General features: G+C 37.7%; 1 protein-coding gene and 1 long non-coding RNA gene across 3 annotated transcripts; one reads left to right on the forward strand and one right to left on the reverse strand.

The window, feature by feature from the left end:
* Nucleotides 1-1959: 1959 nt before the first annotated feature.
* On the reverse strand, nt 1960-37290 carry LOC131520030 (uncharacterized). 2 transcript variants are annotated; one of them, XR_009265909.1, is made up of 5 exons: nt 36818-37290; nt 33553-33639; nt 25670-26502; nt 3050-3304; nt 1960-2844 (listed from the first exon to the last, which is right to left on the reverse strand). It is a non-coding gene; the product is annotated as an uncharacterized LOC131520030 (long non-coding RNA). The 2 variants fall into 2 exon arrangements; XR_009265908.1 differs by lacking the exon at nt 36818-37290 and having other exon boundaries at nt 33553-36271.
* On the forward strand, nt 36288-44780 carry CD69 (CD69 molecule). Its single transcript, XM_058743734.1, has 5 exons — nt 36288-36452; nt 40577-40699; nt 41990-42189; nt 42531-42634; nt 43657-44780. The coding sequence occupies exons 1-5, from the start codon at nt 36389-36391 to the stop codon at nt 43763-43765; spliced, it is 600 nt and encodes a 199-aa protein (XP_058599717.1). The 5' UTR covers nt 36288-36388; the 3' UTR covers nt 43766-44780.
* The last annotated feature ends 24584 nt before the right edge of the window (nt 44781-69364 follow it).

The raw sequence follows: 69364 nt of genomic DNA on the forward strand, positions 1-69364 counted from the left end.
CAAAGGTGGCTCTGTAGGTCAGTGGAGGAAGGACTGACACTTTAACAAATAATGGTAGTACATCTGGATATCTATATGTGAAAAAAGGAGGGGAGGTAAGGGAGGTAACAGGTGGAATAAATAAAGAAGATTAAGAGTGCATTTATCATGGGGCGCCTGGGTGGCTCAGTTGGGTAAGTGTCCAACTTCACCTCGGGTCATGATCTCATAGTCTGTGAGTTCAAGCCCCGTGTTGGGCTCTGTGCTGACAGCTCAGAGCCCAGAGCCCGTTTCAGATTCTGTGTCTCCCTCTCTCCCCACTCATACTCTGTCTCTCTCTCTGTCTCTCAAAAATGAATAAATGTTTTAAAAAAATGTTTAAAAAAGAGTGCATTTATCTTGATGAACACTGAAAAATGTATCCGATGGTTGCATCATTATAGTGTACACATGAAATGAATACACCCTGTATGTTAACAATACTTGAATGAGAAAGTCTATGCAAATGCAAAATATTGAACTATTTTCAATTGAACTATTTCATTAAATATTCAAAAGAGTCTATAATAAAACAACATTTTGATTTATAAAATTCCTTGAATACTTTAATACTGTATTTCACAGCTAAAATATGCAGGAAGAAGCTACTTCCTGATTTCCTGTAGCTTTTATTTCTTTATTTCCAAAACCTTGATGTATACTTCCGTAAGGAAGTGACTCATGCAGAGAACCACATTATGCCATAAAGTTTCCTACTGACCTTTTCTTTTACAGGAATCAAATCAAAGATTTTGTTACCACCGAACTCAAAGACATCCATTAACTGTACTGTAAATGGCCATGTATCCACTGATGGATGCACCCATATTTATTCTACACGCCTATTTAATTTGTATTAATATAAGCAAGATGTCACCTTAAGCATCATTTCCTCCCCATCTTCCTTGCCAATACAAACCCGAGTAATTCCGTTATTGTTTTACTTTCTCAATAGTATTTATCTAAGGACATCAACGGCAAAAGTGTCTTAAGGGCTCAAGAGTTGGTTGAGTATCTGACTCTTGATTTCAGCTGAGGTCATGATCTCAGTTTGTGGGATCAAGTCCCTTGTCAGGCTCTGTGCTGACAGCATCGAGCCTGTTTGGGATTCTGTCTCTTCTTCTCTCTCTGCCCCTCCCCTACTTGTGCTCTCTCTTTCTCAAAACAAATAAACTTAAAAAGATTTTCTGATTTTTTACATTTGCTTATTTTTGAGGGAGACAGAGACAGTGGGGGGGGGGGTGGGGAGGGGTAGAACTAGAGGGAGAGAGAGAGAGAGAGAGAGAGAGAGAATCCCAAGCAGGCTCTGCACCGTCAGTGCAGAGCCCGACGTGGGGCTCGAACTCAGGAACCGTGAGATCATGACCTGAGCCCAAATGGAGAGTTGGACACTTACCCTGATGGCACCACACAGGCACCCCTAATGTGAAGTGATTTTTAAATGTGTTCCACATGCATGATATCATTCGAATTTACGATCATACTTTTGGGTCAGCTTAGATTGTTGCCTCATTTTGAAAATGAAGAAAAGGGATATAAGAGAGATTGTGTTATTTTCCCAAGATAGCCCACGGATGGTGATAATTTGAGGCTAGAACTCAGAGGCCTCAGATTTGGTCTTTCCCTCCACACTAGCTTTCCCTACAGTAACAGGTAATACAACTGATATTACACCCTCTTAAACCTTCATCAGAGACCTCCACAGCCACAAACACACTGCTCTACAAACCAGATACTTGCTTAAATCAGGCCTTTTTTTTTTAAAATGTAAACAGCGACTTCCAAAATGAAGAAAGACCCTGTAGTACTTGTATGTGTCCAGAAACAGTAGATATTATGCAATCAAATGCAATGGATGATATCATCTTTGAAACACTTTACATCATACAAAAGTGCAAATTATTTTTAAAAATATATTGAAACCATCTGATTGAGCACTCACATAAAGTCAAAAGAAGACATATTTTAGAAAATGAGATGCGCCTGGGTGGCTCAGTCGGTTGAGCGCCCGGCTTCAGTTGGGGTCACGATCTCGCTGTCTGTGAGTTCCAGCTCCGCGTCGGGCTCTGTGCTGATGGCTCAGAGCCTGGAGCCTCTTTCAGATTCTGTGTCCCCTTCTCTCTCTGCCCCTACACCCTCACTGTCTGTCCCTCTCTCTTTAAAAAATAAACATTAAAAATTTTAAAGAAAAGAAAAGAAATTGTGAAGTTCTCTTTTCCTTGTTTTTGCTTGCATATCCAAGTCTTTCCTCTTGGTCAATAAACTCTGAATAGACGGAGCAGGTAGCTGTATTCTGAATATTAAAAGCTGTTTTCTCTAAAACAGTTTCTACCACACATGCATTCATTCATTTGCTCGGCGTCAATTTAATATCTAATGTTCCAGGTCTCAAAGGTAAAATAATTAAGAGTAATAACCAATAATTGAGAAAGTAAATACCAAAGGTCAGTAACAGAATTTATGCTGAGCTAATCTCTCCTTTTTTTTTCAGACATAATAATTTATAAAACACGTGAAGCAGGAAAAAGTCCGTAATTTTTATGTTTGTATTTCCAGCAGCCATCACTCACGGGCCTACTCCCTTGTGCCTAATAACTCTTTGGCGAATGACTGGATGGGAAAGTGGGATTTGGTGATGGTGTTCGGGGAGGGGGGGGGGCGGTGGTGAGGGAAGGAGGCTTTTTGCAAGAAGACCAGAGCCAGAGGCCTGCACCTGCTCTCCACACAGATCTCATGCACCCAGAGTAGCCGATCTTGTTTAAGACCTCACACAACCACTAGGGGGCACCAGTTGGCAAGCAGAACGGAGGCGGCCAGTGAGAATCCCTGCGGGATACAGAAAAAGAAAGCCTGAGAGCAGCCTCTTACAGAGTTAGCCATTCCTCTGCGGTTCTCAACACCTAGGCAACCATTCAGAACACTGAGTGTGTGCTCACTCACTGCCTCGTGGCTTCTGAATTCATCCAATTAACTTTTAAGGCATACAAAAAACAATCAGTCAAGTGATGCTTGCTTAGTAGTTAATAATTACCTCTACTGATCTGTTGGTCTTTGCTCTCAGGACCGCCACATGGTCCACCAAGTCGGCACTGCTGGATCATCAATCATTCTTCTAAAATGTAGTTTTTAGGAGGCACCTGGGTAGCTCGGGGGGTCCAGCCTCCAACTCCTAATTTTGGCTCAGATCGTGATATCATGGTTTGTGGGTTTGAGCCCCCCACGGGCTCTGGGATTCTCTCTTTCCCTCTCTCTCTTTCCCTCTCCTTCATGCTCTCTCTTTGTCTCTCTGAAAATAAATAAATAATAAATAAATAAATAAATAAAATTTAGTTTTTTAGGAATAACTTCCCCAACCAAAAACGTAAATTATTAAAATAAAATAAAGTAATTTAAGTTTAGGAGTTTTCTGTATTAGTAAATACTGCATGAGATATCTGAATATGCATTTCAAGTTATGAAAATACTAACATCTAAAAATAGTAAACATCTATGCTATTGATTCATAATTCCATTAAAGTCAACTTCTCTGTAACCAGTAATGAAATTAGTGTTTCTTTTTTCAAATTTATTACATGAGAAATATATATGCCACAAATAAACAAATTTTATTGCTTTCTAAAGGTATTTCCTCTTGAGAATGCTGAGTAGAAATAACTTACAAAAGTTCAAGATGAAATACTCTCAATGCCAACCTGCTTTGGACACTCTATGTCAAATACCCTTCAACAGGCCCTGAGACTCTAACAATCCTGTAAAATCAATTAATATTCTTTCTTTCCATAAGGATTAAAAAATGGAACTACTGAATTATGTGTTCAAAGTAAGACACACTAAGATCTGTGTAAACTTTTGTTAAAAAGTAACATGTCAAAAATTGCAATAAATAAAAATATTTAATTTTAAAAATTTTTCTGAGAAGTCATTGTCCTAACTCATGTTGACTTCCTGTTTCATATTCTACCGAGAAAACAGTGGAACATGAACTTTTAACACAGCTCAAGTTAAATAATGAAGTTAGCATGAGAGCTCATCTCATTACAGTCGATGACTTTTGCTCATGATATAAGAATAGTCAAAAGACTGATTACTTGCCCCACCCACTCCCCACTCCCTGCTTTTTGAAACAGTGGCCTAATTGTAAACTGAAGCATTTAGTTCCACTAACCCAAAAAGTGTGGTGGAACATTTTTGCAAAAGAAGAAAGAAAATTTGTTAGCTGAGGTCTGAAACCAGCCAGTCCAGATACTATTTGAATGTTTTATATTGTTTTGAACTGAGATCGAAGGAGCAGTGAAAAAATAAAGTGAACCTATGTCTAGTTTTAATTTATTCAGTATCCTGGGATTAGTCTATTGTTTGCTTGTTTGTTTAAAAAGATATAAAAATTAGGACTAACCCAGTGAATTGAGATATAATTCTGGACTACTTATATATATGGAAATACTTATTGGAGGAAATTAACAAAAGAAATCTCACCAGTGAGTGAAATTTCGATGCAGGCTTAGGAAAAGAGCAATTTGCATAAATCCTCCACTGTCAAATCAGATCACATAGAAAACCACTTATTATAGTTACAAATATGACTAATTAAAAAAAAAACACCCAAGAAAGTCAATATGAAACCAAGAACTTTTACACAAATTTCACATGGGAAGATTAACAGCGGTAGAGTCAGGTTTTCATAAACTAAAAAACAATCACCATCTGGGTTTCAGCTGAATTTTAAATTTTTGAATGATCAGACGGGATGTGAAGACAACATTTTTGGTCAGGTAGATCTGCCTAAAAGCCATGTAAAGCCCAATGGATTCATCTTCACAGTACCTCGGTGGTCTATATACCACTGTTCCGTGACTCTCCATTATTCTCTTTTGGACAAGACATGGAAAGTCTTGAGAATGCAAATTTAAATCATGATAAATGTTTGGCGGTTAACCGATGCCAGAGGAATCAATATGATACAAACTCTAGGAAACATTTTGATTGTTCAGGCTAGACTCCCTCCCAAGACACTACCAACTTCATCTGTCTGGGCCGGGGGGGGGGGGGGGGGAAGGGAAGAGCAGGAGACTTTTCAGCAAGCTCAAGCTGGGTATATAAATGAACCATTGGAAATGAAGCTTTTGAGAGCTACCATGTCATGTACTTTTCAAAGCAGGGTACAACCCAAAGAATTCTTGGTGCCCCAAAGTTATAAGGCTCTGTGTATTATTTCTAGGCGTTGGTATCTGCACACTACCTCAGAAGTGCCTGATTCTTTCCTGGGCACTCTTGTAGTCCAAATGCAAAGCCTGGAAGAAATCTCCCGCACGATTCAAGGAAGTCCTTTATGAACGGTTTTTCTAGTAGGACCACTGCGATAGACTCGCTTCGTCGCTTCCTACCCTACACACACATTGATTTATTCATTAACTCAACAAATACTGTTTGAAAGCCAAGTGTCTGCCCGTCAACGTTCCAGTGGATATAACAAAACTGTTAATGTCATGCTGCTTACATTCAAATGGCGGGAGGTGGCAATAAAAATGAAATAAAGTAAAAAAAAAAAAATGCAAAGCAATTCGGATGGTGAGCAAGTGCCCTGAAGAAAAATAGAGCATAAAAAAAGGTATAAAAATAAGGAATTGCTTTGCAATTTCTGCAAGGGCAGAAACAGAAAGATCCCAATTAAAACCTTATTACAGTGACAGGCCAGAGTGACAGTGCAGTGACAGAACTGCGGATGGATTCTGTATGTATGGAAGAAGGACCCAAAAACTCATAGATAGGTTCAATGTAGAGTTTACAAAAAAGAAAAGAGGAGCAGAGAGCCTGGGTGGCTCAGTCAGTTAAGCATCCGGCTCCTGATTTAGGCTCAGGTCATGATCTCATGGTCTGTGAGGTCGAGCCCTGTATCAGGCTCTGTGCTGGCAGTGTGGAGCTTGCTTGGGATTCTCTCTCTCCCTCTTTCTCGCCCCCTCACTTGCTCCCTCTTGTTCTCTCTCTCTCTCTCTCTCTCTCTCTCTCTCTCTCTCTCTAAATAATTAGTTTTTAAAAAAAGAAAAGGAAAAGAGACAGAAATGACTCAGTATTTTTTAGGCTCAGTTACTAGGATGAAAATACCATTGAGATATGAAAAACTAGAGAATAATTTGGTACAAAAGGCAAAATTTCAAGATTAGTTTTGAACATTTTAAGTTCATGGTGTCTATCTGACATTGAAGCAGAGAGGGTGAATATACAGTTGATAGATAAGTATGGAATGTAGCAAAGAGATCATGGCTAAAAAAATATAGGTTATAAGACTATGGATAATATTAATGCCAAGGGGCTAGATGGGGTCACCTAAGAAGTTGACGTAGAGAGTGGATGTAAGAAAATGAAAGAAGGTAGAAAGAGTTCTGAAGAAGAAATAGAAGGGATTGTCAGTGACTTGGAAAGTTTTATGCAAGCCAAATAGAGGAAAATGAGGGAGAGGAAGAAAGAAAGAGATGGGGTTGGGGAGAGAAGGAGAGGCTAGAGAGAGAGGGGTAAGGGAGGAAGGAAGAGAAAAAATCTGCAAGGTCATCACCTGCCGATGCGTTAAGCAGATAAGAACAGAGAATCAGTCATTGGTTTGGCAACCAATGAGGGTCATTTGCTGACAGAAACAGTGTAAGTTGGAATGCGATAAAAACCTGTTCAGAATTGTATATATCTTCACAATGAAACATTTCAACATGCTTTTACGCTATGCCTCAACTAAATGGATCTACTCAGGTGCTATTTGGCTATAGTATAACAGAAAAGTGGATTTAATTGCAAAGGAGTAGCCACATGATATTAGTCAACTCACATAGCTATGACAGGAGACTGATTTCACTACTGACATGATGCACAGGCGATCCTGCTGTCACAAAAAGAATTTTGCAATCCCAGTCCACTTGAAATGTTTTGCTCCGCTGGATTTTAAGGTACATGGGGTTCTATATGTATACTCTTTGGTAATGTTCTCATTTTTTATCTTCTTTAAAATTAATTCAGTTATTTGCTAGTTTGACATACATTTTGTATCAGGGTTCTCTTATACTAATAAGAACAGGGCGCCTGGGTGGCTCAGTTGTTAAGCATCTGACTTTAGCTCAGGTCATGGTCTCACAGTTGGTGAGTTTGAGTCCCACATTGGGTGACCTTGGGTGAGCATGAGCCCTGCTTTGGGTGATCCCCGCTTCTCTCTTCTCTCTCTCTCTCTCTGCCCCTCATTCACTCGCACCCTCTCTCTCTCCCTCCAAAAAAAAAAATAAGTTATAAACTATGACCTTAATTAAATAATTATTTTCACACCCTCTCTCTCTCCCTCCAAAAAAAAAAAAAAGCTATAAACCATGACCTTAATTAAATAATTATTTTTCTTAAACCCAAAATAAAGGTATAAACTTCCAGTACCCCTAAAAAATACCCCTGAAATTTTGTAACTTCTTGTTTCTAAGTAAGTAAGTTAAATTGACTTCCCATAAATTACGTAGTTTTTGTGGTCAAATCAAAAGAAACGTGTAAAGGAAACAGATGTGGGGCGTTACATCCTTACTTAGCTGCAAATGAATTCTAAGACTTTAATGAAAAGAGAAAGGTAGGCTTTCCTAAAATCTGGCCGGTTGAAAAATTGTTTCAACATTGAAACTAAGATTGTTAAATTCATTATGTACAACTAGTTTATCCTGCGGTCCCCTAGCAAGGCTTATTATTAGATCTCTCCCTTTTACCATATTGTGTAATTATATCATTTTACAATTATGTTTTTACAGGTGAAATGATTTCTATATGAGGCTTATAATCTAAAATTAGACTGTAGACCTCCAGGGCTGGAATCATGGCACTCGTCTTTTCCGCTTATGGTTCTTACTTGTCTGTTTTTTATTGAGAAGTTTAGGACACTAGTGCTTCGGAGTTGAAAGCCTGGACAAATAAAGATGCTTCCTATTTTATTCATTAAATTAATATTGGATCTGCTCTGTTGTGCTTGTGGATACTGGGTGCTCATTGACGTTACCATTCAATCACATTCAATTCGGTACACCTACCATTTTAATCAATCACTCATGTGGTCAATGAAAATAGTCTCAGCTATGATAGTCATACTGATAAATTATGTCTTCATATCCTCTTCCTTTCTGTGTCTTTGTAAAAATATTTGGCTCACATAATATGGTCTTAGGAGGTTGTCAGCCAGAGTATACCGTTCCCCTGGTTAAAGTGACTACTTGAAAATGGGCAAATGCAACTGCTGATAAGATGAAACATGAACCTACATACTCTGATCTCAGTAAATAGAACCATTTTTGCTTTCCTTTCGTAGGAGTAATTTTTGTGGCTTCTGCAAATATGATAGGTTTCATGCAAAAGATTCATTTCCACGTGTTTACTGAAGAGCCAAAATATTCGTTATAATTATCCCTCCAAAATGTCACAGTCAAGGAGGGAGTTGGAAAAGCGGCTGTTGTCAAGATAGAGGCTGCAGAAAAATTCTACATTTGCTCATTCCTTTGTAGCACTAGCTCCTAAGGAGTAAAGATTGCATGCATCATTCAAAAAATTAATAGATCAAGGATGGAACTCTACTTTTTTGCGAGGATATGTTCCTGCTATTTCTTCTGATTGTGGTGTAGGTAATGTTCCTCAAGAGCCAGACTCTCAGATAGGGGTGTGCATGCAGGGTGTTAATTAGGGAGGTATTTCAAAATCAAAACCTCTGTCTGGGCAGAGGAAACCTTTGAACTGCGATTCAGTCCCAACAAAAGCTTTAGCGGACACCACAGGGAACTCTGGAGCCGAGAGGCCCCTTTCAATTTGTCCCGGCATAAGGCGGGAGGTCCAAGCGTCTGTAGTCTCACATGAACCGGTCATTCGCTTCAGTCGGTCCTGACAGAGGGTATGACTTTGAGAAGGTGGGACCCTTTGACTGAAAGTCATACCACAGAGGTTCAGCTAAAGCCTTCAGTTGCCAACTCTTGGGCAGCGGAGGGAATGAGTGCCTTAGCCCGGAATGAAAATACACCACTGCATTCACTGCGGATGAAAAGTCACTTTCTAAACCAGAAGTTAGAGAAGACAGGCCCTTGCCCTTTTTTCTTTTTTTTTTTTAATTAAAATCCAAGTTAGCATACATAGTGTAATAATGATTTCGTATATAGTGTCATAATAATTGTCAAGAGTACAATTCAGTGATTCATCACTTGCATATAATATTCAGTGCTCATCCCAACAAGGGTCCTCCTTCACGCCCATCAACCATTTAGCCCACCCACCCACCAACACCCCGCGAGCAACCCTCAGTTTGTTTTCTGTATTTAAGGGTCTGTTACCTTTTGTCTCCCTCTCTGTTTTTATATTATTTTTGCTTCCTTTCCCATACATTCTTGTTTTGTTTCTTAAATTCTATATATGAGTTAAATCATATTTGTCTTTCTCTGACTTATTTCACTTAGCGTCATACACTCTAGTTCCATCCATGTTGTTACAAATGGCAAGAATTCATTCTTTTTCATGGCTGAGTAATATTCCTGTGTGTGTGTGTGTGTGTGTGTGTGTGTGTGTGTGTGGGTCACTTCTTCTTCATCCATTTGCCTGTTGATGGACATTTGGGCTCTTTCCATACTTTGACTATTGTCAATAGGGCTGCTATAAACATTGGGGAGCCTGTGCCCCTTTCAGTTAGCATTTTTATATCCTTTGGATAAATACCTAGTAGCACAATTGCTGGGTCATAGGGTAGTTGTATTTTCAATTTTCTGAGGAACCTCCATACTGTTTTCCAAAGTGATTACACCAGCTCAATTAAGTTATTTATAGATTTTTGATACTAACCGTTTATCACTTATGTCATTTGTGAATATCTTCTCCCATTCTGTTGCCTTTTAGTTCTGCTGATCATTTCCTTTGCTGTGCAGAAGATTTTATCTTGATGAGGTCCCGGTAGTTCATTTTTGTTTTTGTTTCCATTGCCGCAGGAGACATGTCTAAGAAGTTTCTATGGCTGAGATCAAAGAGGTTGTTGCCTCTTTTCTCCTCTAGGATTTTGATGGCTTCCTGTATTATGTTTAGGTCTTTCATCCATTTTGAGTTTATTTTTGTGTATGGTGTAAGAAAGCAGCCCAGGTTCATTCTTCTGCATGTTGCTGTCCAGTTTCTCCCAACACCATTTGCTGAAGACAATGTCTTTTTTCAACTGGATATTTTTTCCTGCTTTGTCAAAGATTAGTTAGCCATATGTATGTGGGTCCATTTCTGGGTTTTCTCTTCTGTTCCCTTGATCTATTCTATGCGTCTGTTTCTGTGTCAGTACCATACTGTCTTGATGATTAACTTTGTAATATGTCCTGAAGTCCAGAATTGTGATGCCTCCAGCTTTCGTTTTCTTTTTCAACATTATTTGGCTATTTGGGGGTTTTGTGGTTCCATACAAATTTTTGGATTGTTTGTTCTAGCTCTGTGAAAAATTCTGGTGTTATTTTGATAGGGATTGCATTGAATATGTAGATTGCTTTGGGTAGTATCAACATTTTAACAATAGTTTTTTTTCCAATCCATGAGCATGGAATGTTTTTCCATTTCTTTGTGTCTTCTTCAATTTCTTTCACAAGCTTTCTGTAAATTTCAGTGTATAGATTTTTCACCTCCTTGGTTAGGTTTATTCCTAGTATTTTATAGTTTTTGGTGCAACTATAAATGGGACCGATTCCTTGATTTCTCTTTCTGCTGCTTCATTACTGATGTATAGAAATGCAACCAATTTCTGTACATTGATTTTGTACCCTGCAACTTTGAAGTCATGTAACAATTCTAGCAGTGTTTTGGTGGATTCTTTTGGGTTTTCCATGTAGAGTATCATGTCGTCCGCAAATAGTGAAAGTTTGACTTCCTCCTTGCCGATTTGGATGACTTTTATTTCTTTTTGTTGTCTGATTGCTGAGGCTAGGACTTCCAACACTATGTTGAATAACAGTGGACATCCCTGTCACATTCCTGACTTTAGGGGGAAAGCTCTCAGGTTTTCGCCATTGATGATATTAGCTGTGGGTCTTTTGTATATAGCCTTTATGATGTTAAGTTATGGTCCTTCTATCCCTACTTTCTTGAGGGTTTTTATCAGGAAAGAACGCTGTATTTTGTCAAATGCTTTTTCTGCATCTATTGAGAGGATCATGGTATTCTTATCCTTTCTCTTATCGATGTGGTGTATCACATTGTTTGATTTGCAGATATTGAACCAGTTCTGCATCCCATGAATAAATCCCATTTGATCATGGTGAATAATTCTTTTAATGTATTGTTGGATCCACTTGGCTGGTATCTTGTAGAGAAATTTTGTGTCCCTGTTCATCAGGGAAATCTGTCTGTAGTTCTCCTTTTTAGTGGTTTAATGGTTTCTCCTTTTTTGTCTGGTTTTGCAATCAAGGTAATGCTGGACTCTTAAAATGAGTTTGGAAGTTTTCCTTCCATTTCTATTTTTTGGAACAGCCTCAAAAGAATAGGTGTTAACTCTTCTATAAATGTTTGGTAGAATTCCCCTGGAAAGCCATCCGGCCCTGGACTCTTGTTTCTAGGGAGATTTGTGATTACTGATACAATTTCTTTACTGGTTACGGGTCTGTTCAAATTTTCTATTACTTCCTGTTTCTGTTTTGATAGTTTATATGTTTCTAGGAATTTGTACATTTCTTCCAGATTGCCCAATTTGTTGGCATATCATTGTTCATATTATTATTTTTGTATGTACTTCTGCAGTGTTGGTTGTGATCTCCTCTTTCATTTATGGTTTTATTTATCTGGGTCCTTTCCTTCTACTTTTTGATCAGTCTGGCTAGCGGTTTATCAATTTTATTAATTCTTTCAAAGAACCAGCTCCTAGTTTCATTGATCTGTTCTACTGGTTTTTTTAATTTCTCTATCACTGATTTCTTCTCCCATCTTCATTATTTGCCTCCTTTTGACAGTTTTGAGCTTTTTTTGCTGTTCTTTTTCCAGCTTTTTTAGGTGTAAAGTTAGGTTGTGTATTTGAGACCTTACTTCTTTCTTTAGAAAGGCGTGGATTGCTATATACTTCCCTCTTATGACCACCTTTGTGATATCCCAGAGGTTTTGGGCTGTCGTGTTTTCATTTTCATTGGCTTTCTATGTACTTTTAAATTTCCTAACTTCTTGCTTAACCCATTCATTCTTTAGTAGGATGTTCTTTAATATCCAAGTATTCTTGGTCTTTCGACATTTTTTCTTGTGGTTGATTTTGAGTTTCATAGTGTTGTGGTCTGAAAGTGTGCAAGATATTATCTCAATCTTTTTATACTTGTTGAGGGCTGATTTTTGACCCAGTATGTGATCTGTTATGGAGAACGTTCCATGTGCACTTGAGAAGAACGTGTATTCTGCTGCTTTAGATGAAATGTTCTGAATATATCTGTTAAGTCCATCTGGTCCAGTGTGTCCTTCAAAGCCCTTTTTTCCTTGTTGATTTTCTGCTTAGATGATCTGTCCTTTGCTGCAAGGGGGGTGTTGAAGTCCCCTACTATAATGATATCATTATCAGTGAGTTTCTTTATGTTTGCGATTAATTGATTTATATATTTGGGTATTCCACCTGGGGGGCATAAATATTTACAACTGTTAGATCTTCTTGGTGGATAGACCTCTTAATTATGATACAATGCCCTTCTCCATCTCTTGTTACAGTCTTTGTTTGAAAATCTACTTAGTCTGATATAAGTATGGTTACTCCAGCTTTCTTTGGATGATCACTAGCATGATAGGTGTCTCTCCATCCCCTTACTTTCAATATTCAGGTGTCTTTAGGTCTAAAATGACTCTCTTGTAAGTAGTGTACAGATGAGTCCTGGTTGCTTATCAATTCTGCTACCGTATTATCATTTTTGATTGGAGCATTTAGTCCATGTACATGTAGAGTGAGTACAGAAAGGTATGACTTTAGTAAGATGTCTATTTCCAAATATCTGTTAAAGTACTTGTTGAACCTTTATTCTCGACTCTATTTAAGGAATGCTGCCCCGTGAATCAAAACATGGGGATGACTCCTGACTCTGACTCTGTACCTTCTCTCCTTAAATTCTCTCATCCAATCGATCAGACTACTTTTATCAACAGGTCGTTAATTCCATGACATTCCTTCATCTCTACTGCCACTGCACGAGTCTTGAATATAATAATCTCTCTATGGTAACAGCTCACTACAACCACACTGTATTAGTTAGCCTGCCTGAATGATACTTCTAAAAATGAATATCTGATCTCAGTCACCAGTTTATAGCATGTTAGAGACTGCCCACTACGGTTAGAATGATTCTAGATTATTTAGCAGTATTTATTTGGTTCTTTGTTTCCTGCTTCACGCTTGGGTCCTGCTTTCATCTAGATTTCTGAATTTTTGTCAGTTCCTTGACTGGACCATCCTTCCTCTCATCTATGAGACTTGTACCAGCTGTCCCTATCTAAAAAGTTTTTGGGATGCCTGGGTGGCTTGGTCAGTTAAGTGTCCAACTTCAGCTCAGGTCATGATCTCACGGTTTGTGGGTTTGAGTCCCACATTGGGGTCTGCACTAACAGTGTGGAGCATACTTGCGATTCTCTCTCCCTCTCTCTCTCTCTCTCCCTGCTCCTCCCCACTTACACTTTGTCTCTCTCAAAAATAAATAAATAAATTTTTTTAAATAATGATAATACAAAGGCTTTCTCCTGCCTTATTCACCTGGAAGCTTTCTGCTCATTTTTTTACTTTTCATATTAATGTTAATTTTTTCATAGAGCTACATTGATACTAAAGCACATTCCCCAATATATGCTTCTATAGCTTTTTAAAATTTTTTCCTATCAAAATACTAAGAATATTTTATCATAATTATTTGTTTAATTTGTTTGGCCAGATATCAGCAGGGAGGGTGTCATTGAGACCCATAGAAAGCTATCCCCTCACAAAATCAACAAGACCAATAACAAAATTTGTTACCAATGCCAATTTTTTCAAGATGCTGGGAATTAGCCAAAGAGTGGCAAAAACCTAAAATAATTTACTCAAGGAAATAGATGAATCTCCTAAAGAACAGCGATATTTGGGGTGTTTTGATTTGTTCTTTTCCCATCTCTTTCTTCTCAGCCTCACAGTAATCTTGAAAACCAACAGTCTTTCAACTACAATAGCTGGGGAAAATAGTAGCCTAATAAGAACCAGAGGGGACAGGAAGAATTTGGAAGTCCTCAAAAGAAAACTTTCAGAGTAGTCATTCTTTGAACTATCAGGCATTTTTCTGGAAAGTCCTGCCTATAGGGCATGTCTTTATTTGACTTGCAATCATCAAACAAAGCTTGCTTAGTGCAAGCAGATATTCTCCAGGGGCATTTGTCAAAAACCATTGAACCCAGTTGCTGAACATTGTTGCTGCCTGAGGTGGCAGTAAGAGGGCAAAGGAAAGATTGACAAAAAATTATGAGTGAAATTTGGGGGATAGAGGGTCTTGGAAAGGTCAAACACATTGCTAAAAACACAGAATTCTGTATACATGTGTAGGGTTGTGAAGACACCCAAGAAAGACCCAAGAAGACCCTAAATTCTTCCATCTGACTAAACTTAAGGCTCTGTGAAAGCAGAGATTAAGGGCAAACATTTTAGATCAGATGTTTTAAATATTTTCAAAGGACAAAAGCAAACATATTTAAAGAAATAAAAGAATTTTGATTAGCTGGTTTCTCACTAGAAAACATGGAGGCCAGGGGTGCCTGGGTGCTTCAGTCCATTAAGTGTCCGACTTCGGCTCAGGTCATGATCTTGCAGTTCGTGGGTTCTAGCCCCATGTCGGGCTCTGTGCTGACAGCTCAGAACCTGGAGCCTGCTTCAGATTCTGTGTTTCCCTCTCTCTCTGCCTCTCCCCTGCTTGCCCTCTGTCTCTCTTTGTCTCTCAAAAATGAATAAACATTAAAAAAATTTAAAAAGAAATAAAAAAGGAAGAGAAAACATGTAGCCAGAAAAACAGTGCGTGACATATCAAAATCCAAAGTGCTAAAAGAAATTTCAACCAAGAATTCGATATCCATAAAAACTATCTTTCAAAAATAAAGGAGAGGAGGAAGACATTGCCAGATAAATAGAAAGTAAGAGAATTGGTTACTATCAGACTTGCCACACAAGGATGCTGAAGAGAGTCCTTCAGGCTAAAATGAAAAACACTAGATAGCAATTTGAATGCACATGAAAAAAATTAAGACCATTGGTAAAGGTAACTATATAGATAAATATAAAAGGCAGGGCATAAATATATTTTTATTATAATTCTATTTTCTCCTATCTGATTTAAAGGACAACTGCATGACACAAAAGATTTGCATATACGTATAATTTGTAAATTTGTGCAGATGTGTAATGCATAGCGATGTAACTTTATGACAGTAGTACAAAGGAAGGGACAGGGAACAGAGCTACGTAAGAGCAAAGTTTATGGATCCTATTGAAAGTAAGTTTTTATTTATTTATTTTTTATTTATTTATTTTTTTAACGTTTATTTATTTTTGAGACAGAGAGAGACAGAGCATGAACAGGGGAGGGTCAGAGAGAGAGAGACACAGAATCTGAAACAGGCTCCAGGCTCTGAGCTGTCAGCACAGAGCCCGACGCGGGGCTTGAACTCATAGACCGCGAGATCATGACCTGAGCCGAAGTCGGCCGCTTAACCGACTGGGCCACCCAGGTGCCCTGAAAGTAAGTTTTTATTAACTGGACCTGGATTGTCATTAGTCAGGATGTGAATAATAAGCCCCAGGGCAACCACTAAGAGAATTACTTGGAAAATGCACAGTAAAGTGAATCAAAATAATTAAATTGCACACTAAAAAATATCTGTTTAACGCAAAAGAAGACAATAATGGAAAGTAGAGGTACGATAAGATCTGAGACACATAGAAAACAAATAGCAAAATAGGAGACCTAAACCCTAACAAACCAGTTATTACGTTAAATGTAGCTGGATTAATTAATAGTACTATATTGTATATTTGAAAGTTGCTAAGAGAGTGAATCTTAAATGTTCTCATCATAAGAAAACTAATAATTGTGTGGTGGTGATAAATGTTAACTAGATGTATAGAGGTGATCATTTTGCAATATTTACAAATATCAAATCGTGATATATTCCTGAAACTAATATCATATTGTATGTCAATTATGTTTGAGTAAAATATTAATTCAGTGACAAAAATTGGAGATTTCAGTGTCTCAATTTCTGTAATAAATAAGACTAAACAGAATAACAACCAGACGGTGGAAGATTTAAACAACACTATAAGCCAGTGAGATTTAACAAACATCCATAGAACGTTTCACTTAATGACAAGAATTATTTTCAAGGGGACATATTCTCCATAATGACCATATGTTAGGTCAAAACACATTAAGACAAGTCTTAATTGATTTAAAATGACTAGAGTCATATAAAGTATGTTGTCTGACCATAATGGGATGAAATTAACAATTAATAACAGAAGGAAATTTGGAAAATTCATAAATACGTATAAACTAAATAACACATTCCTAAATAACAATGGGTCAAAGAAGAAACCATGTGATGAGTTAGAAAATCTGTCATATGTACAAAAATAAACATACAACATCAAAAGGAAAAAAAAAAAAACCCTTATAGGGTGCAGTGAAAGAGTTTCCTAGAGGAAAATGTATTGCCATATAGCCAATAATTTAAAATAGGAAGTCCAGGGGCGCCTGGGTGGCTCAGTCGGTTAAGTGTCCGACTTCGGCTCAGGTCATGATCTCGTGGTTCGTGAGTTCAAGCCCCGTGTCAGGCTCTGTGCTAATGGCTCAGAGCCTGGAGCCTGCTTCCGATTCTGTGTCTCCCTCTCTCTCTGCCCCTCCCCCGTTCATGCTCTGTCTCTCTCTGTCTCAAAAGTAAATAAACATTAAAAAAAATTTTTTTTTAAATAAAATAGGAAATCCAATCAACAACTTAGCTTTCTACCTTAACAAACTAGAAACAAAGGAGCAAACTAAACCTAAAATAAGAAGAGGCAAGGGAATAAAAATTTTGAGAGAAAAATAGAGAATAGACAATCAGTATAGAAAATCAGTAATACCACAGATTTGGTCGCTTTTTTGTGTTTTTTGTTTTTTTGTTTTTGTTTTTGTTTTGTGATCAACAAAATGTTAAACCTTTAGCTAGAATGACCAAGACAAGAAAAAAGGCTAAATTACTAATGGTCTGGTGTCCTTGCTAGACTGCACATTCCTTAAAAGCACAGATATCATGGTTGTTTTGTCCAGTTCTGTGGCTCTAGTACCTATGTCAGTGTTGGGCAGAGTGGTTGTCCGTTAAATATTTGTTAAATAAGTGAATGAATAAATGAATTAGTGGAATAGAACTATTTCCCAAAGTTTATACATCATGAGCAGTCAATCTTCACATCGCATCTATTTTTGATTTCCAACCCAGGATTTTACCACACGCATCACAAGATATGTTAAGCCTCTTCATTTCAAGTTTTTGCCACTGATGTGCACCGGATCTATTTTGTTTCCTTTTTATCTGATCTTGCTACTCCCCACGCACTTCTTTAAATTCTGTATCGTAGAAAACCTCTATGGTGTTGGACAATAGCACTTAATTCTTTTTTTTCAAATTACCTGATGTGGTTTTCAATTTCCTGTTAGGAGACTAAGATCAATGTAAGCTAGGGACATAAAGTTCCAGAGCTTGAATCTGAAGATCACTAACAAAGATTTCTTTTTAGCAAATCTTTTTAAATAATTGTTGCAGGTCATAATGATTTTCTACCCAGAAGGCAATTGCTCCCAGTCTGTTCAGGCATTCACTCTCTTCCATGTGGCCAAGGCATTTCAAGGATCAGTAAATACAATCATTTAACTGAGGAGATGAATCCCAATTGGTCTCAATAGTCATGGTAACATCAATTCTTTGCCAGCAATTGGGTTATGAAAACCAGTGAGTTGTAAAAGCTAACATTTGTTAAGTACCAACTTTCAGTCATGCACTATTTTAAGTGTTTCACACGTAGTGACTCATTAAACCTTTGCAACTACCTTATATTATAGTTACAATTAGTTCCATTGTAAGTAATATAATTGAGGGACAGCTAGAATACTTTGATAATTATTCAGATGTGACAACCCTTAATAAAGAGGAATTGGGCAGATTATCTAAGTAAACTTTCTCAGACACATATAGCATCTAGTCTAGAACTTTGAGATCACTAAAGGTTCTGGTACCTGTGTAAATAGCTCAAGGGGAAATATGCTAAGAACTAGAATGTGAGGTGTCTCCAATCAGGAAGAAGAGTGTGAAACAGGAAGACGTGGAAAAGAAGGTTATTTCAAAGGCTATGGTATTAACAACAACCTGAGTGGTATGAGAATTTGATCAGACAGGAAAACAGAAATGCTTATAAATCCTTGTAATCTCTCATTGACAGACCACTGACACTTTATCCAACAGCATACGCAAAAGATCACATATTATAGAATATACACTCCTCGTCTCCACTGGTTGCCTTTATGTGTGTAAGTGATCCTTGGAACAGATACAGCCATCTTGTGACCATTAGTGAAAATAATTCAACTTAATCCACAAAAATACCAAAACAGGTAGACTGCTCTTAATACATGAACTACTGAAATTACCCTCTCTGAATCTACCTCCAGATAATGTTTAAGACATCTTGGGTCAAATACCCTGTTATGTACATCCAGATGATTGTATTTAATACTGAAACCTTACCTCTGACTATCTTGTTTCAGGAGACACTGATTCTTAATTGTTTTAGTCAATGGACACATAGTTTTTGTTGTTTCTTACAACTAAAGTCACCTTTGTTTTTCTTGGAATGTAAATTCAGAGATATTAAAGATGAAGGGTAAATAGACACAAAACCATCCTAAAGAGGAATCTCAATGTCTAAGAAGTGATAGGTTGAATATTTAGACATTTCTGCTTCCATTATGTTAGTGTTACCCAATCCACCTCCCACACATACAGACCCATACTTTTGCTCATTAAATTATATGAACTGTACTAAATTTAAAAAAAAAGGCTAAGTATCTATTAGAGTAATTAGTGGCGATCATACTGTGGAAATAAATCGCAGCTTGGAGAAGATACTAACATGAAGATGAGTTTCTCAATGTTATTATGGTTTTGTCTCTGGGCATGCAGCAGATTGTCTGGTATGGGTGATAATCCTAATAGAAATTATAGAATTTTTCTGATTAGAGGATCCAGGGAAAGTATGTTAGTTTGGCTAGCAAATTCTAAGGAAAAACTAGACATGTAATAGGTTTGTGAGGGAAAATGCAGGTAAAGACAAACAGGGAAGATCCAGGGAAAGAGAGTAGGGTCATTGTATTCTACCATGTAAAGAAAAGAAGGAAGGAAAGTTGAGTGGAAAAAAGCTAAAGACTGTAGTATAGTTCAAAAAAATAAAACACAAAAAACCAAAAACAAAAATGAAACAGCAAGTCAACCCTGACCAGAATTCTTCAAAGCAAAGTTGTCTCTCAGAAAAATTCCACATCTCCTGGGAATACACTTCTTTCAGTATCTCTCTAAACTCATTCATTGGCTGAGAGAAGCCTATGAGAAGTGTGGCTTTGGTATAAATGTGATGATAGATTTCAGAGGGGAAAATATGATGTCATCAAATGACTAAAGATGAAGATTTGAAAGGCCCACTTTTATGATTGCCACAGAAAGGAATCAAAACAACTGTGGCTATGTGAGAGAGACAGAGAGAGAGAGAGAGAGAGAAGGAAGAAGAAGAAGAAAGAAGAAGAAGAAGAAGAAGAAGAAGAAGAAGAAGAAGAAGACGGAGGAAGAGGAGGAGGGGGAGGAGAAGGAGGAGGAGAAGGAGAAGGAGAAGGAGGAGAAGGAGGAGAAGGAGAAGGAGAAGGAGAAGGAGAAGGAGAAGAGAATCCCAGAAAGGAGAAAGCCAGAAAATGCTTTTTCATAATCTATGTATAAGCATCATAAAATACCCAGGCTGGTCCCTGAAATTGGCATGTGTAGGACATGTTTACATACTTTAGATATGAATGAGCTTAATAACATAGACAATTCAATAATCTTCACAAATAATTTCAACTTTCCTTCTATCAACAATTGATAGAACAGCTAGTCAAAACATCAATAAAACATTGGAGATTTGAACAAAACTATCAGCCACCTCAATCTGATAATTATAGAACCATGCATCTAACAATTTCAGAACACTCTTTTTCTTTCTTTCTTTCTTTCTTTCTTTCTTTCTTTCTTTCTTTCTTTCTTTTAATGTTTATTTATTTTTGAGAGAGAGAGACACACACACACAGAGTGCTAGTGAGGGAGAAGCAGAGAGACAGAGAGACATAGAATCTGAAGCAGGCTCCAGGCTCTGAGCTGTCAGCACAGAACTCTCCGCGGGGCTTGAACTCTCCAGGGGTGAGATCATGACCTGAGCTGAAGATGGGCATTCAACCTACTGAGACACCCAGGCACCCCAGAGCACTCATTATTTTTTAATGCTCATGGCACATTCACCAAGATATATCATATGTTGGGCAATAAACAAGTCTCAGTATCTCCCCTGCAAAGTGAAAAACCCATATTTGCAAATTTAAGAACTTTCTTCTGGATAACAGATCGTCATAAAGCAGTTAAAAAATAGTTTTCATTAAAATTGGGGAGATGGATTTAAAGCAATTTTTAGAGGTGGGGCAGCTGGGTGGCTCAGTTGGTTAAACTTCTGGCTCTGGATTTCAGCTCAGGTCATGATGTCACAGTTCATGAGTTCGAGCCCATGTTAGGCTCTGTGCTGGAACTGCAGAGCTTGTTTGTAATTCTCTCCTCTTCCTCTCTCTTTGCCCCTCCCCTGCTCATATTCTCTCTTTCTCTCAAAATAAACTTTAAAAAATAAAAATAAATAAAAATCAATTTTTAGAGGCAAATTTCTAATTTTAAATCAAACATCCACAAACTTTTTGGTATAAAAAGCCAGATAGTAAATATTTTAAATTTTGAAGGACATATAATCTTTGTCACAAAAATTCAGATTTGCCTTTCTAGCTCAAAAGCAGCCATAGATAATATGTAAAAAGAGGGCATAACAGTATTTCAATAAAACGTCATTTATTAACTGAGGTATGAGATGGAATTTGGTCCACAGGCCACAGCTTGCCAGTCTCTACTTTGCATATGATTATAAAGGAAGAAAATAATTCTTTTTTTTTCAACGTTTTTTATTTATTTTTGGGACAGAGAGAGACAGAGCATGAACGGGGGAGGGGCAGAGAGAGAAGGAGACACAGAATCGGAAACAGGCTCCAGGCTCTGAGCTGTCAGCCCAGAGCCTGACACGGGGCTCGAACTCACGGACCGCGACATCGTGACCTGGCTGAAGTCGGACGCTTAACCGACTGCACCACCCAGGCGCCCCAAGGAAGAAAATAATTCTATAATCAATGACCAAAAGCACTACCTTAATGAGCTAGAAAAATAAAAGCAAATTTAACTCTAAGTGTGTAGAAATAAGGAAATAATAAAAAGTAGAAATCAGCAAAACAGAAAAGAGAAAATTGACAGTATAAAGACCTGTTTATTTTTTTAAAGATAGGCAATTAGTTAGACTAATAAGAGTAATAAAAAAAAAACGGAGAGAGAGAGAAATGAAGAGAGAACAGAAATCATCAGTATCCTGAGTGAAACAACTATTACTACCTATTATGTCAACATTAAAAGGATAATAAAAGCATATAATCATATAATAAACCAGCAAAGTCAACAACTTAAATGAAGTGGCCAAAAACTTGTTTGTTGTTTTTCTAAAGATTGCTTTGGCTATTCAAGGTCTTTTGTGGTTTCACACATATCTTAGGATAGTTTGTTCTATTCCTGTGAAAAACGTCTGTAACTTGATAGGAATTGCATTGAATCTGTAGACTGCTTTACGTGGTAAAGACATTTTCACGTTATTAATTCTTCTGATCCAAGGCTATAAAATATCTTTCCGTTTATTCAAGATTTCTTTAATTTCTTTCATTAATGCCTAGTAGTTTTCAACGTACAGGTTTTTTTCTTGTAGTTTTCAATATATAGGCTTTTTACCTCTGTGGCTATATTTATTCTTTAGGTATTTCATTATTTTTGATACGATTGTACATAGGATTGTTTTCTTAATTTCTCTTTCTGATAATTCATTATCAGTGTAGAGAAATGCAATAGATTTTTGCCTATTGATTTTTATATGAGAAAAGACAATAGCTACAATCACTATGATAAGAGAGAATAATCTTAAAGTTGTTAGATGCTAGAATTATCTGACAAGAAGTTTAAGGTAACCACCATACAAAATCTTCATCCAGTGATTATGGACACATTTGAAACAAATGAATAAATGGAATGTCTCAGTAAATAATATATAAAGAAGAAGTAAATGAAAATTTTAGAACTCAATATTACAATAACCAAAAAAAAAAAAGCTTTGTTTAAATGAATAAATAGGATCAACAGCAGAATGCAAAGGACAGTGGGAAAAAAAACAGTGAACTTAAAGACAGAAAAAGAGAAATTAAACTGAACAGAGAGAAAATAGACCAGGGGCATGGGGGAAAGCTTTAGAGATCTGTTGGGCCATAACAAATTGTGTAGCATCCATATCACTAGAGTTCCAGAAGGAGAGAAAAAAGGGTAGAGCTAAAAATGTATTCTAAAAATTAAAGGTTGAAATCTCAAATTTGGCGAAAAACAGAAACTTTCATATCCAGAAAACTGGGCAAACCCTAAAAAAGGGCAAATACAAAAAAATTCACAGCAAGACATATCATAGTCAAATTTCTAAAAATTAATACAAAAACAGATTTTGAAAGCAATGAGACAGAAACAAAACCCTACCCATAAGGAAGAAAACTTGAATGACAGGATATAGGACTACCGTTATATTTTCCAAGTGCTGAAATAAAGGACAGAAAATTCAGAATCCTATACCTAATGAAAATATCCTTCAGGACAGAAAGGGAAATCTAGACATTCTCTGTTAAAGGTAAACTTTGAATTCGTCACCAACAGACGTATCCTAAATAAGTAGAATAAGGAAAGAAGAATTAAAGGAATAGTTAAAGGAAGTTCTCTAAATAGAAAGGTAACACTTCAAGAAGGAACATTTGATCATAAGGCAGGAAGAAAGAACACAATAAGAAAAAAATATGGATAAATGCAATAGACTTGACTTCCCATCTTGTGTTTTCCAAATCACTTGATGGTTGATGTGGTACTAAATATATTTAGAGGGAATATTTTTAAATTATATTTAATTAGGGGAGGACAAAGAGAAATAAAGGGAGGTACGTTTTCTACACTTTACTCAAACTGGTATATCAACACCAGTAGATTGTGGTAAGTTGTGCATATAAAATGTAATACTTAGAGAAATCACTAAAAAACACATGCATTCAAAAATATTATAGAGAAACCAAAAGGCAATTCTAAAAAGAATGTTCAAGTCATCTACAAAAAGACAAGAAAAAGAAAACAGGGAAACATAAAACAGGGAACAAACACATATCAAAAAATAAAGTGACAAAGCCCTAACATATCAGCAACTACACTAAATGTATATGGTCTAAACACTTAGAAAATAGAGATTGACAGAGTGGATTAAAAACTATGACACAAATGGGGCACCTGGGTGGTTCAGTCACCCAGCTCAGGTCTTGATCTTCAGCTCAGGTCATGATCTCGCACTCCGTGACTCACTCTGTGAGTTCAAGCCCCGCATCGGGCCCTGTGCTAACAGTTCAGAGCCTGGAACCTCTTTCAGATTCTGTGTCTCCCTGTCTCTCTGCCCTTCTCCCGCTCATGCTCTGTCTCTCTCACTCTCAAAAATGAATAAATTTTTAAAAAAATTTTTTTTAAAAACTGTGACACAAATATGCTGAGAAAAGTTAATTATTTTTAGTTATAATGTTACACCTAGGTTGAGAGAAAAAGAACAGTGTTAATAAAAAGAAAGCAAGGGCAGCTATTTAATAACAGGTAAAATAGCCTTATGAGTTGAAAAAATTATTGCCAGAAATAAGTTAATGATAAAAGTTAATTTACCAAGAAGACATAACCATCTTAAATATAAATGTTACAAAAACAGAGCTGTGAAATACGTGAAGCAAAATTTACAGACATGAAAGGAGATGAAAACATATCTACAATCATAGTAGAAGATATTAACGCTTCTTTTTCAATAATTGGTAGAATAACTAAACATATAGTGAATGATAATATAGAAACACTCAACACCACCATCAACCAACAAGACCAATAGACACTTATATAATACTCAACCTAACAAGACTAGAATATACTTCCTTTTCAAAAGCCTGATAAACATATATCAAAGTACACTATATCCTGGGCAAGTAAACAAACTTCAATAAATTGAAAAGTATGGAAACAGTACAAAATTTGCTCTGACCTCAATGGAATCAAACTAGAAGCTGATAATGGGAAGATAAAAAAACCTCCAGGTACTTACAAATGAAACAACATATTTCCAAATCATCCCTGGATCAAATAGAAAAAGAAAATGGGAAGAGATATTGGACTGAATAAATACAATCTATCTGTCTCTGTAAGATGCAGCTAAGGCAGTGGTAAGAGGGGGATTTATACCACTAAATGCTTTTATTATAAAACAGAGAGAGTGAAATCAATGACCTAAACTCCTATCTCAAGAAATAGAAAAAGAAGAGCAACATAAACCCACAGCAAACAGAAGGAAGGACATAATAAATGTAAGATTAAAATTTAATGACATTGAGGGATGCCAGGGTGGCTCATGCAGTTGACCATTTGACTCTTTATTTCAGCTTAGGTCGTGGTCCCAGGGTTGTAGAATCAAGCTCCACATAGGACTCCACATTGAGCATGGAGCCTGCTTCGGATTCTCTCTCTCTCTCTCTCTCTCTCTCCTTCTACTCTGTCTTATTCTTCCCCTCTCCCCCGCTTGCACTCTTCTCTCTCTTTCTAAAAATAAAAATTTATTTTATTTTTTTTTTTAATTTTTTTTTTCAACATTTTTTTTTTTTGGGGGGGGTACAGAGAGAGACAGAGCATGAACGGGGGAGGGGCAGAGAGAGAGGGAGACACAGAATCGGAAACAGGCTCCAGGCTCCGAGCCATCAGCCCAGAGCCCGACGCGGGGCTCGAACTCACGGACCGCGAGATCGTGACCTGGCTGAAGTCGGACGCTTAACCGACTGCGCCACCCAGGCGCCCCTAAAAATAAAAATTTAAAAAAATTTAAAAATTAATGAAACTGAAATCAGAAAAATAATACACATTCAATAAAAATGGCAATTAAAACTATTGCTCTGTAAAAGACTCCATGAAGAATATGAAAAGGCAAACTGCAGAGTGGAAGTAAGGGTGTTAAAACTGGCTTGTGAGCATAATTGGCTCCAGAAACGTGCTTGTAATCCAAAGTGCTTGTATATCAAAGCAGATTTCCCCATAAGAAATGGTAGAAACTCAGATGATTCATTCCACAACCCCAAAATATTTATGTAAAAATGATTGTGATACTGGAATAGAATACAAAATAATAAAAGAAATACAAAATATAAAGAAAAATAAACAAGTTAACTGCACTTACCTTTGAAAACCTTTGTGGCTGGTGTGAGCCTTCGTGACAAGGGAGGAGGGTTATCGTGTGGGACAATTTTCATTATCACTCGTAGAATCACTGCTATCTATTGGCTCAAGGGAATTTTTTTCCTGTCATGCAACTTTAACAAGAACCTATTCAACGACACTTGCTTTTGCCTCCTTTTGAGGATTTCGCGGAACTGTGACGTTGCATTATCATTAAACCGATTCATCACTTGCACTGCTACTCTTTATTCAGGTGGTGCTTGTCTACAAAATTTTGTACTGTTTCCCACATTTGACACATCTCCCTAATGTCAGTTGAAGTGAAGGTGTCTTCTGCCTTTTTCTCCTCCTCATGTGCAGACGAGATGCAGACGTAGACTCCTTATGAAATCTTGCAATTTCGGCCACTTGCTTACCTCATTCATACTTCTTGCTGATATCCTTTTTAACCTCCACCGTAATCATATCCTTTTTCTTACTGCCTTTCTTTTCAACCTTTTTCTGCATGGGGGCCATTGTATGAACTTGTACGGATGTTGACCCCAGTACGGTATTAATAAACTCTTGTCATATACTGTATTTAATGTACCTGGCAATAAGGCAGCAGAGGAAAGGGTCTATATCTGTAGGCAGCCTGACCTCGAATGAAACAAAACATTCCTAAGCTTATTCTTGTATGGAAAAGCAAAGGACTGTCCATAGGTGCTTTGAAGTGACAAAAAATACACGAGTTCCGGTTGGGGTCACCTTCCAACGTTCTGAAATATCACTGATTTCTGGCAAACACCATAGCCTGACTGAGCATCCAAGCCTGGGAGAGGATCACCCACTGTCCTGAAGTGAGAGAGAGAGAGAGAGAGAGAGAGAAGAATCAGTGGCTCGGTTGTGAGCACGTGACATTCGGCATCCCTTGCTACTCACATTGCAAGATACGGCTTGTTTATTGAGTTAAAATTTATTAGAAATGTTTGCTCATCTTGCAGAACACTCGCAGAGCAAGCTACTCGCAATCCAAGGTTTTACTCTATTTGTAAACACGTTTCGAACAATCTAATGAGTTTGGGCAAAAGACACAAACATTTCATTGCAGAAGACATACAGGTGACAACTAAGCACTTGAAAAGATGTTCAACATCCTTAGCCATTAGGAAAAATACAAATTAAAGTCACAATAAGATGTCATCGCATACCTATCAGTATGGCTAATGGAAATGTAAAACGCAGCGCTAATGGGAACATAAAATGGTGCAGCCACAGTAAAAGAGTTGGAGAATTTCTTAATAAGCCAACACGCAACTACCAAACCATCCATTAACTGCATTTCTGGACATTTATTCCAGAGTGATGAAACCTTAACTTCATACAAGGCTGTATACACAAATGTTCATAGCAACAATTTTATTCATAACAGCCCCCAAACTGAAAACACACCAAATGTCTTTCAAAGAGTGAAGGGTTCGTCTGTGGACATCTATACCGTGAAATACTATTTAGCAATAAAGAAGAAACTATTGATGCTTGCAACTACTTGGATCAATTCACAGAGAATTATGTGGAGCAAAAAAAAAAAAAAAAAAAGGCCAGCCCCCAAATGTTACGTACCGTATGATTTCATTCCTATCACATTCTTGGAATGACAAAAACATAGAGATAAAGAATAGGTTAATGGTTGCCAGGGCTTATGGACAAGGGCAAGGGCAGATAGAAATAAGGGAGAGGCAGGAAGGAAATGCATTTGCCTCTAAAAGGACAACCAAAAACAAAACAAAACAAAAAAATCATAAGGTAATGGATTCGTTCTATATCTTAACTACATTTGGTGTCAACATCTTGGTTGTGATATTATATTATAGTTTTTCAAAATGTTGCTATTGGTATGAATTGGTTAAAGGTTACAACTGCATTTGAATTTAAAGTTATCTCAACATTTTAGAAAACTAATTAAAAATGTTTCTCTTCAATTTTTACGTTTATTGTATATATTTATTTATTATTACTGCATTACTATATCATGTCTCATTTCTGATTTCACAGGAAAGCTTCTCAATTGTTTATCCTTTAGTATGATATTTGTAAATATCATTCCTCTCTAATCTATACATTAAGGAGGCTCATATAATTCTTAGTATATTATAGGCATCAATCACAAATTTATGGTTAAAATTTCCATTTTTAAAAATATTTTTAATGTTTATTTATTTTTAAGAGAGAGACAGAATGTAAACAGGGGAAGGGGCAGAGAGAGAGAGAGAGACACAGAATATGAAGCAGGCTCCAGGCTCTAAGCTGTCAGCACAGACCCTGATGTGGGGCTTGAACTCGCAAACTGCAAGATCATGACCTGAGCCAAAGTCGGATGCTTAACTGACTGGAGCCACCCAGGCGTCCCGTGGTTCAATTTTTCAAATACTTGATTTTATACTTTTTGAGTTAGTTTTTTTCCTTTTGATTTGTTAATGTGGTAAATTCAGTTGATTGATTTTTGAATGAAAAACTAGCATTGTTTTCCTGGGATGAAACCAATATTCTTGTGGTATATTATTTTTTACGTATCATGAGTTCAGTTTTCTAAGCTTATTTTTTAAAATTATTCATCTCTCTTCATGAGTAAGATTGACTGGCCAGGTTTTGATTAGTGTTTTCCTGATTTGATCTTTTTATCTTCTTTGGAAGAATTTGTAACTTCTTTCTTTCATATGTGTTTGGTAAATTGGAACACAGAATTATCTGGGCATGGAGTTTTTGTTGGTTTTGTTTTCATGATTTATTTATTTCCCAAAAGGATGTATTTAGTTATGGATTGAATTTATTTAATAGTTACAGAAGTATGCCAAGGTAGAAATATCTTCTTGTTCCAAGTTTGGAAGAGGTGTTTGTCTGGGATGTGTCCGTTTTACTTAAATTGTCAACTATGCTGGTCTTAAATTATTCGTAATACACTATTATGATTTTTCGCGTCTGCCTTGACTTCTCCTACTCTTGGCAAAATTCCCTTTTAGGGGCTCCATTTTCTTTTCCTAAGATCTTGCCTCAGTGAAGACCAATCCAATTCATCACAAATATTTCAACTTCAAAAAAAAATTACTTTATATATATATATATATATATATAGAGAGAGAGAGAGAGAGAGAGAGAGAGAGAGGGAGAGAGAGAGAGAGAGAGAGAGCACAAGTGGAGGAGAGGAGCAGAAGAAGAGAGAGTAGGAGAGAAAGAGAGAGAGAATCTTAAGCAGGATCCACGTTCAGCCTAGAGCCCAACACAGGGCTCGATCCCACAACCCTGGGATCTTGCCTGGAGCAGAAATCAAGAGTTGGACGCTTGATGGACTGAGTCATCCACATGCCTCAGAAATATTTTAATGCATTTAAACTTCAAATTGATTGGGCAGAAGAATGTAATAATCCCTGAGCGTCTTCTACCTGGAGGCTCTTCTCTCAGTACATAAGTACGTGCAAATAGAGCCATAGGAGGAAGGATAAGCAGTTCTGTTCAAATTCCTTATGCATCTGTCAAGATTCAAAGGCAAATGGATACATTTTAAATCACTCAGTGACTCGGGCCCTGGGCTGCCTAAAATTTCTATACGTTACATTTGGTATTTCCACACCATCGTCTTTGAGAATATTCCCCCCAAATGTTTGCTACATGTCAAGAAGCCTGGGATTAATTTCTGTAAAGTACCGAGGGATGGTGAAGCACTAGATCTCATCTTTGTTATCGTTCTTTTACATCTTTTCCTTTCAAAAAGTGTCAGATTTTTCATAGTCCAGGTTTATGTATACGTGAACTCCATATTTTACCTTCACTGTCTCAAGTCAGGGAGAAGAAACACAAAGCTCATACTTTCCAGACCAACTCATTTCTGGTGTTTAGGAGTTATTCCACCAGAGAAGAAAGGTAGAAAGTTCAAAGAGTAAATTCAAAGAGAAGAGCAGAAGGTTGGAAAGTGTTTAGAACGGGAAATTCCCCCACTTACTCATGGTTACCTGCGTTGACTCTGTAGAATAAGCAATCAGAAGGCACACACACATCTGTGACTTAAAAATAAATGTGACCAATTTGCATAATTTATACAAATTTGAGACCAAACAGTAAAAACTGAAGTTTTTGATTCCTGAGCAGATTAAAAGCCATTCAGAAACCTAATTCACCCATTGAAAGAAAAAAAAAATGTTTCAGACAAAAAAAAAAAAAAGAAGAAGAAGAAGAAGAAGAAGAAGAAGAAGAAGAAGAAGAAGACGAGGAAGAAAAAGGATGAACACTCTGTCTCCGGAAATTGTCTTAGGTCGGAAGTTTGCGGTCTCTGTGACCATGTGCTACCCAAAGCATCCTGCTGAGCTGCTGTCTGATAAGGACTGTATATCCTGTCTTCTCTGCATCACTTTGCATCTAGCTCACATTACTTCATTTCCTGTTGGGGACCTTGCCCCGGATTCTTCATATAAGGTCAAACACGACAGAGGCTCTGCTGCTCTGACTCCTGGTGTCCTGAGTGGCTTCTTCCAACTTTGCCCAGGCACTCCTTTCTCTAAGCCCCAGTCTATGAAATATTAACGACCATCTCTGCCTTTGGCGTGTATGTATGAAATAAGATATACAACATCTCTGAGCGAGTATACACCATTATGTGTATTTTATGAGGAGGTTGAACAACGTTTAGTTGTGCTAGTTTGGTTGCTTTAGTTTCCTATGCGATGCTTTGCTTTAGAGAGTTGAATCCCTCGGGGCTGACCACACAGGAAGCTGGCTTCCATATTTAGATGAGTAAGGGGTAACTGAAAAACCTGACCCCAGAATCTCTCCCACACTTCATCCTGACCCTCTACACTTTGCTTTGTCTTCTTTCCTGCAATGTCACATACAGAGATGCCTTTCTTGGATTTACCAAATACTGATTAGCAATATGAGCATGTAATCTATTGTGTCTAGCAAGACCCTCTTGCAAGTGAAATGGCATGCCTTTTTAAATGTTTATTTATTTATTTTGAGACACAGAGAGAGAGAGAGAGAGCAGAGTAGGGGCAGAGACAGGGGGAGAGAGAGAATCCCAAGAAGGCTTCGCGCTGGCAGCACAGAGCCTGGTGCAGGACTCGATCCCATGAACCATGAGGTCATGACCTGAGCTGAAATCAAGAGTGAACACTCGGGGCGCCTGGGTAGCTTGGTCAGTTAAGCGTCCGACTTCGGCTCAGGTCATGATCTCACGGTCCTTGAGTTCGAGCCCCGAGTCGGGCTCTGTGCTGACAGCTCAGAGCCTGGAGCCTGTTTCGGATTCTGTGTCTCCCTCTCTCTCTGACCCTCCCCCGTTCATGCTCTGTCTCTCTCTGTCTCAGAAATAAATAAACATTTAAAAAATTAAAAAAAAAAAAAAGAGTGAACACTCAACCAGCTGTGCCACCCAGGCACCCTGAGATGGCACACTTTTAATAATTACATCAGGACAAGTGTCAACCAGACCTTCAGGGCAAACCCTATTCACTGTTCTTTCACTCTTTTGCATACATTTAGGTTGACTGCTTCCTCAAACCTAAGGGAGATTTCTTACACTCAAAAAAACAAGGACTGTGGAAGCAGAGGAGGATTAATGGGACAATATTAATTTTGTAGTGAAGTTCAGGTTATTATAAAGGACTTGCCTAGCAGGAGGTCCAGTAAATACCTAGAAGGCCCACTGATGACATCCGTTCTCAGTAATCTGACTGGTTTTCATGTTTGCAGAGGCCGTCTGCTGTCACCTATATACTAAGTGCTGAACTCAACAGAATACTTGGGCTGCTCCCACAAAGACAGAGGCAAAATGACTCCAAAAAAGAAATAACACAGGTCTTGATCATGGTTATAAGGTTTACAGATAATCTTTTTCCTCCTTTTTAAGTTTAGTTGTTTATTTATTTGTAACCAACTGAGCCACCCAGGTGCCCCCCAGATATTTATTTTCTGAAAATAAGATCTCTGGTTATCATTTCTTTTCTCTGTCCAATGGCCTATTTATAGATGCGTTACATAAAAATAACATCAATAGTAGATGTCACATATATATATATATGCATGTGTTTATAAATGTAAGCGTATCTAAATGCATACATATAGCATCCATTCACTTGACTACAGCTGAAGAAGCAAGAAACCTCGAGCACACAGGCAAGCATCTCCATATTATGAGCGCTGTCTGTGGTGGAAGTAAGAGAAGGCAGCTTCCTGTCTGTATCCTAGGCAGACAAGAGCCACGATGCATCCCATCAGCAAGAATGCTGTGACTTCTCAGCTTTGTCTCTTACCACAAATGAAAAACTCTCCCCTTTTAGGACTTCTATCAAAGTGATTCCTTCATACATCATTCAATGCCTAATATGTCCCAAACCCCATACTAGAACACTGATGTTTTTAGTTTATAATTTTCTTTCCTCACCAAACCGTGTAAGTTGGATGTTAGTACTTTAAGTCTACAGGTAACAAAGCCAAAGCTCAGTGGAGTTGTGCACTTTCCCAAAGCCATGCAGTTAGCAAATGCTTGAGCCGGTATTCGCACACAATCTGTTGTGTGTCTGCCCAGTAAGTATTTTGAACTCTTTCTATGTTCTAGGTGCTGTTTTATACTAGAGACTCATTGTTGAATAAGTCAGCCATGCCCCTGCTCTTAAAGATGCTATTTTCTAGAAAGGGAAATAAATGATAACAGTGAATTTTCAAAACTAGATATATATACATTTACATTATTTATTTATTCATTTATATGTGTATTCGTTTTATATATATATATATATATATATATATATATATATATATATATAATGAACTACAAAATTTCAGATGAGAATATATTTTATACCATTCTTCTTCTTTTTAAATGTTTTTAGTTATTTTTGAGAGAGCCAGAGCTTGAGTGGGGGAGGGACAGAGAGACAGAGAGAGACACAGAATCCCAAGCAGGCTCCAGACTCTGAGCTGTCAACACAGAGCCTGATGTGGGGCTCTCAAACTCATGAACCGTGAGATCATGACCTGAACTGAAGTCTTATACTAACTGACTGAGCCACCCAGGCACCCCTGAGAAAAGATTTTATAAAAGAAGAGAGTGAGGTAATATTGTGGCCAATGGAAGGTAAATTCTACAAGGGGTTGGGGAAGGTCTTGCTGAGAAGGTGACATGTGAGGTAACATAAACAAGAAGAAAGTGTTAACCATGGAAAATCTGAGAGAACAAGGGCAAGAACACACTCCATAAAACCAAAATAAGTTTAGCTTTTCTCAAGGAACACAAAGAAGGTCACCATAGCTGACCTATAGGGAGTAGGAGAGAAAATCGCGGGAGATGATTATTTGACTGTAAAATCTGTACTTTTTTTAAATAATGCTAACCAACCTAACTTTTCTGGAATATTCAAATTTCAAAAACGGTTTTCCACTAAGAAAATTGATTTTCACACTTACGTGGGAGTCATCAGAGGGGAAGAGGCACGTTAGTAAGTGGTAAAACTGGACCAGGATTTCTGTGGTTGCCCAACGAACTGCTAGAAATCGCTTTGTAGGTGGGAAACACACATGGCAAGGATTATTAGTGTGTGTAAGAATATTTGCTTTCTCCCCCACCATCATACCCCACAGACTTGGAAGGGTTCAAATACTGTTGTAGATTTATAACTGTTATATTATCCCATCACCCGGGCCCCAAGACCAGGTTCTTGAGTAAGAATGTCATAGATATGAACACTGAACTTAAGAGAAAGAAAACAGCTGGAGTTTATCAGAGATAGCTTGCATACAAGGGAGCCAACAAGAAAGAGGAATGTTGCTCCCCGAAGGGGCGGCGTGCAAGGCTTATAGAGAGAGGTACTCTTCCAAAGAGTGAGGCGCTGGGAGTGGGGAAGCATCCTTCAGTCCTACCGTCATTATCTTGTGGTCTTTACTTTTCAACGGACATGAGACAATCACAGGCTGACTTTCTCCATGGTCCACCTCCTTTCAGGGCTCCTGAAAAACAGAAATCCTTGTGCAAGCAGGTTTTAAGTTGTTATTTCTAATTTTGCCCAGACTACCATTACTCCCTAACAGCTGTTATCTCTCATTTGTTTGCTTTCCCAGAAGTAGGTATTTGTCTCTAAGAGTATGGAAACTTTCAACCGTTTGCCCAGACCAGGAGTTTCACAGGAATTAAGTCCCTCTTGCTTTCCCTACACTGTCTCGACCCCATACATTCTTCATGATACAGTGTGTATAGTCAGTGCCAAGGTGTGGACATTAACCCAGGTCTCCCAACTTTAGGAGAATAAATAGAGGACCTAAGTTGTTTTAACACAAAGAAATTAGTGAAGGCAGCTGATGTTTCCCTTAAATACCCAACTTGCCTCCTCCATCCCTCATCTGTAATATTCAAGGGTGTCCTTGCTACCCAGTGGTGGTCTACAATCCTCCACACCTCCCTGAGTGGCACTCTGTATTCTGGAACTTTTACAGTTCTTTAATGTTTATTCTACTTTTGAGAGAAAGAGAGCTCAAGCGAGCCCGATATGGGGCTGGAACTCACAAACCGTGGGATCGTGACCTGAGCTGGTGTCGGACGCTCAATCGACTGAGCCACTCAGGCGCCCGTGGAACTTTTATGGCTTTTATACATATTCTTTCATTAGTTCATATTTATTTATTCATGCACTCAACAACTCTGTGTAGTAAGCACATACTAGGTTCCAGTTGTTATGTCAGGTGTTAGAGCCACAGAGGGGGTAAGCGAGAAAAAGTTATTGCCCCCAAGCAGCTTACTTAGTCTAGAAAGGAAAGTAGATGATAAACAATGATATAATGTCAGCTGTCACCATGTGATATAAAGAAAGATAAAGGTATATGGTGGCATAGAGCGTGAGGTTCTATTTTACATATAGAAAGCACATTGAAGACCTTTCTGGGCAAATCATAGTTGAATAATAAATGAAATGAGTTAAAGGAAGAGAGAGACATGCAAGCAGATGAAAGAAGAAGCTTTCAGAGAAAATGCACAAATTCTGAAGTGGGAGTATGCTTGACATTTTTGTGGTATAGCAGAGGTTACAGTTGGAGAGGGCAGTGACTAATAGGGAAAATGGCAGGAGACGTAGCCAAGGGCTAGATCAGAGACCTTCTCAACTATAAGAAGGTCTTTGGATTTTTATGGTGATTTTGATAAGAAGGCTTTGCGGGTAGGAGTGGGGAGGAGATGAACATCTCAACAAAGTGATAGGACTTAACTTTAAACAACGCTTCTTGCTGTTGTGTGGAAAACATACCAGGAAATGGACTGAGAGTGGAAGCAAAGAGAACCCTTAAGACCAACGTGTAACTCTTAACGTCTTAGGTTAAGAGTTAACCTAACTTAGCCACAGTCGATGAGAATTGCCAACCCATCTAAGCATAATACTTTCACAAAGCCTTTCTTTTGAAAACAGATTGTCCTTAAAGAAGAGGTACTAATGACAAAAATTGTGGCAGCAAGATTGGTAACAAGACTGATATTTTGATCCCCTCTTTAAGTCACCACGCACCACGCACAGACATTCTGGCTTCATTTTGTGTCGATCTTAATAGCTTAGATGGTATTAGATGCCATGGCAATATATTTTTTATAATAATCATACTCCTCGGGGAGCCTGGGCGGCTCAATCGGTTAAGCCTCTGACTCTTGATTTCAGCTCAGGTCATAATCTCGGGGACCACGGGGGTCCATGATGACAGCACAGAGCCTGCTTGAGATTCTCTCTCTTTCCCCCTCTCTCTCTCTGCCCCTCCCTCACTCGTGCTTTCTCTCTCCTTCTCAAAAATAAAATACATAAAATTTATGACAACCATACTCCAGATGTCTGACACCTCAGAAATACATGAAAAATAATCATGTAAAAGAGGAGAAAATTAGAGAAGAATAAGATACTAGGAGGAATAAGGGCAATCTAGATGACAGTAAAATGTGGCAAAAAATTAACAGGAGGTAAATGAAACAGGTAATTTAAGACAAACAATTTTAGACTATCGGAAGTTCCAGACCACAAGGTTTCTATTTCTTGAATTAAAAGCAAGCGTGTACTAAATGGTAACGTAGAAGAACTAGTCCCTGGGGAAGACGTCAATGATACCCTTCTGACAGCCGATTTATAGCTTCCTAAGTAAAATTCTTCCAGAGTGGAGAGAGATTCATGAGGACAGAGATCTTAAAATTCTTACTTAACAATGACTCCTCTAGCCCCAAACAGTGTCAGGGTCAGAGTGCATGCTCAATAAATATTAGTTGTTCATTAACTAAATGAATCAGAATCTAGGGGAAATATTACTCTCCAAATTATTTCCACCTCAAAGATAAGAGGCCTTAACCGTTCGCTCCTTACTTAAATACACCGTCTCCTAAACTATCTGTGTTTTTTACAAACTTAAAGATGGATGTCTCAGACGCTGGAAAAATCCCGCTTGTCGCTTCATGCTACACCTACGGTTGTGAGAAAGCACATTTCAGACAGCAGGGAAAACCCGCAGCTCACCACCACAACACGGTGTGAATTGTCTAGGCCGCTGGAGCATAAATTAAAGAGAACTGATGTAGTCGAGCGGGTATAGGTGGCAAGAGGAAGGGGGTGGAGACAATATAACAATATAAACGCTGAGGTACCTCACAGACTCAGAGACGGGACAAGAGGTCTAGCAAAGACTTTTGCTGTAGTTGGCTTGGCCTGGGATTAGCCAGGGAATCTTGACTAGAGCAAAGATGAATTCTGAAGAGTGTTCCATAACAGAGAACAGCTCCTTGCATCCGGAGAGAGGACAACAAAGTAAGTCAGACCTTATTTGTTATATCCTTGTAACAAAACTCCTTTTCCCTCTCTGTTCCTCACACACACATACATCTATCTGTCTATCTATCTATCATCTATCTATCATCTATCAATCTATCTATCTATCATCTATCATCTATCTATCTACCTTATATATTACAGTACTTTAAAAAATGAGCCTTTGTCTTTAGAAAAACTTGGTTACATTTTGCTTCAGTCCAGGAAAAGGAGAATATGGGAACAAGTAATTATTTCTCTATCTACCTGAAACATGAGAGGAGACCACAGCGTTGGATTTCAGAAGGCCTTTAAAGATCTGTTCCTTTGTTTCAATGTACGCCATATCAGTTCTTCAGATTTACCTGGAAAGCTCACTGGCCCAGTGCATTCCGCATCCTTTTTCCATATCCATCTGTAGACACTTCAGGAAGCACAGCCTCTCTTTACAAAACTTTTCTTGGCCTTCCACATGAACAATTACACTCTTCGTTGTCTTCACCTGTGTCTTTGTAGGCTTTCTGTTTGCTTCGTTGTATTCTCGTGACAGCATCCTCCAGTTGCTGGCAATGAAGGTTTCCAACCTTTGAGAGGATAGACGGACGCATATCTGAACATTTACCGGGCCCGGTGGTAGTTTCTTAGGAGAAGGTCACGAAAAGTTCTTGAAAGGGCAATCTTCTGCTTCTGCACCCTTCATAGAACTCTTCCTCTATTTCATCATTCTGCTTCACCCTCTAATCACTGGCTTCAGATTCGACATGAGTCACACATGGTTCTTCCTTTCTTCTGTTTTTCATCTAAATACATCAAAATGTGATTATCTTAGCTATTTACTTTTTCCCCTCTTCTCTTTGCCTATTCTGTCCACAGACTTTTATTCTCTTTCCTGTTACCAGAACGCTCCCATTTTTTTTTCTTATAATGTGTTTCTGTGAGGCTTGTTTGTTTTTTTTTTTTTTAATTTAGCCTTCTTCCTCTCCAATTAATGAGGTGCCCCCCAAACTTACTTTTAGGCAAAGTTACCTGGTAATCAAGGGGTGCATTATAACATGAACAGCAGAGCGGAACGGTCTGGAGAGTGGGATTGTTTTCTGAGCCTGTGTCTGCTAGACTGGTTTATGTTAGGAAGACACCAATCGCTTCTGATAAACCCATCTTGTACTAAGTACACACAATCAAGTGTGCATAAGAAGTGCAAGCCGCAAAGATTCCTCGTAGCTAGGTAACCATAATGTTATGGCCCAGTTGAGCTGCTGAAAAGAAATAACGTACATAATAATAAAATCACCCAGTAAGTAGAGATCATAGTTGCACAACGAAGGACCTAATTCAGGAATCCGCAACTTTTCCCGAGTTCTCCAATTTTCTATTGAGTGTTTAGTTTATGCTGCCCTTGTAGTTGCTTTATTACTGTAAGCCATCATTGGGCATCACCTTTGGATGACTTGGTATTTAATCGTGGATTTAGCTTCAATTTCTTCATTAATGAACAGGGCCCATAATCAGAGCGGAAGTATCCTGTAAGGGGAGTGTTTTGTTGCCTAGGTGATAAATCAAACAGTGAGTAACAATAGCCCTCACTAATGGAGAAACATACAGTCTGAGAATCACCTCCACCGTTTGCCTGTGGATAAGCCAATAGACTGAGCTAGGCTGGCTCTGAGTCCGGGAGCTACATGGATGAGTTAGTGTTTGCTGAGGAACCACAACTCTTGCTGCATTGAGTCTAAACAGCATGATTGACTCTCACATGGGGAGAAGTGAAACTAGACAGACAGTTCTGAACTTGCTACCCTATCTACTAAGGGCTGCTTCCGGTGATAGTTGTATGCTGGTAAAAAAAAAAAAAAAAAAAGGAAGATTTGCTTTGAGAAGCTGAGAGAAATAGAGCTAGAAAGGAGTGAAGTAAAAGCTTCTCTTGCAAAACCCCAATGCAGACCTATGCTGGGAAAGAACAATCCCCAGAAGCAAAAATGATAACCAGTGAACAATGAAAGAAAACACACCTCTGTGCTCAGTTTCACTTCGGAGAAATGTTTTTAGGAAAAGAAATACAAGAATCTCAAGATATGTCCTCTTTTAGTATGCTTTTAATTATGGAAATCATAGCATATAGAAAAACATGATATGTTTGCATTCGATGCTATTTTGTATGGTAGTTTCTAGTATCATTCAAGTGGCCATTTTACGTTTCAGTTTTTGAGAACCTAATAGGGAACTATGTATCTCTTGTGAGGCCAAATTTTAGAAACCCTGAGGGGTCATCCTAGCAAAAATCAAATTCAATCACTGGTCACAAAATCTTCTTCTCTCCGTTCTTGATTACTTATTTATATTCTAAAGCAGATATTCTTGTAGTTTTTTTTTAAACTAAGAATCATCATTCACATCATGTTCATATTCCACAAAATTATTTCTTATTGGTGAAATCAAATCAAATTTTTGCTTTGTTTCAGCATTATACAGAAGGTACATGAAAAAAATCAACTTCTACCTAACATTTGCTGGATAATATTGTTATGTTTCCTCTACTAACTTCTCTTGAAAAATTCAAATATTTTGCTCTTCACTCAAATATCATTTTAATTGAGGCATAATTGACATGCCACAGACGCACAAATCAAAAGTATGCCATTTAATGAGTTCCATAACAACTCCAATCAAGATTTGAAATTTCACCCTAGAAAGTTCCCCTGTGTTTCTTTCCAGCCAAATTACTTTTCCTACACACATAAAAGCAATTACTTTTCTGATTTCTGTTGCCATAGTTTAATTCAACTTTTTTTTTTTTGAGTATAGGTAACACATAATGTTACATTATTTTCAGGTGTACAACATAGTAATTCTACACCCCTTTAGGTTATGCTATGCTCACCATAATGTAGGACCCTCTGTCACACCATGCTCTTACACTACCACGGATTATATTTCCTATGCTGTGCCTTTCATTCCCGTGAATTATCCATTCCATCGCTGGAAGCCTGTATCTCCCACTCTCCTTCACCCATTTTGCCCATACCCCCATTCTCCTCCACTCTGGCAATCTTCATTTTGTTCTCTGTATTTATGGGTCCGATTCTGCTTTCTGTTTGTTCCTTCACTTGTTTTGTTTTTTAGACTCCACCTGTAAGTGAAATCATATGGTGTTTGTCTTTCTTGGTCTGACTTCGTTCAGCTATCTTTGCGTGCCATATAAATGGAAATCTATAGTTTATAGCCTTGAATGTCATATAAATGGAAATCTATAGTATATAGTTGTAGCTGCATTTTTTTCACTCGACATTTTTTGAGACCAATGCATTTTGTTGCATTGATGAGGTTTTTTGTTTGTTTTTGTGGGTTTTTTTTGTGTGTGTGTGTGTGTGTTTTTCTGCTGAGTAGAATTCAGATATGCCATACTTTGTTTATCCATATTCCTACTGATGGATATGTGGATTCTTTCTAAGATTTGGCTGTTAAGAATAAAGCTGCTATGAGCATTCTTGTTTTGTACAAGTCAAATTCTGAATCAGAGGATAGGTATATATTTCATTGTATAAAAACAGCTTTCCAAATTATCTTTTCATTTTACTCCCCCATCAGTAATATATGAAAATTTCCATTGCTTCACGTATGTACTGACTTCACCAAAAAGTACCACCAGTCTTTTTTTTTTTTAATTTTCAGTCATGGTAGTTGTAGATATTTATATATCAATTCAATATTTTTTATTCATCATCCATATTTATTACATTTAAGTCAACTTTCTTAAACAGGAACTACAGAGAAGTTAAGGGATTATGCTTAGGATGTCCTTTTTATGTGTCTCCTAGGGTAATCAGATATTTAATAAATGTTTTTGTGATTCAAACAATAAAATCATCATAAACTTAGAATTTTTGTAGCTACTAAGTGCACATATTAGGCAGATATTTTATGATCTCATTATTATCCCTGGATTGTTTCATTTCTAGCCAAAAATAAACTGTCCAAAGTCACTCAAACTTGGGGGGAAATTAACTTATAAATTTCATCTAAGAAGATAAGGAGGTATTGAAAAGCTAATGCCTCAGGAGAATATCAAATGTCCTTTTCTTACTTCCACAGTTGACCTGAATTCATCATGAACTTTCTCCCTGCAGGTACCACCGCCAGCCCTCAGTTTGCAACACAGCATGAAGGGTCCCTTCAAGTTCCTATCCCATGTGCTGTATTGAATGTGGTCTTTATCACTTGTTTAATCATTGCTCTCATCGCTTTATCAGGTGGGTCTGTACTTCATGAATTCATTCTGCTGTTAGCATTCCTGTCCAGCTGAAATCAACAGGGATTACTGGCACTAATTAATCTGAAATTCTGATTAATTTTGAATCACCCCCCATTTTTTTTTAAAAGCATCATTTTTGTTTTATTTATTTGCTTTTGCATGGAACTTAATCTAAAAGCCTTTGGTTTAATCTTAACAGTAAAGCCTTTAGGCAAGGGGAGGGTCAGGGATTGTTAGCTGCCATTGTACAGAAAGTGAAATGTGTAACATGCCCAACTCTAGCCCCAGAACCCTCACAGAGGAGGATATGGTCTCACATGAAGGAAAAAAAAGCGGGGGGGGGGGGGGGGGGGGGAGGACTCTCATACTTTGGAATCTAGAAATGGTCTCTCTCTCTCTCTCTCTCTTTTTTAGAATCACCCCCATTTTTTATACATGGCTGATTTCTTTGAACATCCCAAATATAATTCCATATTCTTTAGATAATCAATGCAACGCTTTCTCAGTTGCCTAGAACGTCTTTAGAAGTATTAAAGGTGTCTATGATTTAAAAATTATTGTGGGATGAGGAAGGGAAGGAAAAAAAAGAAGTTAAAAATTATTGTGGGAGAAAATTACACTTGAGCAGATTTTTAAATCTGAAGTGAAGGGGACTGATTTAGATTCTAACTAAACAGACATTTAGCTAGGGGGAAAATGTGGGCTTCACATTCATTTTTGATAGAAAAAATAATATCTAAGCCATAGATTAATCAGGAATTGACCAGTCTTTTGTTTTTTATCTCAAGGGCAACAGAATGGTGCTTACGCATAATTAAAAATATATATATATATCTAGAAGCTCCCAAAGAATTAATTGGGATACGGTATTCAAAACATAGCAATACCAAGACATTTGCCTTTAACAAACATGAAATCTTACAATTTTATGAAATGTCCCCAGCCATAGTTCTTTCTGTATTCTGAATTATTTCCCTACAAATTATTCTCTCCATCTCCCAATTTAGTGTTTCGTTGGCTGAATTGGAATTTATAATGCCCTTTACCCTTTTTAGTCCAAAGACTACTGGCAGGATTTTTCTATTTTCCTACCCCTTTCGGAGATTATGGCCCAAGGGACACCCTCTTATTTCTTGCATCCTGACAGTGGTAGTTAGGCACAACAGGAAATTAGATAAAATGAGAACCTGCCTTCTTGCTCTTCTCAGAATTCACTTCTTGCCTCTCATCCTTGTCATTGTCAGCTAGTTTCTTTTATTACTAAAACAAACCATTTTCCTGTTCACAGTTGGCCAATACAACTGTCCAGAACAATATTCACACCCAGTGCCATCAAATAGCCCTGTTTCTTCATGCTCAGATGATTGGATTGCATACCGGAGGAAATGCTACTTTATTTCCACTGTAACAAAGGACTGGAAGTCAGCACAAAACTTTTGCTCTGAACATTGGGCTACTCTTGCCTTCGTTGATTCTGAAGAGGACATGGTAAGATTCAGAAACAATTTCCTAAATATTTGCTATTTTTTGATAGAGATAATCTGTGATTTCTTTGAAGACATTGTACCTATCTCCCTTGTAGGGAAATTTAGGTACAGAAAAGCATGAGATCAGTCTGAGGTCATAATCAGGATTCCGTTTAACCTTGTAAATTTGATTTGATTATTTAGCTTCAATGGCCAAAAGTTCAAACGAGCTGGTCCCAAATAGAGCTAATAAGTGAGCAGCTTAGCCATCATGCCTTGAATTGCAGCTTTTGAGAAATGTAATTTATTACATACTTACCAGAGGGGTTGTTTAACATATGCCTTCTTTGTGCTTTCTTCAAGATCTTTTTAAAACGATTTGTGGGTAGAGCCGAACATTGGATTGGGCTGAAAAATGAAGATGGCCGGACATGGAAATGGTCAGATGGCAAAGTATTCAATAACAGGTAAGTTTTAAGATGTCTCTTCATCCTCCCCAGAATGGCAGCTCAGGGAAGCCATTTTCCTTTCAAATCACTGTTGTATACAAAGGTTGTGCCCTTTATGAGCAGAGCTTTACCAGTCTGTTTTGTACGCTTATACTCTTTCAAATTCTTCAAAGAACGGTTTTAATATTGCCATTTTTCTCTTTTTATCTATTTGGAAATCATACAATAAATGCTTCTAGCATGTTTATCTCAGCAAATTTCAGTGTGAGTGACAGACTCAGAAATTTTCCAGAAATAATTGCAATGCTGCAAAAAGAAAAAAATCCAACATTTCCAATCTCATATATATATTTTCCTGATAAGCTGGAGTTTTTCTTTTTTCTTTTTTTTTAGAAAATAATTCCCTTTTGCCCTCTCCCAATTCTCATCACCACAGAGATAAAGAACAATATTTCTAATCACGAATTAGAAGCCTCTGTGAACCTAAGAGAAAACTTGCCTCAGAATGAAAGATATTGCCTAATTTTATTACCTGTAATTAATGTACATTTTAAAGTTTAAAGGACATTTTATATGTTTAGTGTTAATCTTTTCATCTGAAAACTCAGAATTGAATAAATCTCTAGCTATCTAAATAGTTTCATGATAATTACTGATATGGAGAATAAATTTAAAAATCTCTAGAAAAAGAATTCTTAATATGTGTCCTATGGGACTATACATGCAGATGGGCTTTAGGGGCCATAAACTTAACTCAGAAACAACCAAGAATCACTCTTCTGGTGGTATGCCAACCGAAGGAATGGAACTGTTACTCTCTGCTCTGCATCCACCCTCCACATAGTATTTCTTCCAGTCTCGGTCTACTGTCTTTACAAGTTAGTTTATGGTCAACTTGACCAGCTGACATGCTTCATGAGGTCCTACCAAGCGAAAAAAACAAAAAAAAATCACAGACTACCCTCACAAAGTTCATTCTCCTGTAACTGAATGGAAATAATGAACTGAAAATAATGCTGACTTTCTTTATTGTTTGCCAGGTTCAACCTTACAGGATCTGAGAACTGTGCATTTCTGAATAGCACAGGGGTCATCAGCACAGAATGTGAAAAGAATTTATACTGGATATGTAGTAAGCCCTTCAAATAATGAGGAAACATATTTGCTTCTAGACTATGGTGACTTGGAACTCGAGGAAATTTGTGTTGATGGATGCTGCTTTATGGTCAGAAATTTTCCATAAAAACTTTGTGGGAAAAAAAAAAACCTTTGTATTATTTTGGAAACCTTCTTCCAAATGAGACTATGGAAAAAAGGAAAAGAAATTCCAGGTTATCCAGCCATGAGCTGAAAAAGGCACAGGTTGCCTGACCATTCATTACGCGCAAAAATGAGAATGACTTTAAGCCTTATGGATGCACTTTATATTTTAAAATTCAGAAATAGTAAAATAACTAGGCTTAGAGTTATTATTTATTGTTGAATGACTACCGAAACTGAGTGTGCTCCTCATATTTGCACTATTTGAAGATGTTAACTGATGGTATTAAAAACCAAATGTCAACATAAGAAATTTTAACCAGTAGTGCAGACATTTAGTCTAAATGCATTTTTTGAAAAAAAAATCAGAGAACATTTCTAAGTGGACAAATGCTTATGAAACTAAGCTTCATAATATTTTTCTCTTTATAGAGAAGTTTGCCAAGTTACTTTGTCATTTTCCTGCCAAAAGAGTGGGATAATCATGTATTTATATGGTTTGTTGGTTTTTGTTTTTGTTTTGTTTTTTTTTTTTTAGTTCTACGTAACTCATCTTTTCCAATGGTACATACTTCATTGTCTTAAAAATCTTACATGTAGCATTTTACAGAGACACAGACAAAAGCAAAGACTATAACGGATATTTGTGAAGCAGATGAAAGTGTTGGAAAATGTGCAATATGTGATGTGGTAAATTTCTACCGGGAAAAAGTCTGTATTCTTCAAACCTGGAATAGTCAAGTCTTATCTGACTATAAATTTGTACCTTTCCTAATCAATTCTCCCACGTGCAATGCTTCATATGAAGTATTTTCTGAGTGCAATAGTGTTTCTTTGTCTTTTGTATTCACTGCCATTATAAGCTGATTTTGTGTAAGTTAAAATAAAAGTAGAATCCACAAAACGGTTTCTAAGAAGTGTTCATTCCTTCAAAATACACTAATATATGTCATAGTATCAGAAAACAGAACATTAGAACATTTTTTAAACTTATCTACAGTAGAAACTTAGCTTTATAGCACAGTTTGTACTTTTGGTTTTTGGAAATTTTTTTAACATCTATTTTTAAGACAGAGAGAGACAGAGCATGAGCCGGGAAGGGGTAGAGAGAGAGGGAGACACAGAATCCGAAGCAGGCTCCAGGCTCTGAGTTGTCAGCACAGAGCCCGACGTGGGCTCGAACTCACAGAGCGCAAGATCATGACCTGAACCGGAGTCAGATGCTCAACCGACTAAGCCACCCAGGCGCCCCTAGTTTGTACTTTTTGAATTGTTTTCATATGTGCTTCCAAAAGGGCTCTATTTATTTTTCTGTAGAGCAGATGTGCAGTGAACATTCAAATTGACTTGAGAGGAATGTAGGTCATTTAAATTTCTGACTCTGTTATTTTCTTCCTTTCTGTTATTATTCATCACCCTCATACTAAAGAGACATAGAGAAATTAGGAGACATCTAGAGTTATTTTGCAAGGGCCTATTTATAAAGCTTATCTTCTCTCAGGCCCCGTGCTGACAGCTCAGAGTCTGGAGCCTGCTTCTGATTCTGTCTCTCTCTCTCTCTCTCTCTCTCTCAAAAATAAACATTAAAAAAATTTTTTTAAATAAATAAAGCTCATCTTCTCTCCAATAAAAGTATAATTGGCCCTCATAACTGATGCTCTGTATTTTAGTCATTTACACAAAATAATCCATAAAGTAGAAACAAGGCGCTATGTTAATCTCTACGAGATACTCGAGTCAGGAAAAATTCTGTTACTTTCAAAATTGTTTGATGAATGCGTTTCACAATATGCTTCTCCGAAAGCTGCAATGTATTTCATCATATTCTTCTCTGAAGGCTTCTCTGAATGCCATTCTGATATCTCTAAACTGTTATCACTAGAATGCCATATTGGAAAGAAATGTGGGTTCCAGACACTGCCTATAGTGATAAAAAAAAAATAGAGGTTTCTTAATTTCAGTGTCCTTCAGTTCCCACAGCTGCAAAATAAAACAAATGGCTTTCAAACTCTAATATCCTATCGTTAATAATAACAAAGCACTCTTGAGTTACGTTAGAAAACAAAGTCTTGTGATTTACCTGTTATGAAATGTGTAGGCGGAAAGTGTAGCTAAAGGCCAAAGCACAGGACAAGTATTTGTTTCGCTTCCGCCCCGCACCGTCACCGTCACCAGTTGTCCAGCTGTTTCAGTTAGCACTGGTCAGAAACTTACTTACAATTGGGTAGAAATTAAATTAGTTAATACATGGAAACGAACTTAGAAGAGTCCCTGCCTCAAAGTGAACCCCCAGGATGTATTAACTTTGAATGATGATTGTTATGTCATTAAAGGTCCAGTATTGACATAGAGCAGCATTTCTACATAATATGTTTATTTCTATAGCATGTATTTTTAAAATTTTTAATATTTATTTATTTATTTATTTATTTATTTATTTATTTATTTTTGAGACGGAGAGAGACAGAGCACGAGCAGGGGAAGGGCAGAGAGAGAGGGAGACACAGAATCTGAAGCGGGCTCCAGGCTTCGAGCTGTCAACACAGACCCCAACTTCACGAGGTCATGACCTGAGCTGATATATATACTCGATTTGCTCCCGTGTTCAAGCTTTTACGTAATTTTTAAAATGTTGAATTTGCAGGCTATATTCATCTTGGATAATTATGTTAATGCGTGCTGAAGGCACCTACCAATTATCTGTGTTTTATTTGGCATTTGCAACACAATTTCAATTCCTTCCTCTGGAAAGAGGAATAACAGTTCACCTGCTTATTTCACATAAATACAGGGACTCAATAAAATGACAACTACTTTTAAAATGATAGAATGCCATTGAAATGCTGGATCCTATAGTCAGTATTGAACTGATTCAACATTTTTATAATTCTAATATAGAAAAGATCTTTCTAAGCTTGCTCTCAGTTTTCATAAATTTGACTGGATTTTAACACATGAAAATCTATGCTAATAAAATTCTAAAGAAAATGTTGGAATATATATGATTGGAAAGATTGCTGATGATCATACACATTGGTATAGTTTAACCTTTGGAATGCAGTTTTTAAAACACTTATCAAAAACCCTAAAAAGATTCCATGTTTCTTTTGATGTGACCATTTTGGGGGGGGAGAGAGAAGACTTTAAAGGAATAATCTCTGATGTTCAAGATATAACCACAAAATGTTATCAAAGAGCTATTTTTAATAATGATAAAATAGAAACCACTTAATGGTCCAAAATTAAAGATTTAGTTAAGTAAATATGATTCTACTACATGATGAAATAATATGACGACAATGAAAAATAATAATAAAAAAGAATGTTTAGGTATATGGGGGAATGTGCAAAGTATTATCGTTAAGCCAGGTAAAATATATATCCAGTAAGATTTTATCCTGTTAAATATTAAATAGAAATACACACATTTTGTGTTTCTATATCTTAAAGACAGAAAACTACAAAGGTGAAGACAATGGTTTTCCCTGAGTAATAGGAGTATAGATAACATTTGTTTTCTTCTTTATGTGTCTTCATAGTTTCAAGATATTCTATAAGAGAAATTTATGTTAATAAGCCCTAATAGAGTATCATTGAAGTAGCAATTTTATTATTTAAAGTATGACTCTATTTCCTAGTGACCAATTACCAATATTAAAAATGAATTTGGGGGCACCTGAGTGGCTCAGTCGGTTAAGCATCCAACTTCAGCTCATGTCATGATCTCACCATTCACGAGTTCAAGCCCCATGTTGAACTCTGTGCTGACTGCTCGGAGCCTGGAGCCTGCTTCATATTCTGTGCCTCCCTCGCTCTCTGCCCTCTCCCCCCTTGGGCTCTGCCTTTCTCTCCTTCTCTCTCTCTCTCTCTCTCTCTCTCTCTCTCTCTCTCTGTCAAAAATAAATAAACATTAAAAAAATTTAATAATGAGTTTGTTTGCGGTGCCTGGATGGCTTTGTTGGCTGAGCATCCAGCTCAGGTCATAATTTCGTGGTTCCTGAGTTTGAGCCTTGCATCAGGCTCCTGTTGTCAGCGCAGAGCCCCCTTTGGGTCCTCTCCCCCCAACTCTCCCCCCTCTCCCATCCCGTCTCTGTCCCTCCTCCTCCTCTCTCTCTCTCAAAAATAAATATTTTTAAAAAATGAGTTTGCTTTGAAATAGTCCCATAAATACAGAGAATAAACTAATAGTTGCCAGAGGGGATGGGAATGAGGGGATGAGAAAAATGGGTGAAGGAGCGTGGGAGAAACAGGCTTCCAGTTATGCAATGGATAAGTCTGGGCATGAAAGGCAAAGCAAGCACAGGGACTATAGTCAATGATACTACAATAGCCTTGTATGGTGACAGATGGTAGCTACACTTGTGACGACCCTAGCATCATGTATCGACTTGTGAAATAACCCTGTTGTACACCTGAAACTAAAGCAACACTGTGTCAACTATACTTTTTTTAGTATTAATTTTTGAGAGAGAGAGAAAGAGGGAGAGAGAGAGAAACAAGTCGGGGAGGGGCAGAGAGAGAGAGGGAAACAGAAACTCCCAAGCAGACTCTGTGCTGTCAGTGCAGAGCCCGACGTGGGGCTCGAACCCACGAACCGGGAGATCATGACCTGAGCTGAAGTTGGACGCTCAACTGGCTGAACCACCTAGGCATCCCTCAACTATACTTCAATAAAGAAAAAATAATAATAATAATAAGGTTGCTTCAAGAATCTCCTCTATCCTAATTTAACTCAAGTTCCCCCACTCTTATGGGCACGGCATGGTGCAGTGTCACCTAGTGGCGGGGCAAAGTCACTGCACTTTTGTTTTGTTGGGTTGTTTCTTGGCTGGGAAGATGTATTTAACGGGAGAGAAACTGCAGGTTTGTTTTTCTTTTTAAACGCAGTTTAAACACAGTTTAAGTGTCGTGGGTAGTATAATCAGCTTTACGTATTTCATTATAAAGACATTGCGTCTAGTTTCTGCCCCACAGTGCAGACCAAGGAGATGATCTACACCACAAATAATGCTACCTAACGTGTAGCTTTGTTTTAGTTTGTTTTGTTTTCTAGATTTATTTGAGGTATGATTAGTATGCAAGAAAATGGCACATAATTAATATGTACAATTTGGTGACTTTGGTCACATGTACACATATGCTCATGTTACCCTCACCACAATCCAGGTGATAAACATATCCATCACCTCCCAAAGTTGTTCTCTTGGATTTTGTTTCAAACTCACAACATGAGGGGGGTCTGGATGGCTCGGTTGGTTAAGCCTCTGACTCTTCGTTTCGGCTCAGGTCATGATCTCTCTGTTCATGTGTTTGAGCTCTGCATCAGGCTGTACACTGAGAGCACAGAGACTGCTCAGGATTCCTCCTTGCTCCCTCTCTGCCCCTCCCCCCACTCATTTCTTCCCCCCCTCTCTCTCTCTTTCAAAATAAATAAATAAACATTTAAAAAATCACAGCATGAAATCTAACCTCTTAACAAAGTCAGTAGAGTTGCAGGTTACAAAATCAAAATACAACATCACTTGCATTTCTATACGCCAACAACAAACACTAGGAAATTAACAATCCCATTTCAATAGCTCCAAAAAGAATTAAAAAAAACCTTAGAAATAAGCCTAACCAAAAAAGTGAATGACTTACATGGTGAACGCATTAATAAAAGAAATTAGAGCGGATACAAATAGCTGGAAAGACATTCTGTGTCCACGGATTGGAAGAGTTAATACTATTAAAAGGCCATATCACTCAGAGCAATCTACAAATTCAGTGCAACCCCTATCAAAATCCCAAAGATATAGTGTATAGAAATAGAAGAAAAAACAATCCTAAAATTCAGATGGAACCACAAAAGACCCCCACATGGGCAAAGCAATCATGAACAAGAACAAAGCTAGAGGCTTCATACATCCTCATTTTAAAATATATTACAGGGGCGCCTGGGTGGCTCAGTCGGTTGAGCGTCCAACTTCAGCTCAGGTCATGATCTTGCAGTCTATGAGTTTGAGCCCCACACTGGGCTCTGTGCTGATGGCTCAGAGCCTGGAGCCTGCTTCTGATTCTGTGTCTCCCTCTCTCTCTGCCCCTTCCCTGCTCATGCTCTGTCTCTCTCTGTCTCAAAAATAAATAAAAACATTAAGAAAAAAAATTTTTTTAAATAATAAAATATATTACAAAGCTACAGTAATCAAAACAGTATGGTACTGGCATAAACACTGACCTAGAGATCAGTGGAACTAGAGACCCCGGGGGGTGGGGGGAAGCATGCATATAGAGTCATTTGATCTTTGACAAGGGTATCAAGAAAACACAGTAGAGAAAGAATAGCCTTTTGAATAAATGGTGTTGAAAAACCTGGATATCCACATCTACAAGAATGAAATTGGATCCTTATCTGACGTCACCATACATAAAAATTGAGTCAAAATGGATTAAAGACGTGAAAATAAGTCCCAGAAAAAAAAAATTAGGGAAAGTCTTCTTGACATGGGTCTCCACAATGATTTCTTGAATGACACCAAAAGCACAGGCAGCAAAAGCAAAAATAGATAAGTAGGATTACATCAAACTAAAAGCTTCTGCGGAGCAGAGGGAATGGCAGAATAAAAACGTAACTGGGGAATCTGGGCGGCTCGGTTGGTTCAGTGTCTGACTCGGTTTTGGCTCAGATCGTGATCTCACGGTTCGTGGGTTCAAGCCCCACATCGGCTCTGTGTGGACGGTGCAGAGCCTGCTTGGGATTCTCTCCCTCTCCCTCTCTCTCTGCCCCTCTCCCCCTCATGCTGTCTGTCTCTCTCAAAAATAAATAAACTTAAAAAAAAAATTTGAAAAGGTAACCTATTGAATGAGAAAAAAATATTTGGAAAACATACATCTGGATAAAGTGTTATATGCAAAATATATAAGAATTTTTTTTAATTCATAGCAAAAAGATAATAATAGTGATAACCTGATTTAAAAATGGGCAAAAGACTTAAATAGACATTTCTCCAAAGAACTCACTTTTTAAAACCTTTTTAATGTTTATTTATTATGTAATATGTGCAAATATGCTAAAGTACTTTGTATATGCTAAAGCCTCTACTACCAAAGTCTGTATTACCAAAACATACTTCAAAATGTCTAGTTTTTGAGACCTGAAAGTCACCTTTTTCTTATTATATGACTAATTATCAATATTAATATAATGATGAATATTATATAAATGTGATATTAATAATATATACTATAGTGAATATTAATATCTTATTTTATACATATGTTATATGTGTTTAATAGCTTGCAATGAACACAATACTGTATTAATTAATATTAATGAAATATATTTAATAACTTGTAACCAACATACAGACAAGGGTACAACACATGAATGTAGGTTTAACAATTTTTTACAGAACAAATATCCATGAAAACTGTACCCAAATCAAAAAGCAGAACATTGCTAGCACCAAATGACACTTTCTTGCCCTTTTTTCGTTTCTACCCCTTTCATCTCCCCCAGAAATACAGAGATACCTGTTTTCATAACTTCTAAAATTGATGTTTGCAGTTTGTTTTTGACCTTTGTATGAATGGAATGAAGTGGTAAGTGTTCCTCTGTGTCTAGTTTCCCTCAGTATATCTCAAGCTCAAACTCATAGCCAACATCACATGGGTGAGTTTCATCCACGCTGTTAGGTGTTCCTGTTGTTAATTACTTTTCATTCTTATATGTTGTTTCCTGTATGAATAGGCAGTATTGATTGATATTTGGGTTGTTTTCTGTTTTTTACTGTGGACGGGGAAAAAGAATTTCTTTCTACCCTTCTAACCTCCTTGGCAATCAAATTAACGTTAGACAGAGTAACAGGAGAAAAACTAATTTAATTGCAAATGTGCAGGGACCCCATAAAAATGTAAGACCCAAGGACAAGCCGGGCAATGGAGACTTCTATGTCATCTTAAGCTAAGGCCTGGGGCTTCAAAGGGAGGAAGAATAATTCACAGACCAAAGAGAAGAACAGAGATGTTTGATAAACAGACATTTGACCTGCCATGCAAATAAGTCATTCACGTAAAAATGTTATCTCTTGTTAATGGCTCTCTTTCTGAGCCAGGTCCTGTATCTAAATATTTTTTAGATAGTTTAAGGGAGAGGTAAAGCTATTCTTGAGTCTGCTGGGTCTTGATTGACTTCAGCTTGCAACAGTCTGCTTGCCCACGTGGCACATTTTGGAGAGACTTGTTCTGAACCCCTTTACTCCTATTTAAATAATGTTGTGATTGGCAACTACAGGCTTCTTATGCCGACTGTTTCTCAACCTGTTCTGCTCTCACAGGAGAAATGGAGACATGTGGATGTGAACATTATCGGTGGCAGAGGTCATGAGATGTCACAGACTTTCAAAATTTCAACTTAATCTTGTCCATAAAAATCTCCTTATGTTATGCGGCAACAAAGCATAAATGGGGTTCCTAACTACGTGGTCAGGACAATGTGATCTTGGATATCTGGTTCCTTTCTGTGAGTAAGCACTCCAGCTAACTGCCTGCCAAATTACAAACCTGTGCTCCTTTGTTCCTAAAATTGTGCCACATAAATGCGTCCCTCAAGAAATCATAGAAAATCCATTAGTATATCACAATTCCAAATTCTATTCAGCACTAAAGGTCCCATTAGTCAAATTTGGGAGATAATCAGTCAGAAAAGCAATCCTAAGTCTCTCCATGGTCATGGAACCGGAGTTCAATACCACAAAGTGAACTTTATAAATACTCAGAAGTTAGGGGAAAGTGGGTGATGGGCATTGAGGAGGGCACCTGTTGGGATGAGCACTGGGTGTTGTATGGAAACCAATTTGACAATAAATTTCATATTAAAGAAAAAAAAAAGAAATACTCAGAAGTTAACAGCTCAGCCTCTATGGTACTCCAACGCCATCGTGCAAAGAGGAGCTTATGCCATCATCAGTGAAAAATGTTGCTTCTCTGTAAACAAAGCAGGACAAATAATATCTAATTTAAATCTGTTAAAAGAAAGAATTAATATTTTTTTGTCAGATAGAAGAAGTACAAGTATTCTATAGACCTGATCTATTTCTGGAGCTTGGACTGGCTTAATGGGATATGGGAAATGGGCTCTGATTTGTTCTTTTCTGTTTATTCATCCTCAGTCTTTTTTTTTTTTTTTTCAGAGAGAGACAGAGAGAAAGAGAGAGAGAGCACAGGCAGGGGAGAGACAGAAAGAGAATCTCAAGCAGGTTCATACCCAGTGTGGAGCCAGACATGGGACTCCCTCCCATGACCCTGGGATCATGACCTGAGCTAAAATCAAGAGTGATGCTTAATTGACTGAGTCACCCAGGCTCCTGTGGGTGCTCCTGACAGGCGCTCCTGTCAACTTCATTCTAATCTATGTTGTTTCTACTCTCTGCAGATCTCTTCCACGCATTTACTAATTCCATTTCTCTCTCCACAGTCACCAGATCAGCTTTTAGTGTGGAAGTTTCCAGGGAAGCTAGAAACTGTAGGGGCCCAGGGCAGGAACTGGAACTGTAGAGGCCCAGGGCAGGCCATCCCAAATGTGCCACAATGGCATATTGATTGTTTTGAATTGAAGCTATTTGGAAAACAACCAACACGAGGACACTTAGACCCTCCCTTGTCCCCCTGAAAGCAGGAAATAAATCCCCCATGTGAAAAAAATGCCCTCCCCATGATAGGAAGGAAAAAGACCTCCTTATCACCAAAGACAGAGACTTTGAAGTTGAGAAATTTGTAGAAAAAAACCTCTCATTACTCTTTTACTGTAATCTATGACCTCAGCCCAAATTCCACATAGAATTAAAGCTACTAATTAAAGCTCAATGGAATACTACTTGGCAATGAGAAAAAATGAAATCTGGCCTTTTGTAGCAACGTGGATGGAACTGGAGAGTGTTATGCTAAGTGAAATAAGTCATACAGAGAAAGACAGACACCATATGTTTTCACTCTTATGTGGATCCTGAGAAACTTAACAGAAGACCATGGGGGAGGGGAAGGAAAAAAAAGAGAGGGAGGGAGCCAAGCCATTAGAGACTCTTAAAAACTGAGAATAAACTGAGGGTTGATGGGGGGTGGGAGGTAGGGGAGGGTGGGTGATGGGTATTGAGGAGGGCACCTGTTGGGATGAACACTGGGTGTTGTATGGAAACCAATTTGACAATACATTTCATATTAAAAAAAAAAAGCTCCCAAACACCTGTTTTCTTCTTCTTCTTCTCCTTCTTCTTCTTCTTCTTCTTCTTCTTCTTCTTCTTCTTCTTCTTCTTCTTCTCCTCCTCCTCCTTCTTCTTCTTCTTCTTCTTCTTCTTCTTCTTCTTCTTCTCCTTCTTCTTTTTCTTCTTCTTCTTTTGAGAGAGAGCACGTGAGCAGGAGAGAGGCAGAGAGAGAGAGAGAGGGAGAGAGAGAGAATCCCAAGCAGGCTCCATGCCCATTGTGTATGGAGCCCATCAGGGGGCTGGATCCCATGACCATGAGATCATGACTCAAGCTGAAATCAAAAGTCAGACACTTAACTGACCCAGCTATCCAGGTGTCCCTATGTTTTCTTTATCTGGTCAATTCCTATTGTCTCTTTTCTAAAATGTGTAAACATTGTCTGCCTTGGTCATTTCTTGGCATCTCAATGTCATAATTGAGTCTCCGCAGACATGTTATAAAACTTGTGTCTTGGGGCGCCTGGGTGGCGCAGTCGGTTAAGCGTCCGACTTCAGCCAGGTCACGATCTCGCGGTCCGTGAGTTCGAGCCCCGCGTCAGGCTCTGGGCTGACGGCTCGGAGCCTGGAGCCTGTTTCCGACTCTGTGTCTCCCTCTCTCTCTGCCCCTCCCCCGTTCATGCTCTGTCTCTCTCTGTCCCAAAAATAAATAAAAAAAAAAAAAAAAAAAAAAACAAAAACAAAAAACTTGTGTCTTTTTTTTTTCCTCCTATTAATCTATCTCATATCAATTTAATTCCTCACTAGCTAGAAGAACCCTGGGGGTGGGGAAGAAAAGGAAATTTTTCCTTCCTCAACACTGGCAATCTGGCATCATTTCCCTTCAATTTTAGTGACTGAAAAGTTTGAAGTTGACCTTCATCTCCTTCAAAGACCAGCCACTCTTCCTCGGCCTTACTCCTAGCGCAGTGTTTAGAGGTATTTTTGGTTGTTCAACATGGTGGGCAGTTAATGCCGGGGAAAGCTTGATACTGGCCTCTAGAAGGGAGAAGTAAGAGATACTTCTAAACTACACAAGGCACTGAACAGCTCCCGACAACAAAGAATAATCTGATTCAAAATGTCCGTGGTATCCAGGCGAGACCATCTTGTCCTGGGGTGTAGCTTTCTGGTGAACCAACAAGATGTACTGATTTTTCAATCTCCCTACCCCTGCCCAAGCTCTTAGACTGCCCCAAACCCTCTTCTGCTGCTCTGATTCTGTCTTTGAGAATCTTGTACAGGAAAGGCAGCTCTTCTTTCTGGGTTTTAACTTTCTTTTGGACTTGCCTGGGGTTATTACTAATTTGCTATCTCACTGATGCCGTTAATATATTTAGAATATTTTGCTGGCTCGACAACTTTTCCTTTGTGGAGAGAGGATCGGTATTACCTAGTGAGAAAATCACCCTGTTTCTTTTGAATAACCAAACGAAAGTACTGGAAGTCTCCTCCTGCTTTTGAGAAATTCTCAGACTCAGTGCTCAAAAAGTTACTTGTTGCTTAATACCTCTCACCCTTAATTGTTGTTGCCGGCTTCTCCAAGAGTCACATTTTGCTGGTTCATACCTGCATCCACGTGGCACAGCCTTCGACCCCTACTACTTTGCTAAATGTGACGATACTCGCTCCCTGCATTATGCAAAGCACCCAAAAATATAAAAGTAAGGAACGTTTGTATTGAATGACGATATGATGATTAATAAGGATAATAAAAACATAGCAATAATTATAACCAACATTACATCGTGCTTCTATCAGCCAGAGACTAAATGCTTACCATACAATTAATTCATTTAATCTTCCCAACACCCCCGTGCCTTAGGTGTTATTAATGTCTCATTTTGTATATAAGGAAACCGAGTTACATAGAGAGTAAGTACTTTGCCCAAGGCCTTAAAATTTTAGATCGAGGATTCATACCCAGGCCGTCTGACACTTTGGGACATAGCCATTGAGAATGTGTCACGCTGAGAGTCACGGGTCACTGCTGTCTAAGTTTATGGCAACCACAATCACTTAGGGCCCCCTACCGACAAAACAGCTCCTTTTCCTCCACGTTACACCTGCTGCGAAAGCTTGCTTAGTCATCTTCAGACGAGACTTCGTCAAAACCGTCTAGTCCTTCCCCATTTCCTGCAGGTGTTTGTTCAGAACTTCAGTGGCAATTGTTTTGCTTCCAGTGGCAACAATAACAATGGGCATGAAAAGCTGACCAAAACATCCAAGCGAAAATTTTGTTCATTAGTAGAGTTTTGATACTTGTTTTGCTGCATGTGGGCTTTGAACACCTGTAGCGGACTTTGAGAAGTGGGCTTTGAACATATTCCTGGGACCCTAAAAGGTTATACACATGTGTAGGGTGCCAGGCCAGGATCGGACGCATGCCCAGGAATGACCTGGGGGGGCGGGGGGGGTGGGGGACTAAGCTTTCACCTCTGACTGACCTTGAGAGTCTGCACAAACAGGAAGGGAAGGCTGAGAAAAGTTGTAACCTGCCTGCCCGAGTGTCGAAGATGTGTCTCGACAGGCACACAGACTCCCTCAGCGAAGACTGAAAGATTTGTAGATGAAGAGTCGAGAAATCAGCAAGAAGGAAAAACACGCACATTTTTGAATGGGCAAAAAGACTTGAAAGGTCATTGTGCACGCGCACACACACACACACACACACACACACAAACTGAAATGGCAAATACGCTTATCAAAATCGTCATCAAATAGAAATTAAAACTAAAAGGAGTTATTGTAAGACCGACTACAATGTCTAATATTTTTTTAGAAAAATAAACAAAAACAGAGACTAGCAAGCATTGGTGAGAATTTGTATCAGTTGGAACTCATGTACAGTTGACCTTTAAACAACATGGGTGTCCACTGTGTGGGTCCACTTACACACAAATTTTTTTTCAATAAGTATAGTACAATATTATAAATGTATTTCCTTCCTTTTGGTTTTCTTAATAATATTTTCTGGTCTGTGTTGCTTTACTGTAAGAATACAGTACAGAGGCGCCAGCGCAGCTCGGTCAGTTGAGTGACCCACTGTTGATTTCGGCTCAGCGTATGATCCCAGGGTGGTGGAATTGAGCCCCACGTCTGCCTCTATGCTGAACTTGGGGCCTGTTTGAGATGCTCTCTCTCCTACTCTGCCTCCACTCGCGTACACACACACACACTCTCTCTCTCCCAAATAGACAAAAAAAGAATACAGTATATAATGCATATAACACGTAAAATATATGTTAATTGATCGTCTATGTTATTGGTAAGGCTTTCTGTCAAGAGTAAGATATTGGGAGTTACGTTTCTGGGCGTTCAAAAGTTGTACACAGATTTTTCAACTCTGTAGGGTTGTCTGTGTTGTTCAAGCACCCACTGCACTTGTGGAGGGAGATTAAACTGATAGCTACTATCTTGGTTGGCAGTCTCTACCAATGGGACACCTTATGACCCATTAATTCCATTCATCTGCTGACACAAATAAATGTGTATGTGCATGCAACGAATGATACAAAAATTTCAGAGCAGTTTTATCCATACTAGCCCTGAACTGGAAACAACACAGGTGTCCCTCGACTGGAAAATAGATACATTGTGGTGCATCTATACCATAAAGCACTGTATTTATCACACCGGCAGTGACACAAATATGTATCCAAAAAACCGATGATCAAAGAAGCTGGACACAAAAGACTCCAAATTGCGTGATTCCGCTTTTATGAAGTGTTTTAAAAAGTCTGGAGTGGCAGGGAAAACCATCCTAACACAAAAGGCTGCGTATCCTGAAAATATTTGATGGCGCGTTGCAGCATGACTAGGGCACTTCTTCATTAGCTTTGTTTCCTAAGAAAATGAAAGGTTCTTTTCTTTCAAAATTCACCCCTGCTTGTGAGTGTCAGTTCCTTTCTGGTGTATTTCTAGGTGGCAGTAGAACTTTGTGCATACTCTGTGGCAGAATTCTTTTGCTTTATATATTAATTGTTAGCGAATGGTTTGTCTAACTCACTAAAAAATTGACTTCCTATAGGGAGGACACCATATTCAATCTCAGCTTCCAGTTTCAGAGAAGCAGTTTAGTTATTGAATGTACAGGCTTTGATGTCAAATAGCCTGGTTTCACATTTCTGTGTACTTTGGGTAAATTGCCTTGTGTGCCTCATCAGTAAATAGGGATAGTCAAAGTACGTAGCTCTTATATTTCTTGTGATGCTGGGAGGTTTAAGTAAGTTAATATCTGAAGGATATAATAATCTTAATAAATGTTAGCTCTTTGCTAATAAAATCATCAGAGTATTTTGTACGTTTCATGCAAATTTAGGTTACTCCCTTTCTGCGAATATGTTTACCTTAAAATTGTGCAAATTTCATACAAATACTATAAACTTTATATAGCATTTTTTGAAAATTAATCTATCAATACAAATAAACCCAATGTTTCCCTGAATAGAAAATGTTTTGGTATATATACATATGCATACCACCTATATATATATATATATATAAATATATATATATATATAATTTAAGGTCTGTATTTATACTTATATAAATTTATAATATTATATAGATATCATATAGGATTCAAACCTAATTAATTAACATCATAAGTTATTTTCCCTTTAATAAAACTAAATGAAGCATTAAGTGTAATGTGTCTATGTTATTTTTAAGATATCATGGATTTTTCGGTTTTTTTGGGGGGGGATTTTTGTTTTTAATTGCTGAACAAAGGTTACTTAAAAATTCAGTAGGGGACTTTCAGGTGTATTCATAATATTGAATAGCTGTATTTGTTTCTGCTTTGTTCAAAAACTCCATTAAAACAACATTCATTGAAAAACAAATAATGGACTGGAAAGGATTAGGAGGAAATGAACACAAAAGATAAATATTTATGCATTTTAGAATATGTCAAGTGACTTAAGCCATAGAACTCTGAATGCTATGAAATTAGAGAGACTATGCACCTCTAAAGTTGGATGTGGTGGGCAGACTGTAGGATAGCCCCACAATCTCTCTGTTGTGGTCTTTGTGCCCTTGCATGATCCCCTCTCCTTAAGTGTGGGTGGGAACCATGACTTACTTCTACCCATAAAATAAAGGAAAAATACACGAAATATAATAATGTTACATAAGATTGTTAATGCCTGTCTTGCTGGAGGAGACTCTCTTTATTGCTGGCTTTGATAAAGCAAGATACCATGTTGCAAAAGTCTTTGTGGTGAGAAACTGAAAGCTATGGTCAATGAGAAATGGAGGTTCTAGTCTGACAGCCTACAAGGAACTGAATGTTGCCAACACGAGAGGTTGGAAGTAGATCCACAGTTGAGCCTCAGATAAGACCACAGCCCCAAGCAACACTTGAATTGCAGGCTTGTGAGAGGTTGAAGCATAGGACCCACCTAAGCCATGCCTAGACTCCTGGCATAAGCAAAATGAGATAATAAATAAGTGAAATTATTTTAAACCACTAAGTTTATGGTAATTTGTTGGTCAGAAGTAGAAAACAAATACCGTAGGGGGAAAACTGGAGTATTAGTTGAAAATACACATAAGAAATGTTTCAGTCTTTTGAGCTCCTTTCCACCTTGAACAACCAAACTCCAATCTGATATCTCTGCAGGAGATTGGAAGTTTGCTGCCTGGAATGACTGAACCAAAAAGAAATCTGAATTCAGGTTGGGAGTCTTTAGGAAAGGCTAAAGGAGGAGGTATTTTATTAAAAAGAGAGAAATTAACCGCAATTATGAATAATAAGATCAGAGACTCTTTCATTAGTTTCAAGATCCTTAAGATCCAGGCTTAATACAACCAGGCTGAAAACCAGAGAATTGTACCAGAGAATTATACCTCTAATTGAGGTATAATTGACAGATAACATTATATTAGCATTAGGTGTACAAGATAATGACTTGATATGTGTATATACTGTGAAATCATCGCAATGTCTAGTTGACATCTCTTACCACACTTAGCGACAAGCTTTTTTTTTTCTCGTGATGAGAATTTTTCAGCTCTACTATCTTAGCAACTTTCAAGTATACAATACAGGATTATTGACTCTAGTCTCTAGGATATAAATTACATTGCCAGGACTTATTTATTTCATAACTGGAAGTTTTTATCTTTTGACCACCTTCACCCACTACGCCCATTCTAACCCTTCACTTAAAGCAACCACCAATCTCTTCTCTATATCCGTGAGTTCTTCTTGTTGTTGCTTTAAAGATTCCACACAGAAATGAGATCCTATCATATTTGTCTTACTCTTTCTGAGTTATTTCACTCAGCCTAAAGTAGAATTGCTCTTTGAGAAAAGTGACGAATACAAAAGACCTATTGAGAATAAGAAGACATGAACAGTCTCTGCCTTAACATCCGTAAGGATGTCCGCGGGTTCCAGATACATAATGTTCTACTGTTTATTTAGTATCTCACCCTCACATATTAATAGGCACTTATGGGACACTAGATATTTAGGAAAGTCCCTTAAAAGAACAGAGACCAGGGGCAGCTAGATGGCTCAGTACGGTAAGCACCTGACTCTTGATTTCAGCTCAGATCGTGATCTCACAGTTGTGAAATTGAATCCTGCATGGGAGTCCACGCTAGGCATGAAGCCTGATTGGGATTCTCTCTCTTCTCTCTCTGCCCCTCCCCCCTCCAAAACAAACAAACAAACAAACATAAAGAGGCCAAAGCAAGCACATATCAGATAACATTCGTGTAAAAGTTGATGGCAAACAACAAGAAAAATTCTAAATGTTCTTATAATTAATATATTTGGTGGGGGAAGTAGGGGAAAAAACTTCATTACATAAGTAAGAAGAGCAAACTGAAAAGAGGACATTTAAAGAATAAGAAAGAATGCTTGGAAATTAAAGTTATAATAAATTCAGGAAAGGAGATTCTATGAAGAGAGTGGAGGAAAAACTCGAGGAACTAGCCTAGCTAGTAGAATCTAAAGAGAAAAGGATTTTAAAAAATGGGGAAAAGTTTAATGATATTAGAAAATCAAGGGCGCCTGGGTGGCTGAGTCAGCTGAGCGTCCTACTTCAGCTCAGATCATGATCTCGCAGTTCGTGAGTTCTAGCCCCACATTGGGCTCTGTGCTGACAGCTCAGAGCCTGGAGCCTGCTTCGGATTCTGTGTCTCCCTCTCTCTGCCCCTTCCTCGCTCATGCTCTGTCTCTCTCTCTCTCTCAAAAATGAATAAATGTTAAAAAAAGAGAAAGAAAGAAAGAAAGAAAGAAAGAAAGAAAGAAAGAAAGAAAGAAAGAAAGAAAGAAAGAAAATCAACCCAAGAGCACCAATATCTCACTAATAGGAATTCTAGAAAAAGACATGAGGGAAAAGCTGGAAGAAAATTATAATAGAAATATGAAAGAAACTTTCTCAGAAACGAAGGACATGTTTCCCATTTAAAATGTCCCATTGAATGCCCGACAGAAAGAGGGAAAATAGGCTGACAGGGCACCTCATTACAGAATTTCAGAATTCAAGGGACAAATTAAAGGTTCTTAAAGTTTCCATATGGAAAAGTTAGGCTACAGGAGTGCCTGGGTAGCTCAGTTGGTTAAGTGTCCCACTCGATTTTAGCTCAGGTCACGATCTCACTGTTCCTGGGTTTGAGTCCCTGGTCCACCTCCGTGCTGACAGCAGGTGGCGCTTGCTTGGGCTTTTCTCTCTGTCCCTCCCCTGCTCGCTCGCTCTCTCTCTCTCTCTCTCTGTCAAAAGAAATAAACTTAAAAAAAAAGAAAAGTTAGGCTACACAGACTCAGAAATTGGAACAATAATTGTAATTTTTAATAACGATATGCCATCTGACAGAAAGTGCCACTAAAATTCAGAGGAAATGTGATTACTAATCTTAACTTTGTATCTAAACTGTATTTCAAGTTCACACGTATAATAAAAATCCATTTCAAACAAATTACTGAAAGCTGTAATCTCTCTCTCCCTCTCTCTCTCTCTCTCCTCTCTCTCATATATATCTCATGCTTGACAAACATCTCTTAACCCTAATGTGAACAAATTTCTGTGCTAAGTAAATGTCTTTGAGTTACTTTCAACATCACGTTAGACAATATTGCTCCCTCCACTGATGATTAAACCTAATTTCTTTATCTGCATTCGAAGTTAATAATTCTATGGTTTCTCTGAAGCTAAAATTTTACTCTGTTTCAGAACATATTTCCTCTTTTTGTAACTGTTTAACACTCCTGATTTCACAACTTCTCTTTTCTCAGACTTCCCCTTAAATGTGGTTACTTACTTAACACACTATTTTTTGATGTTTTTGACATTTCAGCACAATTGACATTGGATATTTTATTGTGATGCTGTATCTTATTTTTCTGCCTTGTACTTTAAAGACACTGGGAGAGAAAGGGAACTTTACATATTCTTATGATGTGTTAGAATAACACTATTTTTTTAATAACTATTTTTTATTAAGTATTCTTCCTTAAGTGTTACTATGCTCAGTCTTTTTTTTTTTCTAAACACAAAAATGCCTCTTTGAGAACATCAGATTAATGAAAGAGGGAAAATGAATTAAAGCACAAGAGCTTGAGGGAGGTCTTTAAAAACTACTAGAATAAATGTCACAGAAAGTCAGTTGTGCGGACCCAGGGCAAGAAAAATTTGCCACAATGGCATATTGATTACTTTGAATTAAAGCTATTTAGGAAACAGCCAGTGCAAGAAGGACATGCTGACCCTCCTTTGTCCTGCTGAAAACAGGAAATATTTCATGTGAAAGGTACTCTCCATGTACCGGGAGGTAGAGGGATATCATTATCATTTATAAATAAACCTTGTAACTGTTTACTAATTTACCACCTTAGCCCAAATTCTGTTTAGAGATCCTTATTAATTGAAGTTCCCAAACATAACATTCTTTGTTCTGTCAATTCTTTACAAATGTATTGCTTCTTTGTCTGAAATATATCAAAACTGGCTGCCTCGGTCATTTCTTTGGGTGTCAATTTTGTTATTGGGTCTCTGTGTGCATTTAATTAAACTCTGGGTTTTTTTCTCCTATCAAACTGCCTTATGTCAGTTTAAGTCTTACACTAGCTGGAAGATGCTTAAAGGGTAGAGGAAAATTTTTCCTTCCTCATAGTAATGAGCAAGAGAAAAACAACAATATTTGTATAGTTCACTAATGGTTACAACGTCGCATATGTTACAACAGTGCTTTAATATTATTATATATCTGTTGTAGATAGAAACATTGGCATTAAAAAGATAAATTTGCCCAAAGTTGTTTACCTAAAACATTTGGAGTCAGGACTCAAGCTCAGGTGTTTTGAATTCCAATCTCCCTAGTCTCATAATGGATTATGATGGAAACTCAGAAACAAATCACAGAGAAAATAAAAACAAAACATTAGCAATATAATAGTCATCTTTTCAAAAAATTTGTTTATTGGGGCATCTGGGTGGCTCAGTCGGTTAAACGTCTGACTCTTGGTTTTGGCTCAGGTCATGATTTCATGGTTTGTGAGATTGAGCCCTGCATCAGGCTCTGCACTGATGGCATGGAGCCTGATTGGGATTCTCTCTCTCCCTCTCTTTATCTGCCCCTCCCTCCCCTAATTAAGTAAGTATGTAAATAAATAAATAAATAAATAAATAAATAAAATTTGCTTATAGAATATAATGTGAATGCAAATATGTTTAAAAAGTATAACACCACTGGCCATGATGGATTAACAAGAATCATTCTTAACCTCCCATTGTAATCAAGTAGAAAATTCAGCAAACCTACCAAAAAAGGCTTTCAGAAATTGTACAACAGATAGCTCAGATTGTGTCAGAAAAGGGAAGTAAGTAAGGTGGGCACTAAGATGACTCCGGATTTCACTGGGAATAATCTTCCATAATGCAGGCACAGGAAAGAGCATCCAAAGGAAGCTAGCAGTCTCACTGAAATTGAGGACACACAGATACAGAGTAGGACTTTGAGGCAGCTGGAAGTTGCAGGCAGAATTTCAAAAAAGAATCTCCCTTGATTCTGCTGAATACAACGATGCTTATACATAAAATAAAAATGCACCAATCTGGGTAAAAAACAACAAAGCGGTTATCTGCAGACCAATTCTCAGAGCCCAAACAGGGTGAGGAGACATTCAAGCTCTTACTCGCCCAACTAGAGAGTCATTAGTATCCACCAGGGCCATCACTACAGAAGCCTTAGTAGTAGGAATAAACTAACCCTGACATTAGTTCGTACCTAACCTAACAACAATGAAAAACAGGTTTCAAAATTGTTAAACTTATCTGCAGGTAACTTGACCCATGAAGGGAGGAAGAAAGGAAGGAAGGGGAAGGGGAAGGGTCAGCTCAGGTCATGATCTCACGGGTTCATGAGTTCGAGCCTTGCATTTGGCTCTGTGCTGACAGCTCAGAGCCTGGAGCCTGCTTCGGATTCTGCGTCTCCCTCTTTCTCTGACCCTCTCCCATTCGCACTCTCTCTCTCTCCCTCTCTAAGATATATAAACATTAAAAATAAATAAATAAATAAATAAATATGTTCTTATTAATGTATAATTGATATATAATTCTATATTCCTTTCAGGTGGGCAACATAATAATTCACTATTTGTATTTATGGGAAAATAATCATCACAATAAGTCTAGTTAGCACTATTGCCATGCATAGTTACAGAAATTCTTTTTCTTTGCGATGAAAGCTTTCAAGATCAACTACCTTAGCACCTTTCCAATATGCAATACAGTACTCTCACTGTAGTCACCATGCTGTGCATTACATCCCTGTGACTCATTTATTTTTTTTTCGTGTCTTATTTTCATTTCTTGTTCTACTAATAGGAGTGAGATAGATTGAAGGCTTTGTTGGTGATACTTTTCATTCATTTTCAAATTTATTTTTATTTCAATTTATTTTTTACTGAAGTATAGCTAACACACAAGGTTACATTTAGGTATGCAACATAGTAATTTGACACTCCTATGCTATGTGTAATTACCAGTGAAGTTACCATCTGTCACCACACAACACTATTGCAATACCACTGACTGTATTCCCCTTGCTGCACTTTTCATCCCCATGATTTATTCATTCCATAACCGGAAGCTGGTATCTCCCACTCTCCTCCACCCATTTTGCCCCCTCTACCACTCTCTCCCCTCAGGGAACCATTGGTTTGTTCTCTGTACTTTGGGGTATGTTTCTGTTTTTCATTTTTTTGTTTTATTCTTTACATTCCACATATAATTGAAATCTTATGCTATTTATTTTCCTTTCCGGACTTATTTTACTTAGCATGAATCCCATTAGGTCTACCCATGTTGTTGTAAATGTTGCAAAAGGCAAGAACTCATTCTTTTTATGGCTCAGGAATATTCCATTATAAATAGATAAATATATACATATATAATATATCGCATCTTTTATATCCATTCGTCTATCAATAGGCACTTAGGTTGCTTCCATCTCTTGGCTACTGAAAAAATGCTGCAATAAACATAGAGGTGCATGTAATGTTGCAAAGTATTTTTTTTTTAATTTTCTTTGGGTGAATACCCAGCGTAGAATTATGGAATCATATGGCATTTTTATTTTTACTTCCTTGAGGAATCTCCATAGTGTTTCTACCGTGATTGCACCAATTTATATTCCCACTAACAGTGCACAAGCATTCCTTTTTCTCTACATCCTCATTTTTTTAAGGCTTTCCAAAAGTTTTCAATGTTCAGACAAGGTTAAGAACCACTAACCCGGAATAATTAGATAATTAGATAATTGTTATAGATTACTGAAAAAGGGCAAAAGGTGTCATTTTCATGTAAAATGAAATCTTTTCACACACTTTATAAAGTGTATATATATATATATATATATATATATATATATATAGTTGACCTTAAAAATATGTATGTGCACACACACACACACATAAATGGATACAAATATATCATAGAACAAACAATTATTTCCCTGTCCCCATGCCCCAGCCAACCTGCAAAATAAAACCTTTCCCCCCCCAGAAATATTCAGAGAAAACATGTACATTTTTCTGTTTCTCACTCTTACCATCACAGGAAGAGTTACTTATCTGACTGGTAAGCTTTTAATCATTCTCCAGATTTACCTCCCTGCCCTCCCACGGCATTATATTTCTCTGAATATGTTCTCAATCCCATGCTTGTCTGAGGTGAAGAGGACATTTTCATCTTAAATGAATAAATTATTATATACGACTCTCCATCACTCACCCACGCATGCACACTGGAACGTGACAGAAGGAGGCATACAAAGGGAAGATATTAAGTCTGAGTTTATGCAAAAGTAGTGGGGCCACCAAAAGAAAGAGGTGACACGGTGGAAGGAGAGGTGAAGTTGGATTACTTTGGATGATTTTGAGTTTGAGATATTGGAAGGCAATTGGAAATGAGGACTTGCACTCCAGGAAGTGAGCCAAGATCGAGGATTCCACTTGGAATCCAGGCCCGGAGCCATGATTAATAAAATTATGGTTAAAGTTAGGACAGTAATAAAACATACTTCGAATGCATACTACTTAATTACTTAGAACTGGCATCTATCAATAATGGTAACAGAAGGAGTGCCTGGGTGGCTCAGTCGGTTAAGCATCCGACTTGGGCTCAGGTCATGATCTCCTGGTTTGTGAGTTCAAGCCCCGCATTGGGCTGTGTGCTGACGGCTCAGAGCCTGGAGCCTGCTTCGGATTCTGTGTCTCCCTATCTCTGCTCCTCCCTTGTTCATGCTCTCTCTCTCAAAAATAAATAAACATCAAAAAAATGTTTTTAAATAACAATGGAAACGGAACAACTCAACATTCAAAAAAGTTATAGCCCAGGGAAGTTGTCACCAAGTTTGAGAACATCATCGTAAGCATATAATTTTCTTTATACAACACAGCAGCCTAACGAAATATCTGTTATTCTTTCATGTCTTTACTGATGAATATTTCATGAGTCTAGTGTACCTAACTGAATAGCTCTATTTTGTTTCCAGACATATTTCTATTATTTAACCACATACATCACAAGACACCACAACTATTAATATCCCATTTTTCAATTAATCCATAAATTGACTACCTATAAAATGGTTTTTCTGGCTAAGTGAGTCCTATACCTACAAGAATCATGACAATCAAAAGTTAAATCTCAACAAACTTAGAGATTACTCCATAACTCTTACCTTGGTGACTTACTTTGGGCAAGGAGAGAAGGCAGAGATTATTAATATCAAATGTGGGGGTTGCTACATGGCTCAGTTGGTTAAGCATCAGACTCTTGGTTTTGGTTCAGGTCATGATCTCGTGGTTTGTGAGTTGGAACCCTGCCTCGAGCTCTGCTCTGGCAGCAAAGAGCCTGCTTGAGATTTTCTGTCTCCCTCTCTCTCTGACCCTTCCCTGCTCGTTTGAGCACTCTCTCTCTCATAAATAAATAAACATTAAATATATATATTTATATAATCATATATACAATATATATTAATTAAATATATAATATTTATTATATACATATAATGTGTTATATATATATATATATATATATATATATATATATATAACTGTAAATTCCAAGGATTTATTACATAAATTCTCCATATGCTAGGATTTTATATATAATAAATTCTCCACCTGCTAGGATTTTTTTTTTTAGTTTTAGATGGCTGAATCTCTGATAATATTTTTTTATACGAATAGAAGTCTACTTTTTAGTCAAAACTGATTGCTCTCATTCTGGAAAAATGTTAAGAGTTCGGTAATAAAATTCAGTGTAGCCTTAACTGTTTTGGTAATCCAATACATAATTATTAAGTGTCTGTTATGTTTCAAGCATAGATTGAGTGATGGATATAACAAAGAAGAAGAATAAAATGTCATTCTTACCCTCAAAATCTAGAAGGCATTAGGGGCACCTGGGTGGCTCAGTCGGTTAAGCGTCTGACTTCGGCTCAGGTCATGATCTCACGGTCCGTGAGTTCGAGCCCCGCGTCGGGCTCTGTGCTGACAGCTCAGAGCCTGGAGCCCATTTCAGATTCTGTGTCTCCCTCTCTCTGCCCCTCCCCTGTTCATACTCTGTCTCTCTCTGTCTCAAAAATAAATAAACGTTAAAAAAAATTTTAAAAAAATCTAGAAGGCATTATTGTATTATACCATGGACTTCAGACTGTTTGACGTAAGTTCAAATCCTCGCTCTAAAAATGTGTGGTCATACAACCATCTTCATATAACCTCTCAAAGTCAGTTTTTCATGTATAAAATTCAGTTCAACATGTAAAGTTTTAGAACATCCCAAGAAAGAGAGAGTGTCATAGTGGTCATGAGGTCAACTTATAGCCCATCCTGGGTCAGAAGCCTTGTGAGTCAGAAGCCATGAGTGAACCCTCAATGCCAGAAAACCAAGATCTGTTCTCTAGCTATTTGGTTAATATAGGTAAAATCCTTGGATCTGAGGGATTAAGGATGACTACAGTTTAAATAATTCCATGCAACGTATTTGGGTGAATGTTGAGGAAACCAATTCCTTCCGGTACAGAAGCCCATTTAATCTGCTGCTTATGAACTAAACTTTCTGTCATTTTTCATATCTGGCATTTCTGACCTCTGAGTCTTATCAGAATTTCACAGGTAGTTGGGCTCTCTCCTCAGTTATTTCCCTATGAATATTCTAGACGTCACTTTCTTCTACTTTGTTTCATCAATGATGATATCTCTATCTTCCATGAATTGACTGATTTTTTTTCCTTATCTGTTAGAACTCACTTCTTTTTTGTTATTGTTTGAGACTTTTACATTTTTATTCCTTTAATATAATTTTAGTGTAACTTTAGAAAAAACAGGAGAACAAATTTTACGTTTTATACATTGCATTCAACAGGAAATTTCTATGAACCTTGTCTAAACGTAAGATTTATTTTCTTTAATGGCATAACTTTGAATTATTTTGACATAGAATTTATTTCTGTGCCTTATATATAATTATCAGCTTGGAAATCCTCTGCATGATCCATGTTTTAACTCAGTTTGATGCTCATATTATAAAACATAGAAAAGAAGGAATAGGTCTAAGGGAATTTTTACCTAGGTTAAAAAGGTATTACCTAGGTAAATACGATGCATTTCAAGATGAGAAGTCTATCAGTTATTTCTATCATATCCATTATAAAATCCCTTGTTTTCAGGTACCGGGGTGGCTCAATCGGTTAAGTGTCTGACTCCTGATTTCAGCTCAAGTCATGACCTCATAGTCATGAGATCACGCCC

Source organism: Neofelis nebulosa, chromosome 8 (assembly GCF_028018385.1).
Source record: "Neofelis nebulosa isolate mNeoNeb1 chromosome 8, mNeoNeb1.pri, whole genome shotgun sequence".
In the NCBI taxonomy this organism is placed as follows: Eukaryota; Metazoa; Chordata; class Mammalia; order Carnivora; family Felidae; genus Neofelis; species Neofelis nebulosa.

Excerpts from the sequence above, each read along its gene's own strand:
- CD69 (XM_058743734.1), top strand. The coding sequence starts at position 36,389 with ATGAATTCTGAAGAGTGTTCCATAACAGAGAACAGCTCCTTGCATCCG. Across the intron at positions 42,190-42,530 it reads TTGATTCTGAAGAGGACATG|ATCTTTTTAAAACGATTTGT; the intron begins GTAAGATTCAGA and ends GCTTTCTTCAAG. Across the intron at positions 42,635-43,656 it reads GGCAAAGTATTCAATAACAG|GTTCAACCTTACAGGATCTG; the intron begins GTAAGTTTTAAG and ends ATTGTTTGCCAG.